Source organism: Emys orbicularis, chromosome 1, assembly GCF_028017835.1.
Source record: "Emys orbicularis isolate rEmyOrb1 chromosome 1, rEmyOrb1.hap1, whole genome shotgun sequence".
Classification (NCBI taxonomy): domain Eukaryota; kingdom Metazoa; phylum Chordata; order Testudines; family Emydidae; genus Emys; species Emys orbicularis.
In genome coordinates this window covers 173,157,005-173,229,093 of record NC_088683.1, presented here as the reverse complement: position 1 = coordinate 173,229,093, position 72,089 = coordinate 173,157,005, and the positions used below count along the sequence as shown (strand labels likewise).

The 72,089-nt window shown below is 42.1% G+C and overlaps 1 protein-coding gene across 1 annotated transcript; it reads right to left on the bottom strand.

Annotated features, from left to right (window-relative positions):
• Positions 1–16,338: 16,338 nt before the first annotated feature.
• On the bottom strand, positions 16,339–52,666 carry CD96 (CD96 molecule). The gene is made up of 15 exons (XM_065397464.1): positions 52,600–52,666; positions 48,296–48,727; positions 41,861–41,973; positions 39,996–40,221; positions 36,100–36,155; positions 32,865–32,955; positions 32,326–32,508; positions 30,914–30,967; positions 28,463–28,507; positions 27,060–27,134; positions 22,890–22,964; positions 19,703–19,783; positions 19,001–19,090; positions 17,213–17,336; positions 16,339–16,447 (listed from the first exon to the last, which is right to left on the bottom strand). Exons 1-15 carry the CDS (start codon positions 52,664–52,666, stop codon positions 16,339–16,341), a joined length of 1,821 nt encoding a protein of 606 aa, XP_065253536.1.
• Positions 52,667–72,089: the final 19,423 nt, after the last annotated feature.

Here is a 72,089-nt window from a genome sequence, read left to right as displayed (position 1 = left end):
TTTTGGCCCAATCCTCTAATTTGTCTAGGTCCTTCTGTTGTGACGTTGTGCAGTCTATATGGTTTTATAAAAATTTAATAATTTCCAGGCTGACCTGGAAAAAGAAAAGGCTGCCCACTGTCTGTTACAGCTGTTCCCCTGCTGGATTCTGAGTGGCCGCCCCCCCGGCCATGGAACTGACCAAAGTCACAGCCTGGCCCTGCTCATGGAAATGGCTTGTGCAGACTGACTGGAGCCATTGCTCTGCTCAGAGAGGGGGGGGCTTTTTGCTCCTTTGTCTAGCTTCTTTGTTCGGACCCAGCTCGGTGTAGGGTGCTCTGCCCAGGTATGCAAGACCTAAAGTGGCCACATAGCTGAGCATATGAGTCATACCTGTGGCTCAGAACTTGCCCAGACATGTCCTGTGCCTACCTGCAGTTGTCCCTGCCTTCTCTCCTCCCCTGGATTAAGGGGAACCAATCAGAGTTACTGGCGGGAAACTGCCTGAGTTTGCCTATAAAACCAGACATTTTCTGATCAGACCCCCGGAGAAGGTCCTTGCTTTGCCACCTGGTCTGATCAGCTAGGGGTCTTTGGGGGGCCCTCTCCCCGCTCTCGTTTGTTTTTGAGCGTACCCCCGTTTTAAACTCCCCTCCCACGAACAACGAATTTGTGCCTGGAGATCTCCTGATTATTGTAAACGAATCGAGTCCTCTCTGCGTCCTCTGATGCTGAAACTGCTGTTCCTGCTGCTGCTTTGGGGATTGGTAAGGAAAAACCTCTTGCACACCCCCCTTGTTCTGGCTGCTGGCTTCCTTTCCCAAGCAGGCAGACCCAAGCTAACTCCTTGGTCTGTATCTGTAATCTGCTTCTAGAAATAAGCCTGCTTGCAGCCACCACTAGTTAAACACCCCCCCACCCCTTGAAGCTGTATCCTGGGCACACACCACTCTGCCCTCTGGAACTACCCCTAGTATAAGGTGCACCCATTAGGTTAGGTTTAGCCTTTAGTCTAGATAAATTGTAATTTCATTTTGCATAGCTGTGGTTAAGTTAGGTTTAGAAAATTGCTTGCATTGTACTCTGTAAGTTAGGCTTAAAGAATTGTTGCATTGTGTTTTGTTACTTGCTAATTTGTGTAGTCTTGGTTAAGTTAAATCACAGATAAGATTTTGCTGTGTTCTGTATAATTGTCTCTCTGCTGTTTAAACTTGCAGCCTGTCTGCTCTCTGTGTCTCCCTGAGTTTAAATCTCCCTCTGCCTTTGGCCTCTGCTTCACCACGTGCTCCTCTTCCCCCATCCCCCAACCTCACTTCTCTACCACTTTCTTTCTCTCTCTCTCTTTTAATCCCCTCCCCCACGTGCTCACCCCGTTCCCACTGCTGCCAAACCTCAATTGTATTACTGAAGTCTAGCATAAAAGCCCATTGGTTACCCCTTTTTCTCTCTAACACACCTCACATTTTACATTTACACCACTGTGACACATTTTTACCTAAAGTTGTTGGTTATTTAACACATTTTACCCATACTGTTAGTTGGTTATATGCTGCTGTGACACACTCTTTACATAGAAATTGTTAGCTACCTGTTACATTTATACTTCAGTGTTAATTGGTTACCAACTGTATTGTACCCCACTATTGAAACCCCCTATCCTATTTACTAAAAGAAACCCCTCCCCAATTGTCTACTTTAACAAACCCCATACCCCTCACTATTGAATTTTCCCTGTTTTTGCATTTTCTTAATAAAGTTTATTTTGCACCCCACCAGTGCAGTAGTTGTCCCCCAAGATCCCCTACCTGCTGGCAGGGTCACCCACCAGCCTGGACTTAAGAGACAAAGCACTTAAGACCCAGAAGCATGAACTGGCTGTAATGGATTGGAAGAGGTACACAGAGACATGTATCCTGGAGCTGGAGTCCTGGTGACTGCTGCGGTGGGAACAAACCCCAAGGACTCTAGCTGGAAGCAAACCCAACCTGAGTGAAAGGGGGGGGAGGTATTTTGCTGGCCAGCGAAAGGTCTGTTATAGCTGGTAGCTGTGAGCCTACAGCTGGATCAGGGTCTCTTTCCCTTTTGGGGGACACAGGAGTGTTTGCCCCATAGGGGAGCCCAAAAACAAATTTTAGGTATACTGCCTCCGCCATGGTCAGTGTCCAAGTCTCTGGCAGTAAGTTCAGAAGGAGGGTGTGACGTTGTGCAGTCTATATGGTTTTATAAAAAATTAATAAGTGAATATAATGTAACTGAGATATGCTTCATGCAAAAGGTCTCTTGTGAGGTATCATTACAAAGCTTATAATCTACTGAGTGTAATCATCCTATTTGTATAAATGTACCACTCTTGTATCTGAAACTAGAAATATGAAATATAACTCTGAGGGCCTATTGTAATTATGTGAAGTGTGGGCCATTAATGGTGGTTTGGAATCTTGATGACTCCCATTAACTAGGACCATTGTCTGCAAATGGCTGTGTTTTACCTGTAAGTCTTCCTGTATACCTGTGTGCTGGCAAGTGGGTAATGAAGTCTTGCAGTGACATGTGATCATGTCACCTGAACTGGAATCCATCTTTAACCTGGTGCTTTTCCAGTGGGGGGAGGGGGAAACTCAGAGGGACAAAGGATTCCCGCCCTATGCAAAAGATATATAAATGGGTGGAAGAGAACAGAGAGAGGAGAGCCATCATGAAGAATCCCCTAGCTACCACCTAAGCTGGAACAAGAGCTGTACCAGGGGAAAGAATTGTGCGTGCCCAGGCCTGGAAGGTGTCCAGTCTGAGGAAAAAACTTACTGAAGCATCTCTGAGGGTGAGATTATCTGTATTCAGTTTGATTAGACATAGATTTGCGCATTTTATTTTATTTTGCTTGGTGACTTACTTTGTTTTGTCTGTTACTACTTGGAACCACTTAAATCCTACTTTCCGTATTTAATAAAATCCCTTTTTACTTATTAATTAACTCAGAGTATGTATTAATACCTGGGGGAGCAAACAACTGTGCATATCTCTCTATCAGTGTTATAGAGGGCGAACAATTTATGAGTTTACCCTGCATAAGCTTTATACAGGGTAAAACGGATTTATTTGGGTTTAGACCCCATTGGGAGTTGGGCATCTGAGTGCTAAAGACAAGCACACTTCTGTGAGCTGTTTTCAGGTAAACCTGCAGCTTTGGGGCAAGTAATTCAGACCCTGGGTCTTTGTTGGAGCAGACGGGAGTGTCTGGCTCAGTAAGACAGGGTGCTGGAGTCCTGAGCTGGCAGGGAAAACTGGAGCAGAGGTAGTCTTGGCACATTAGGTGGCAGCTCCCATGGGGGTTTCTGTGATCCAACCCGTCACATCTGTATCCTATCCCTACCCTCCAGCGTATCTACGACTCCTCCCAGTTTCGTGTTATCTGCAAACTTGCTAAGGGTGCAGTCCACGCCATCCTCCAGATCATTAATGAAGATATTGAACAAAACCGGCCCCAGGACCGATTCTTGGGGCACTCTGCTTGATACCGGCTGCCAACTAAACATGGAGCCATTGATCACTACCCTTTGAGCCTGACAATCTAGCCAGCTTTCTATCCACCTTACAGTCCATTCATCCAGCCCATACTTCTTTAACTTGCCGGCAAGAAGTCAGATGTAATCTTACCCCAACTGGCACCAAATAGAAATTCTAGATTTGCACTGCCATGAAATTTAAAATCCACTGAGCCAGTGTGAATTTCTGCATGCCCCCAAGGCCTGCAATTATCACATTACAGCCTCTTGTATGCTTGCTCATACAGCACACCTGTTGTGTGCGCGTGCATATGAACACATACACTGGATTCCATCTGTATCCACAAAAAAGCTATGGCCCTGAATCAGATCTTACTCACACTGTTGTAATTCTATTCAAAGGAGTTACCCCAACATACAGCACAATGACAGCAGAATCAGTACTTACATTACTGCTGCATTCATTCATAAATCAGGAAATGTGAACAGTAAGATTGCAGCTGTCAATTTACTCTTCCCCCCTGTCCACAGACATTAAGATATAGGGTAATATTTAGGGTACAGCTACATTTCAAGCTAGGGGTATAATTTCCAGCTCAAGGAGACACATACTCATACTAGCATGCTAAAAATAGAGTGTAGCTGTAGCAGTGCAAGCAGCAGGAGGGGCTAGCTGCCCGGAGCACATGCCTAAAATCTCAGATAGGTATGCAGCCAGGGTGGCTAGCTCCTCACGCTGCCGTAACTGCACTCTGTTTCTGGTGTCCTAGCTTGACCAGAGCTAGCACAGATATTTCTCCTCAAGTTGTAAATCACACCTCCAGGTGTCAGCTAGTCAGTACAATTGAGTAGAAATTGGTGCAATTTCCACACCAAGGGAGAGTAAAGGAATAACAGTACAAACCAACTAACATGAGAGGCTAAGGGGAGTAAGGGTATGTCTATACTGGCAGAGCTACAGTGTCGGGAGTTACAGCGCTACTCAGAGCGCTGATGGGAAACTGCTTTTGTGTGTTCACATTGTCAGCTGCCTGTCCAATAGTGTGTTCACACTTGCGGCACTTGCAGCGGTATTCAGAGAGGTGCACTCTGGGCAGCTATCCCACAGAGCATCTCTTCCTCTTCTGCCGCTAAGAGTTGTGGGAAGGCGGAGAGGGTAGCGAGGAACTCGAAATGCCCATTGTGATCCTGGGAGACCCCGCCTACCCCGTAATGCTGTGGCTTATGAAGCCATACACGGGGCAACTTGACAGAAGCAAGGAGCGGTTCAACAACAGGCTTGTCTATATTACCCGCTGGATCGACGGGCAGCGATTGAGCCAGCGGGGGTCGATTTATCGCGTCTAGTCTAGACACGATAAATCGACCGCCGAGCTCTCTCCCGTCGACTCCAGTACTCCACCAGGGCAAGAGGTGCAGGCGGAGTCAATGGGAGAGCATCAGTCGTCGACTTACCACAGTGAAGACACCGCGGTAAGTAGATCTAAGTACATTGACTTCAGCTATGTTATTCACGTAGCTGAAGTTGCATAACTTAGATCAATCCCCCTCCTTTCCCTCAGCGTAGACCAGGCCAAAGTGGCTTGTCAATATGTACACCTCGGGAGTTACAACGCAGAAAGCTGCTTTACTGCACAGAAACTTGCCAGTGTAGACAGGGCCTAAGATAGACCATTTTATTTTATACCTGCATAGTCTGTGGCACTTCTTGCAACATCTCTGTCCCTTCCACTTGCTCAGGATGCAAGATTACCAATCTATGTTCACTCATTACTATAGCACTTATTTCACCTTTGTCTTCGGCTCTAAGAATATGTCTACACTATAGAGACAATAGCAGCATAGCTATGTCACTGTAGTTATGCCGACATTACCCTGTGGAGTAGACTTAGCCTATACAAATGGAAGGAGTTATTCCATTGGTGTTGGAACACCAAATGACATTCTTCCATTGATATAGCTGCATTTACCCTGGGGTTTAGATCAGCATAGCTACATCAGTTTGAGGTATGGACTTTTACATTAAGAACAAGCCAAAGTCTCTAATTGGGTGATCAAGCACTGTCTGTAATACAATTTGTGAACTTCATAGGCCTAGTCTACACTTAAAATTTAGATCAACAGTTACGTTGTTCAGGGTGTGAAAAATCCGTACCCCTGCCCAAGATAGCTTTGCCAACATAACCCCCAGTGTAGATGCTGCTAGGTTGATGGAAGAATGCGTCTGCTGAACCAGATACCATTAATCTGGGAGGTGGTATTCCTACACCAAAGGAAAAACCCCTTTAATCAGGATAGGGTGCGTATACACTCTGGGATTATGCCAGCATAACTACAGGGATGCAACTATGTTAGTATAGTCCCTGTAGTGTAGGCATACCCTAAGATTCACAGGTGTAGCTTCTTCCAATATACTTTTTTCAACATCTTAACAGCACATTCTATCTTTCAGGGCTTACACTTTGTGGGCAAGTTCTTCCTTTAAAAAGAATAGTGCTTTTTTCACATATAAACACATATCTTATACAAACATGCACACATTTTTTCCCCTTAGGACTAATGTAAATTGAAAAGCGTTGCTCCATCAAATATCCTTCTAGAATCAGAGTACATTATAGTGTACATTTCAAAGTTTCCTTGATTTTGTATCTTTTTAAAAAGTACAGTATATATGTTTATATAATATGTATTTTTCATTTGACAGGTTCTCAAACTCTTACTTAAATTCAAGCACCATGCATAGAGTACTTCATACACTTCCTTTAATATATTGTAAATATAGCGTAATATATTTTAATTGCATATAAAAATTTGTTGTGTACAAATCAATCCCTTCTAGCATACAGGGGTGGCAGGTTTGTAGAAATTTTGGTGGTGCCCAGAATCCGCCCCCGCCCAAACTCTGCCCCCCACTTGCCCAAGGCTCTGGGAGGGAGTTTGGGTGGGGGAGGAGGTCTGGGGTGCAGGCCCTAGGCTGGGGCAGGGGATTGGGGTGCAGGGTGCAGGCTCTGGGAGGGAGTTTGGGGATGGGAGGGGGTGCAGAGGGAGGGGATACAGAGGTGAGGGCTGTGGGGTGTGTCTGCAGATGAGGGGTGCAGGGGTGTGGGAGGGGCTCAGGGCAAGAGTAGGGGTGTAAGGGGTGAGAGCTCTGTCTGGGGCTGGGAATGAGGGGTTTGGGGTGTGGGAGGGGCTCAGGGTGAGAGTAGGAGTGGAGGGGTGAGGGTTCTGGCTGGGGCTGGGGGGTTTGGGGTGTTAGGCTCAGGGCTGGGGCAGAGGGTTGGAGTGCAGGGGGATGAGGGCTCTGGCTGGGACTGGGGATAAGGTGTTTGGGAGGGGCTCAGGGCTAGGGCAGAGGGTTGGAGTGCAGGGGGATGAGGGCTCTGGCTGGGGCTGGAGATGAGGGGTTTGTGGTGTTGGAGAGGCTCAGGGCTAGGGCAGAGGGTTGGGATGTGGGGAGTGAGGACTCTGGCTGGGACTGGGGATAAGGTGTTTGGGGTACTGGAGGGGCTCAGGGCTAGGGTAGAGGGTTGAGGGTGTGGGGGGGTCAAAGCTCTGGCTGGGGGTGTGGGCTCTGGGGTGGGGCAGGGCTGGGGATGAATTTGGGGTGCAGGCAGGCTGTTCCGGGACAGGGGCCAGAGACGAGGACTCCTCCCAGCCCTTTCCCTGCCAGAAAGGTTGTTTCTAGAACTTACTGTGGCAAAAATAATTTTATAAATATGAATGAAGTGCAACTGGTGCAGAATCATATTTTTGAATTTAACAGCCTGAAACAACAGTGCTGAGAGGCATGGACTGTCCCATTCATCTCACTAGCATGTTAATTTTGAAACCTAAAAGGTGCAATTTTAATGGTCAGCACTAACTGCTTCATTGGTTATCTTTAGCAGAAACACCAAGTGTCATTCTCCCCAGGGCCGGCTCCAGGCACCAGCTTACCAAGCAGGTGCTTGGGGCGGCCACTCCGGAGAGGGGCGGCACGTCCAGCTGTTCGGCGGCAATTCGGCGGAGGGTCCCTCACTCCGGCTTGGAGTGAAGGACCTCCGCCGAATTGCCGCCGCAGATCGCGATCGTGGCTTTTGGGGGGGGGGGGGGCTGCTTGGGGCGGCAAAAACCCTGGAGCCGGCCCTGATTCTCCCACCCCAAATCACCTCCCACACTGTTCCAGATGCCCAGAGCCCAACGTGACCTATTCCCTTGCCAAAATCGCTAGCTCCCTCCACCCCAGAAGACTTCTAAATTTAATTGCATGTGCTCAATACAAAAACCTGCAGCAGTGACATTTATAAATTTAGGCCAGAGTTAAAAAACTAATCATCATCATCTTCCAAGGACCAGTCCTGCAAACACACTTACACATGCTTAACTTAAAGTCAGTGAGACTAAGTGCTTAAAGTTAAACTCATGTTTAAGTGTTGGCAAGATTGATGCCTAAACAAACATTACTAGGGATATTGTACTGATTTGCACGAGCCATTTTGGCAGAAAGTTCAGTAAAAACCTGTATTTTTTCTTTTTTCTGTAGCTGCTATGGGATTTTCGTTCAGCGGCACTGTGTGCAACAGAAACCAGGGTGGCCTCCTGACAGAATTTATATCCAGTGTGCCACAGATTAGCAGGGCTTTAGTGCTTGAATTTAGATGTACACAAAAGCTAAAAAAAGGATACCTATCCCCATTGAGCTGGCGACCCTAGACATAGGTTAGTGCCCGCAAAGGGTGGCAGTACAACTCTACATCACCAGCAAGCCAGGCAACTTAAAAGCTTAAACCTCCATTCCTCGCTCTCTCTCCGACAATTCCCCCCAAATGCCTGGTCAAAAGATTAGCTTTGCAGCATACACTGGAAGGTCAGCAGGCTGGGGCTAATTCAGAGTAACGGGAATGTATGTTTTTCACCATTGCCTAACCAAAAAAAAAGTGAATGGTTTGTACTCAAGTTTTCAGAAAAAATAATAAAATAATAAAAAAATAAATAATAAAAAAATAAAATAAAAGTAAAATTCACCCCCAGGTTGACACCAAGTGTGAAAAATTTAAGCCAAAAGTATGAAAAATTCCAAGTCTATGAGCTACTGAAAATAAGGGTTTCTAATGGAAGAGCAACGGCAACCCTACCCTCATTGTTTTCCTGTCACACTGACATTATAACACACATCCCATTACTCAATGAAATGAATAGCTGCTATTAGGGCTTTCAGTCATCATTTTTCAAGATTTACATGTTAGTCCTAAATCCACAGCACTATGTTAATTCCAAATCTTTACATGCATTTATCATCAGATAATAGATCAAAAATGATTATTCAACTGGCTTCTGCATCATCCCAGTGTTTTAAAGCGACACTGCTACCCTTAAAAAGAAAAAAAGCAGGATTCAGCAATTCATATAAGTATACTGAAGTCTTTTAAATTGTTCATTACCATTTTCACCACTGAGTGCAATGGAATTATTATTTCATATTTAAGAATATCAGATACAGTCCTTCATAATGCATAGCAGACACCATTGATTTTTTTAAAATATTGCTTCTTCAATTACAGTAGACCAAGTTACTGTGTTCAGTCCCTGTTACATATCAAAACAGAAAAATACTGTGACTATCACAGAAACTCAATTATTTGCAAAGGCAATTGTGAATGTCAATAACAATCTTGTTTTTTTGTATAGGCACTTTTTTTTTTTTTTTTTTTTTTGCATTCATGCTCTCTACTTCTATTTATTTAATTGTATTAAGTGTACATCCTTTATTTTCCTTTCTTTCAACCAAAACCTAATGTTTGGGATTCAACTACATGACAGTGCTTTCCCTTTAAATACAGTATTTACACCAGATGAGAATGTTTCCAGTTATACTTTATGCTGTGATCAGTTTGCATGGAGAAAGAACTCCTATTGAAAATTAGTAAACTAACAAGACACAAAGAGGATTTTTTTCCACTGGTTAAATTCTTATTAGGATGAATCTGCCTCGGAGAATCAACAACCAGAGAGAGACACCAGATGATGGAGGACTTGTGATTAAAGGCCTAATCCTATATTCTTTAAATCAACATAAAGACTGGCATTGATTTTCAAAGGCTTTGGATCAGTCCCTAAAGGAATAATTTTAAATATGGTGTGATTTTTTAAAAACTATATTAGAACATATTTCTATAGCATTTAGCTAATAACATTCCTCTGCAGAACTCATAGGCAAACCTGTTCTTGGGTCACTGCCCATAAGGCTCTTGGGAGTCACAAAACTCAATGAGTGAGTCACAGTCCACATTAACTTAAGTATTTTTCCTGACCAAACACCAATTTGATTTCTCTTTTCAATGCGCCTCCTCCTGTGGTTTCAGTACACGTGACTCTTTCCAGTGTCTGTTTGCTTGCTCTGATAAATGAAGGCTTAAATTCTGGAAAAGGCCTCATAAGAGATTCAGTACAGTGTGCTCTTTAGGATTTGTTTAGCAAAAGTAACTTCTAAACAAAGGCTTAAAGACACTGTTGGAACAAGAAAGTGTTAGCTAAAATAGAAAGTTACTTTCTAGAACTGTGTTAAGATGGGCTATTTCTTCAGGAGATAATGTTAATTAGCAGCAACCATTACACTTATTAATCCAACTCTGGGATTCTCGACCAGACTGCATTCTCCCACAGCCTGCTTCCAGGCAGCCTGAGAAAAAATACAAGTTTAAATGATTTACAAGACAAAGAACATGCTACAAATAATAGAGGTGCCTTTTAAATGAACAATCCAAGTCTAATTTACCTACAGTAAAAAAAGGTGCCTTTTAGATGTCACGCTGAAATCCATTTGAGAGGCATATAATTTAGAGTGATGCAGAAGGTATTAAAAGAGGATTAACACTTGTTGGGATCATTTGTACAATAGCCAGATTGTCCTCTAAGCTCTCAGCTGTCTCACACAAAAGTCCCTATCTGATCTGTGGAAACAACTGAAAGGTTTGGGAAATATATTTTTTGTGTGCTCTACATGACAGAAGTCTGGAAGGCTTCCCAACAGGTGGCTTTCAGTAATATAATGAGATCAGGGAAAAATATCTAGTCTTGTTAAGCACAGCAATGAGATACAATGGCAGTGGCCAGGGCCGGCTTTAGGCACCAGCGTTCAAGGCCCTTTTTCTTTTTTTTTCTTTGCTTTTTTTTGCTTGGAGCGGCAAAAAACCTGGAGCCGGCCCTGGCAGTGGCAACTCTAATGAAGGTCCAGCCGAACTCTATTAAAGTCTGGAAAGACTCCCATTGGCTTTAGTGGGTGCTGGATGAGGCCCTAAATACTGAAGATACAATCATCATAGAACCATAGAAATGTAGGAATGTAGGACCTCGAGAGGTCATGAAGTCCAGCCCCCTGAATTGAGGCAGGACCAAGTAAACCTAGACCATCCCCAACAGGCACTTGTCCTACCTGTTCTTAAAAACCTCGGATCCTTATAGGTAAAAAGTTGATCCTAATAGATAACTGAAATCTCCCTTGTTGTAGATTAAGCCCATTACTTTTTGTCCTGCCTTCAGTGGACATGGAGAACAATTAATCAAAGTTCTCCTTATAATGGTCCTTAACACATTTGAAGACTTATCAGGTCACCCCCTCAATCTTCTTTTCTAAAGACTAAACATGCCCAGGTTTTTTTTCTGCGAAGGTCAGGTTTTCTAAAACTTATCATTTTTGTTGCTCTCCTCTGGCCTCTCTCCAATTTGTCCACATCTTTCCTAACGTGTAGCACCCAGAATTGGACAACACTCCTGTTGAGGCCTCACCAATGTCAAGTGGAGTGAGACAACTACCTCCTGTGTCTTACATAGGACACTCCTGGTAATACATCCCAGAGTGATATTAGCCTTTTCCGCATCTGCATCACATTGTTGACTCATTATATTTGTGATCCACTGTAACCTCCAGATCCTTTTCAGCAGTACCATCACTTAGCCAGTTATTTCCCATTTTGTGGTTGTGCATTTGATTTTTCCTACCTAAATGAATTACTTTGCACTTATCTTTATTGTCTCTAGCTAAACAGAGATTCTTGTCTTTTTTCTATTCTTCAAACATTCAATTTTTTTATTCTTTTGAAAGGAAGTAAACAAATACATTAACATAAATACCTAGCTGCATGGCTTCAAAGTACGGTGATCTTAAACCTATGTGGTACACATTTTTTGGAAGGACAATATCTAGGGCATGACCTAGATGTACCTAAATCATATACGTACAACAGTAAATACAGACAAATACAAGTAGCAAACTGCAACATCTAATTATTACTGTTTTTGCTGTGCAGGTTGCATTTTATAACATATTTTTCTTTTTCAAAATGCATTCATTTTAAAGTTTTTTTCAGCTTTTATCCTACAAGTTCCAAGATTTTGCCAAGTAGTATAATTTTATAATGTAAGTATTATAAATACTTTTCACTTATAGAGCACCTTCTATCTGACAATGACATCGTTGTTTACTAACATTAGGTAAACAAGGCTTAATCCTAGAAATCCCGACTCATACTCGCATAAATTGGAACTTGTCACAAGTCCCACTGATTGTGGCATGTGATGCCCAGAGTAAGTGATGTGCAGGGCAAAGTACGCAGCTGCGTAGGGCACCAGGAAATTTGGGGCACCAAATTTCCTGGTGCCCTACACAGCTGCGTGCTGCTCCAGCCCCTGCTCTGCCTCGTCCCCATTGCCCCCGGCCCTGCTCCACCCCAGCCCCGTCTCTTCCCACCCCTGCTCTGCCCCACCCCCACCCCCACTCCACCCCTTCCCCAAAGCCCCCACCCCTGCTCCGCCCCGCCTCTTCCCACCCCTGCTCTGCCCCAGTGCTGCCCCAACTCCACCCCTTCCCCTGAGGACTGCAGCAGGGGTTGGGTGCCCTACACTCACCGGCTGGCTGTAAGTGGAGTGACCTAGCCCCAGCTTGCTCCATGCCTCCGGCTCCCAGTCGCGCCACCAGTGAGTGCTGGGGGGCGGTTTCCCCCCACCCCCCAAGCCCCAAGGCTGGGAGCCAGGGTAGCAGAGCGGAGAGGGCTGGGGCCGGGTCTCTCCACTTTCCGCCGCCCCATGAGTGTGGGGTCAAGCCCATCCTGCACTCACCGGGCGGCAGGAAGTGGATTGACCCGGCCCCAACCCACTCCGCTCCGCCGGCTCGTGCTGGGGGGTGGTTTCTCCCTGCCCCCCAAGCCTGCTCCTGCCCTCCCGTGGAGGCCTGGGGCCACACACCCCTCCATGGGGGGCTGCGTAGGGCACTAAAATGGCTAGGGACGGCCCTGGTGATGTGGTTGGGGCTGGTAATTAGATACTTCCTTTCTCCTTCTCCCCAACATTGCCTTCTTCCTCCACCCCCACAAAAGAAATATTCCTAACATGATTGGTGACTATGAGCATCTCCCTCCTCCCGAGGGTGCCCTTTGGTGTTCTACTAAAAGAGTTAGAAGCCACAAGCTCTTCCTTCCTGCTATACCTGCTGCTCAGTTGTGCTGCTGGTGAGAAAGGGGAAAGGAAAAACATCTGCCACAGAGGTTTTTTGTTAAAGCAAATAAAGACCAGAGGAGTTAACTGGTGGACCAGGGCAATGGCGATGCATGTATCCATTATGTGGCCCCTTGCCCATGTGCTTCCATTGTGAGGCAGGAACAGACCACCTAGAGCATCAAGAAGATACTTCAGTGTCAATGCCCATTCGCTCCTTACCTCTCTCAGCTCTGCCTGCAAACATGTCAGTTCTGGGATGGCTTTGGTGATGTGGACACTTTTCCACCTAGTGGACTGAGTCTACCCAGGACATTTCATATAGGCTACTGAACAGTGATCCGACAGTCACTAACAGCCAAGTCTGAAGTGACAACTGTAACCTAGAGGTGAAATCTATAAATCCCAGAACTGACCTTCTGAGCCATCCAGTCCCTGAGTTCTCTCTCAAGACATGGCTTTGTACTAGAATAAAATGGTTATACATAATGAGCTGATATGGCTTCCGAACAAGATCAGTCTTCAATTGCCTTCTCTCACACTATCCTGTATTGGAGAAACGCATTATATAGTGCAAGGAAGGAGACTCTAGAAAATAACTTTCTTAAAACTGAAGGACCTATACTGTATATTTATCTGGGTTTTGGAGCAAATTTTGCAGCTTATGAGTTTCATACTCATTAATTATTTATCTGTTTTTGAAGGAAGTTTTGTATCAAATGTTTTTAATACTCATCAATACCTTTTCAATAATTATTTCACCTGTGGCCAACAAAAATTTAGTAAGGATGTTCATTTTATTGTTATGACTTTACTAACCAGAGAATTAAATTTACAGCTGTGGAGCCATCTTCTGGTGGTAACAGGGCATTACACTCACATAATATTTCTTTTACAACTTCAAGTCAAATAAAAAAAAAAAAAGCTGTACAGGGTGAAATACAAGATGTGACACAGACCACCTCATATTATGAGGGCAGGAACTCTATGGGAAAAGACACCGTGGTCATAGGTATATGCACATAAATGGACTTATCAATTTGTGATGGCATTCATTTTTCTCTCTGGGTGGCTGAATAATGAGTCTTGAAAATAAAATAGATAATGAAAAGGGAAAAAATAGGAAAATACATATTAAGTTTCAGAAAGCCTTAGGATTACAATGAACTCATGGGACTGGGTTCTGACACTGGTGTCAACCTGTAGTAATTCCATTTTCTTCTTCCCAGAGAGAGAAGTGCTTTAACTCACCCAGTTACAGCAGCATCCAAGTCTTCCTCCATGACTTGCCCAGGCACTTGCATCCTTGGGGAAAGGTAGCTCACAGTGCCCAGGACAAAGTTCCTGGGAGCCGAAGGCAGAGCATCCTTGGCTTAAGGAGTTTGGCTATTGAAACAGCTACATGAAAGAATTGTCTAAACCAGAGTCTGACCATTTTCAAGGCAGACAACAAGATCCCAAGTCTTTGAGGAAGCTGGCAAAATGATGATCAAAACTACAATTACTCCTCAAGCAGAACTTCCTTTAACCAGGGAGGGGAAAAGAGCAGACGCCTGCATGAAGTCCAGCACGGATATTGCTGGGCAGATTTATGTCACAGGGAAGCTCTTCTATATGGTAGTGAAGGGTGCTATGGAAAACCCTGTAATAGTTAGGTTTGGGTCAAAAATGTCCAAGGAAAACCCAGGGAGGTGCCAGAAATGAAGATAGTTACAAAGGTGGTATTCTTTCCTCTAAGCCCTGGAGGTAACATCTTTTGGATCATTTATTAAAACCAAGGTAGTGACCACTTGCAGCAATGGAAGATTCCTTGCTAATTTTTTACTAAGCTTGCAGCAGTGTCCCAACTGCATTCCAACGTGGGTATTATTTGCCTTTCTATATTTTCCCATGAGTTTTAAGTGGATGACATTTTTCTTCATTTTTTGTCTTGAACTTTATGTAAATGGTTCTGTGCAGTTAATCATCTGCTATGTTTTACACTAGATTTAGATGCATTTCAGTGGTGGAAAAGCTGATCCCTATTCTGTGCACGTGAAGTGTGTAAAGTTCTTTATGAAGAAAAGTGCTTGCTATAAACCTCAGATATTTAACTAAAAATGGACAAACAGAATAGCATACTCTTATGTCTGAGATTTTAGAGGGAACAGTTTCTTAATTTCTTTTTCCTATCAAATAACTCATTCATTTAAAGCTATGAGGAATACATTAGCATTTGTAAACTCCATGACACTCATCTTCCACTTCTATTGCAGAAAGTGCTGCATATCTAAACCAGCACATCATTTTCAACTTTACCATGTCTGAATTTGGCTCCTTGTGAAACACACACTTTATCATGATGGCATTTCCTTTCATTAATTGTACTGCTTCCAGTTGAAGCCTGACTTCATACATGTCTGAAAATTGTTTGCAATATTAAAAGATATTTAGCAAATACAAAGAGTTAAACCAGTTCTCAGCAGGATTCTCCCTGCTCACATTTACAACTGAGGAGTGAAAAATGAAGAACTGTGTTCCTTTTTTCTCTACTGAGATCAATATATTTGATATATAAATATACTTCAGAAAATATTTTTATCTTTGAACAATTGTTATTTTCAATAGCTATCGTCCCTGGAAGCAGTCACCGTTTCTATTATCATCCCCTTGGATTGTTATGCATTTCAGTCCTTAGGTCTTCCATTCAAGATGGCTCGCTAGATAGCCTGACCTCTCCTTGGTCTGGCAGTTTCAATATATGCAGCAGGTCTTCACAGCAGATCATGTCAGAAGGAAACAGCAGCCTCCTCTCACGTCAGCCTTTCCAAGTGAGTCCACATTGGACGTCAGTGATGATATATGTGGACTATCGTCCTACAATGAATGTTTCTGCTCTTTAGTCTTAGCATTGACTAACCTCACAGTATATCAGTATTTGTATAGTAAGAAAGATTATAGTTTAAAAAAAACCCTGTTCACGCATGTGTCAGAAAGCTTCCAAAATTATCACCAAGACTGTGGAGTAATTATGTCTGCCATATGCTTAAAGTGCTCATAATTATAGGCATACTAAAATAAAATGCTTCAGCGTTTTTTCTAGGCAGATTAATGAAGTGACACATGCACTAATCCACTCCCATTATTAAGACAGCAAATTCCCATCTGATCATCCAATCCAAGCTGAGCACCTGTAATCTCTAATGTGCTGCAGTTAGACTTCAGTCTGTCAGATGAATGCATATCTAAATGGATGAGAAAGCACACTCAGGAGTGCTTTGCTTCTCACCTTGTCAGTTTAAGAAGTTTGACTCTGAATATGGGTCATTCAGACTAAACTCCAGCAATCTGCATTTTAAAAGGCTTACTCAGTTACAAGATATAATATTCTTCAGTACATCAAGAAACATTACAAAGTTTCCAGTTCATGGCAGGATGGGGTAGTTCCATCAGATTCTAGCATGGATGTGTACTTTATTGGAGGTGGTGGTGGCTTGAAAGATGGAGGTCTGTTCATACTAGAATTTTAAAAAAAAGTCTTTGAAAACACAACAGCTAATGATGTAAAAATCAGTATAAAGTTACTAGGGAAAATGGGAAGAGATATAAGGACAAAAGGTAAGAAAGAATTTTGGCCTCATTCTTCTCTAACATTCTGTAGAGCTCATGTCTGTTCTCTCACCTACATATTCTACTTTACAGCTCAAAACCATGTTCTGGCATTGATGTGAGCTCTCTTGTACACAGAGGTGGAGGGCTGGGGACAACACACATCTTTTACAACTTGAAGTGCTGTGGTGAAAGCCAAAACCTTTGGATAAATAAGGAAGCAAGCTGTTGCTTGCATTGATATCTGGAGACACATTTACAAAGATTTACAGCTGTGCATGGAGATTTACAGGCCTCCATGAAGTAAAAGCCCAGTCCCAAGATGTTAACAATCCAAGGATAAATATAATCTTACTGCAGTTAACTGCAAGTTCAGAATAACCAGGGTATGTTTTAAAGTGGTTTAGTTTGCCATCCCTATATTTCCCCAAACATTTAATAAGGAACTAAGCTCTCTTATGTGGAATGTTAAATTGAAGCATATTGAACAGTGAATGGGATTAAGCTTCAATTATGTATTTCACACAACTGTATGTCTGTACTTGTTCATTTCTACCCATGTACACATGCATCTACAAAATAAGATAATTATCTGAACTTCATTCTGAAACTTTGGGCTGGAATCCACACTAATATCTCTATTTCTGCTCACCATTTTTGATACTAATACTTACATTTCTTTTTGGTACTGACACCATTTTCTGATTCCTAAAATGATTAGAAAAGAACAAAACAGAAGCAAGACTGCTACAACCGCAGGCCAGGAGAAGCGAGTATTCTCTGCATTCCCCACCATGCCTGAAAAAGAGACAGAAAAAAGCCATAATTCAAACTCCAGTTCACAAGGAAAAGCAACATCCTGCCCCCCCCCCCCAAAAAGGGATTTCTATTTAATTTAATTAATCAGGCAACTCTCTCACCCACACATCTATACAGCAGCCCCAACCTGTGTAGGATTGCCAGCATTTTCAAATTTAGATGCATCAGTTCAAGTACATAAATCCTAATTTAGGCACATAATTAAATGGCTTCATATCATAGCTGCCGAGATTACAACTCCATTCAAAGTCAACTGAAGCTGAAAATACTCAGCACTTATGAAAAATCAGACTATGATTTGAGTGTTTTCTTTTAAGCACTTACGTTGAAAAAGTTTGGCCTATACCCTTTCCACTGTGTTTTAGAAATGCTATGAGAATGGGAAACCAACATAAACATGTCACTAGGGTTGCCGTCTGCACCAAAGTTGGGGACACAGACCTAGTTTTCCTAAGTTTGCCCCATGCCCATTACAATTGATTAAAATATTTTGATTAAATTTTAGGCAGAGATTATGTGCTGAAAAGATTCTCCATGTTGCTAACCACATAGAAATAGCCCTCAGAGAATCCACTCCAGGTTCATGCATGTTGTGGGTGTTTTAGTTAATTCTACAAGATTTCCAGTGCTGGTGAGTGTATTCAATGAAGCTCTAACTCTTTAACTTAATACTGAGTCTTACTGAGCTAACTGAAGGCTCCATACAACTTAAGGCAAAACCAGCATTGCAGAGTTGCCACTTGAAGCAAAAATTTGGGTCTGGCTGTGGTACAAGTTATGAAGGATGGCAGCTGGAAAAGCCCTCTTTCAATTACTGTGGGCCAGTGTGTGAACTCATTATTCACACTGTTGAACAGTTGCTTACAGTGCTGGTCCATTTGAGTCAATTTAACTACTCGTGTGACAGACTGCTCATATAATGTGTGTGAAAAGTTCACAACCTGGCCTTCCAACTGTTACTTTAACTGAGTGTTGTTTTTCCTTTAGCCAACAGCAGTAATAGCTCTGCCCACTGTGCTACTAGTAGTACTAGCAACTTAATGGAACTTTTCATTTACAATTTTTTGGAGCACTGGTTTGTATGATGGTTACAAGGGTAAAACAACCTGACATTCTTGCCAGTGATAACACAACCACAAGCTCAACATTATCATATTACCACCAACCAATGAAAAGTACTGCATTATAATGGATTTGAAATAAATCATATTTTAGCACAGAAACCATGTTGTCAGTCCACTAGTAAGCAAAGGGGGGTAAACACCAGTAACACACTGATATGTCTGTGGAATTCTATAGGTGTGTCATGTTGTTAAAAGTTGCAATGCATGACATTTCACAGATTAATACCATCTTTCAGTTATAGGTGATTACCCACAAGTAGCATGCTTAGTATGCTCTTTTGCTAAAGATGTGCCAGGATAGAAATACCAAAAGCAGCTGTGATTATCTGCATTGTGGAGACATGAACAGCCATTAGACTGCCATATACAGCCCTGGTTTGATTGATTTTTTGGGGGGGAGAGAGGGTTGTTGGTTTTCTATTACCAGTGCAACTACCCGGAGCTCCAAGGATTAGTCCCTCAAGTTCTTACATACCTACAAATATTTATGAAGGAGAGAGTTGTGAATGAATGGCTTACCAGTACCATTAATCAGTTTCCTTGTAGTTGATAAACGATCAAGTTTAGTAAATAAAGCTGGATCAACCATTGTGCTGGAGGACAGATTCCCTAAAAAGATATAGACATACAATGTAAATAGTGTTTGATTTTACTGAGCATGATTTTTAGAAGTCACAACCATATATAGTTCATGAGAGCCTAAAAGAGCTGAAAACCAGCTGCCAGAAGCTGAGTGCCCACTTTCATTTAAAGGGACAAAGCCAACTTTAGTTTTGACCGAAGATCTAAATTTGATATAAACAAAGATTTATACAAGTAGTCACAAATGTTAAAAACCTCCACTAAACAATGACTTTAGTCACACGGAACTTCTGGGAGAGAGGTAACCATTTCACCTGCTCTATAGATGGAGAAATTGAGTCCAAGAAATATCAAGTGACTTACCAAAAATCACAAAGTGAGTTTGGTAGCAGAGCCAATAATATAACCCCAAATACTGTGTCACAACTACAAAATCACCTTTCATTGCCTTGTAAACAGTTACATCCCCTTCCCAACCTTGCTAGTTTAGCCAAGCTACAAAAATTTGTGACTGGTACTGCCTTAGGATTTATTGTCATTTTTCTGGACCTGCCTCCTCAGTTCATCACTATTCCAAAGCAACGGATAAAATAATTAACCACACGACGGCATGCATTTTAGATCTGCTCCAACACTTACGGTGTGGCAAGGTTACATTCTCCCTGGAGAGGGTTGTATTCACGTTGCTCTGTTGGGCTGCAGTAGTAGGGTCACTCAGTCCTATATAAAAACAATCCATTTTCAAAAGTTACTTTACAAGCCACATTAGGCTTAGTTTTGCTATTTTATGTCCTTTTGTCTTCTGGACTCTGGCAGTAAATGAAATAGCAGACCAGCCTAAAAAATGTAGGTATAATGTCTGGTGCCTAAACCTACTATACTCAAATATAAATTCCATTGCAATACTTAGTTGGCAAAATATGGTTGTTAATTCCACAAGAGCCGCACAGACAACCTGTGGGAGATTAAATAATTGAACAGATAAAAGAAAAGACAATGGCCCTAGCTTTACATGAGACTTCCATGACATGCGGCTTTTTGGTTCTGACCAGAACAGAGAAGTCAAAGAATTTTTTTAATAAATTAATCAAATATTGTGCATCTTTTTAAAAATTCAGTTCAAGTTTTAGATGGAAGTTTACATCAGTTCTTATTTTATCCAAACATAATAAGTGCTTAATTCCCATGGGGATGAGCATGCTATGAAAAAAAACCAGAGATACACATCTACTGCAAAATCTTAATTGCAAAATCTATATAGCAGCTTGAACAGCATTTCATATTTATTCTTTTTAGTGTTTTCCATTTGTATTATGGCAGCACATAGAGAGGACTCAGCTGGGATCAGGGCCTCCCTCTGCTAGACACTATTCAAACACAGTCAACAGACACTACCTGCCCTGAAGAGTTGCAATCTATGTACACAAACACAAATCAAGCATGAAAGAAATGAAGTATTATTATTAAAATGTCTCCCACACTATAGATTAACTGATTTGGTGAAAAAGGAAAATATCTGATACAACTTTTTTGTATTTTTGTTTTGTTTATCCATGGTTTAGCTAAATCTTTTGTCACTAGGGCTTTATTCCATTCAGGTGTCTCATGAACTCATTGCTTCTCTTTGCTTTGTTTGCATTCTCCACTAATATATTTAATATGTTATAACTACCCTCTCCGTGTTCTGGTTCTGCCCAAGGACCTACTTTAATTTTACCATTATGCCTGACATTATTTTTAAACATTTTTAGTTTCAATTTGGGTGCTGAGAAAAGTTCCTGCCCTGACAGGCCTGAAGACTCAAGTCCTGCATATGATGACACATATAACTTAAACAGAAACAGCTTCCTCTCAAGTGCCCTGCCAGTGAGCCATAAACCTGACATGAAACCGCTGATCACCATTAGTGGTGAAAGTGCAGTTCAGACTCCAAGACCCTTTTAGTGTTTGCCCTCTCTGCTACGACAAAGCTTGGCCAATTAGTGCCACTTCGGTGGTGGTGGTGGGGAGGAGGGGGCGGAGGAGGAAGTGGTTTCTGTCATCCTGTCAACCATAAACTGAAATGTAACCCATTTTGCACAGGCCACCAATGATACCAGATATGGAAACAATTTAGTCACAGCTGACCCGAACTAGATTTAAACCAATGACTCCACATAGCTTCTGAGAAATTCATGCCTTGCTCTTCTGATCCAATACCTCAATACTCATTATCATCACTACACTGAAACTTTTTAAAATATTAGTTTTAGTGTCTTTTGATATATATATTTTGTTAGCAAGTAATTTCCCATGTGTGCCGTATGAGACCTTATTTCATGCTGGTGAAGTCCACAGACACCAACCACAGGCAGTGATGGATTAATGATTTTGCCTCCCTAGGCCCCGAAATAATTGCCGCCCCCAGCCACATATGAACTTGTTTTAGTTTTTTTACAAATTCGTTTGAACTAAAATGAATCTAAATATCATTAAATAAAATTACAAGTACAGTGGACCCTCACTTGAACGCATGTTTGTATAGTGTGATTTCGCTTATAGCGCAGGACCGCGCATGGATCCAAACCCCGCATTCAAGTGGGGGTCCAGTGCAGTTTAGGATTCTCACGAGTATGTTTACTAAATGGCATCGCGCCATCATTGGTGGTTTCAATATGCGCTATGATTGATACGATTACAAAAATGCTGCTATTTGCCGCCCCTGCAAATTTGTCGGCCTAGGCGATAATACACTGCTGACCACAGGAGCTTGAGTTGGGAATGCGTAAGGTGGAGGTGGAGAGGACTAGATAAACATGAGGTTTGCGTATTAACTACAAAGATCATCAACCCAATTCCAACTCTGGACTCCTGCCTGTGGCCTGGCGATTACACTTTGGAGTGGTCACGGCAAGCAGCACAATGTGATGCCACCTGTTTTAGAACATAGTTTGCGCCCAGCTGCAACTTGCATAAGTTCAAATCCATAAACCTGAAGTCAGTGGGCTAGGAAAGGTTTGGGTTCATGTGCCAGCTGTTCACCCAGGTCATTTCAAGAGAGAGGTTGTTGTTATAAGTCTTTTTTTCTAAGTTGTTAAGTTCTTCTAAGTGTGTTGAAATAAATCTATTGGTGGAGGGGAAAGCAAAAAAAAAAAAAAAAAAAAAAAATCATCTTATTAGGAATTCCTGTCAGGAATACAGCCCGCCCCATGTGCGTCCAATATCAGACTCCGTATTATAACACAAAATAACATTCAGGAACATGTGTCAGAAACAGTTTTGGTGTGAGCGATCAATATTAGCTTGTTTGATCCTTATATTTTTGTGTGTGAACCATTACAAACAGAATAACGTGCCATAGGGGATTTCTTCTCACGGCTTGTAAGGCAGCACTCATGCCTCAGCCTTACAAACATTACAGCCTATGAAAACATTAATACTTGGAGACTGGCTGGCTCAAGAGAATGATCATGAACTAGGAAATCTTTTGCAACCAGGTCACTGGTCTTTTCCTGACTAATGACTGAAAACCATTGCCACCTGATGGCCTATGAGAAATAAATTAGGGGAACCAACCTATTTTTATAGGGTCTATATCCTAATATTTATCACCACAAATGTTGACACTCAGCAAAAAGATCAATGGTTCAATGGGCAAATTGAGATTGAGCTACTCTCTGCCATTGGAGCTAATTCCCAGGTCCCACTAGATTTGAAGCACAATGTTGGGTAAGTTTGCATTGCTGCTCTAAGCGTTCAGTTTCCAGCCTCCTTTATCCAGAATCTTTTATTTAATGAAATCTTACAAAGAAAAATATACCCAGAGAGATAGGTATCATCTACTTACGCTGTGATGTTTCACTCTCACTGGAGGCTATGGTGTTGGTATAGCCTTGTGTATCTGTGGCAGAATCAAACTGGCCTGTTGGAAAACAAACCAACAGTTTGCAAAAGTTGTGTTAGTCAACATTGTTGTGCTTACCATTCCTCAGACTCTCCTCACGGTCTCCTGACTGGATGATGATTAATGGCTGTTTCATCTAATATCAGCCGTTTTGGTTAATTCACAGACAAGCATGATGATAAAGAACTGGATGGGACTTTCTTTACAAAAACCCAAAGCAAGGTTTGGGGTTTTGTCATCAAGTAGAAACACAGCATGAGTTTAATGAAAGGATGATTCAGGTTTGTGAACATTTCTAAGGAACCTAGTCTGAGTTTTGAGAAAATCTGAACTGATTTATCGTTTCAATGGGAAATCAGTTGAAACTTGGTGGTTTTAATTGAGTTTTGGGGCTTGTTCAAAGCTGAAGCCAAACATATGTGAATCAAATCTGTGGAAAAAGGTTCTCTGCATGAACACCAATGAAACAAACCCATGTTTTATCCAGCTCTAGCAAGATGATGTTTTGAGATAGTGACTATCAGGACCCTCGTGAAAGCCAATTCCAATTCTCCATTTAACAGTTCAAAAGGAATCAAGTAAAATGCTAAATAGGCTAGAGCTGAACCAGCTATTTATCAGGAATTGACATTCAGGCACATAACAAGCAATCCTCCCAGACGGCTTATTTCAGACTTGCTAAAAATGTCAATCCTTCTTGACACCTGTCTGAGTCTGCAAGAATGGCACGAAGTCATCTGAGAATGTTTGCAAGCCTGAGAAGGTGAGACAAAGCTATTACCTAACACTCAAAACGCAAGTGTCTCCGGGTGCTGCACACGAGGGATTAACATGAAAGCGAAGCATAGAACAGGCTGCCCTTGCAAGAGCTCCAATACTGCCCCCTCACAGCCTTCCAGTCTATTTGTGTGCACTCTCTGCTTGTAGCAATTCCCTTACACCAGCTGTCTCCTGGATTTTCAATAAGAGTGCTGTGAAATAAGTTGAATCAAACAACTTTTATACTAATGAGGATTTAGAGGGCAAATCCTCTGCTCACTAACTCAGCTGCCTCCCAAAGCATCTTTTGAAGAAGCCTATGGTGACACTGGTGTGGAAAGAAGTGAGTGAGTTATTAGAAAGGAAGGAGCAGTGTTATGCAGAGCACTGGGTCACCCAGACACCCAAAGACCCTGCCTATTGTGCAACTGTAATTGAGTCAGGGGAACCAGCTCCAACGCAGTTGTTCCCTGTTTACAGGAGATAAGACATGCTGAAGTCCTGTTTACATCACAGCTTTTTACCAATGTCCTGAGCCAGTTATAACATGTTCTAACTAGGTTGGCAGACTCATTTATATCTGTAGTGTAGCTGAAGCCTTTTTGGGTGGCAGACATTTATATTTGCATATTGCAAAGCAAGCTAAAAGGTTTTCATTTATTTTATTTATTTATTTCACAAGGAGGGTGAGATAATAAATCTTTTATTGGACTAATTTATGTTGGTCAGAGAGACAAGCTTTCAAGATTACACATTTTGTTTGGCAGCTTTTTGCTTGCCTCCACATAATCCAGCTGGCATAGACATGCTCTATTATGGTTTTTTTCCTTGCTACTATTTCTGTGTCTTTGGAACCTGTTTTGATTCTCCATTTTATTTTACACTACCTTCTTACCTCCTCAAAGTATATGTTATTACTAAGCCATTCAGTTTCTTCCTCTGGTGTCACCACTCACCCAGGTTGCCAATGTCTGTCTACGTGTCTGTGTAAGTATTGTTACGCTAAGCTAATTTGCATAGTCACACTCCACAATTTAAGGAATATTTACAATACCAGAATCAAGAGCGTTGGTCTTTTGCCATCACATGTAAGTAAAGCTGCTAAAGGTACCTTTACATATTTCAGGCCAGATTCATCTCTTCAGAAAGTGGAGACAATTCCCACGGACTTCCACAGGAGTGGTGCAGCCTCCTGGAGGGCTGAATTTGACCCAAAAGGTGGAATTAGCCAAAGGTAAGAGTTCCTGCTGAATCAGCTTGATATTACAGGTAGGTATGGAACTAACAAATGTGTATCCTGGGATAGGCAACCTTCTGAAAAGCTTTAATGTTTGAGTGTAAGAGGATAAACACTCATTATGGAAACAGCCCACTGTGTCAAACTGGGTGCACTGGAGCCATATGAGACTAGGAGAAGCTGAATTTAAAAGAAAAGAAAAGCAATCACTTTTGCCCTACGTTCTAAGCGCCATCACGGATATGTAGTGTCTGCCCTTCTCTGAAGTCTAAGATGACAAAAGGCCAATGCACAGTACAGCTGACACTGAGCACTGTCTGTATTGTAAGATACAAATATATTTTCATTTGTGAGCCATGTCTATGGTGTTGCTCTGAGGAGGAAGATGAGATTAGCGTAGTCTGTTGCACTGACTCTTTTCCATGCCCCAGGGGTTGCCATTCTTCACAGCATGTGGTTTATCTTTTACGTTCTGGGGTTGTTTCATTTGTGCATGATTATATTACGTGCCAGTAAGTCTACAGCCTATTGCTAGCAAGGGGAGAAAGAATGCCTGCCTAATCCTGGATCATACAAGCTGCTGGAGGGAGAGACAGACAACTGGGCCTCATAATGCAAACGACACTTAAAAAGGCAGTATTTTGATTACTAGAAAGGTACTTGGTTCTAGGAAGGACCTTGCTATTCCAAACCATCAGGGCCAGACCACATGTAAGAGATTCAAAACTTAGTCTGCTTTTGATTCATGGGACTGTCATAGAGTTGTCAGGTGTACACCAGAGACATTTGTTGTGAGCTAATCCCTCCAGGGGTGTTTGAATAAAACCCTGCATTACATTTCAACTAGAGTTGGGTGAACAACAGATTTTTTTTGGTTCAACGACAATTCCAAAAGTGTGGGGCGGGGGGGAAAGGGGGAAAAATAGTTTAGGACCAAACACTTTTTTCAACCTGAAATGTTTTGTTTTGATTTTGAGCATTTTTTAACTTTTTGATTTTTATTTTTTTAAAGTAAAATTCAAGGAATTTTTTAAACGAAAAATAGTTTCAAACAAAAAATCAAAATGCTTCATTTTGAAAGTGTAGAAATGAAATCTTTTGAATTTTTTTAGTCTTTTTTTACTTAAGCAGTTTGGCAAAATTAACACAAATTTGTGAAATGTTTTGGGGTAGCTGAATCTGCTTTTTTTTTTTTTAAACCAAAAAAAAAAGGTGTGAAAAATTTTACCCAGCTCTGCTTCCAGCTGAGTCATATTTCATCATGCAAACGGGAGTATCAGCAAGACCCACTAAGACGGCCACAGACGGAAGAGAGGAAATCACTACGGCCTTGGCTACACTTGGGACTTCCCAGCGCTGCCGCGGCAGCGCTGTGAAGCGCAAGTGTAGTCGCGCCGCCAGCGCTGCGAGAGAGCTCTCGCAGCGCTGTATGTACTCCACCTCTCCGAGGGGAATAGCTTGCAGTGCTGCGAGCGAGCGTGCAGCGCTGCAGGCTCTGATTACACTGGCACTTTACAGCGCTGCACTCGCTGAGCTGGGGCGGGGGGGCGTTTTCACACCCCTGAGCGCAGCAAGTTGCAGCGCTGTACAGCGCCAGTGTAGCCAAGGCCTAAGTTGAGTCATACATTGTAAATATTTTATTTCTCTAAGCACTCTGTGTATGCTCTGGTGCTACAATACTTGGTTTGAACTTTCAGTATCTGTAATATAGTCCCATTTTCAAATATCTTTTTAATTATAAAAAACATATATACACAATATTTTTGCTCAATTCACTTTCTAAAACTGATGCATATTTTCTGAAACAAACAATACATACTACTACATCATAACCGTGATTTCTCACAGATTTATTCTTAAACTGCCAACTACCAGATTAGAGAGACAAGGTCGGTGAGGTAATACCTTTTATGGGACCAACTACACTGCAAACTACCAGATTGTAACACAGTGTGAAACAGGATTATACCTATGGTGTAAATGTAAGTTAAGTGTATTTTTGCCAAAAAAATTGATGTCAGTTATTTAGTGTCTGTCTGTATTTAACTTTTTTCTTTAATTCCTGCAGCAAAATAGAAAACATTTGAGACACAAGAATGAGCCTGAATCATACTTACTTTGTGCAGTGGAAACAGATTCAGAGGTTACTGGGCTTGTGAAGTCTAGGGAAGTTGAAGATGTAGTTTGAAGTCCTATGTAAAAGAAATATTATGTGATAAGGCATTTAGTTCATGGCGTGTTTAGTATTAATATTATAGTAGCACCTAGAGTAACCAACCAAGGTCAAGGCTATTGTACTAGGCCCCGTGCTAACATACAGTTGGAGACTCTGCTCCAAGTCTATTTAAGTTTAAGAGCAGAGGCATTACATAAATGTAGAAACTTAACAAGACAGGCAGAGAAGGAGGCTGCGGATAATAATAGAAATACTTTTTTGAATAGGCTAGCTGCGTGCACTATTTTTAAGTATCTAAGGTTGCTAGGTTTGTGTGTGGAGTAAGTGCTGTATGCTCTTTATTCCCACTTTCAGTTTAGTTAAACAAGGTCTTCGTTCGCAGTTTTAGCCTTGACATCTTGGATTACCAAACAGGTCTGGTGTTTTCCAAACTCTTCTAGAAGGAGAGGCAGGACACAATAACTGATATAGATGAAAATTATACCATTATCTCTAAGCTTGTTTTAGCCCAGGAATGGCGGCATTATTAATTAGACCTATTAAGTGGTCACTACAGAAAGGCTTTCCTTTGTATAACACTGTATGTAGCCCATGCTAACATATGTGGATTACATATCCATGAAGTTGCAACAATGAGGTCATAATCAATTGAAACTTCTAAGCAAATATTGATGGATTCCTGTCAACTAAGAACCACACACAAAACTAATTTTACCAACCAATAGTCATGTTGTACCATTTGAGTTAGGGGATGCAGAATTGGACCAAACAGGAAAGTGAAATCAAGAAACCTGGCAGTGAGGGTAGGAACTTAATATTGATGACATATCTGATGAATACACTAATACTGAATATGGAACATATGGCACATATTAATAGTGAAGACGTGCAGTTATGATGTTTGAGTGCAGGGGTAGTTTTAACTTCTGGTCTATCTCCTCTCGATCACCACCATATCAATTATCTGTAGTAGTAATACAATTTTTGTAAAGTATTCTACTTTATTTTTTAATTCAGTAAATGTGTGTAACAATCCTATTCAGTATTTATACAACACAACAGTCTATTTTTTTTTTATCTATCAAGTAAAAGTGATTGAGAATTTTCCCAAGATTTGTGTCATGCCTCTTCAGACTTAGTTAAGATCATAGCCAATATGGGAAGGGCCAGACTGAAAAAAGCCCTGTGGATTACACCATTTCTCAGTGTGAGTGGGTACCACTAGAGCATGAACACATTCTGAAATGTGATTCTCAGTCTTGCCTCATTGTGTGCCTGATGTGTAAGCACAGGTCAAGTACAGATAAGAATCTATTAGCAGAAAAATAGGATGAAATATTTTACCTGTGGTAGCCATGATTCTTGATGGAAATGTTGAAATTCCAGGATCTATAAGCAACCAAATCCAACAAGGACTTTTAAATAGCTTTTTCAGTACAGCAGCATCATTTATTATGTTCCTGAAAATAGAGCCACTAACGGTTCCAAAGGCACAAGGCAATTTACAAAACCTCACACTTATCTTTCAGAGAATCAATATAATCAGGAGATGCAGAGACTCATAAGCAAGGAAAAGCTGAAAGCCATTCTTCTATTCATGCCGTTCTAACAGGTGAGCATGCTGGGGAGCATGGGGGAGCATGCTAACGAGTAACCAAATGTGGTCAACCTAAGGGTTGTGTGCAACGTTGCTACAGATATTCAACCCCGCTGACATCATCACTTGTTTTGCAAACCTTAGGCCAGGTTTAAATATGTGTTCTACAGTTGGGTTGATGCTATTGACCAGGTTCTACAGCCAGAACAAGTCCCCTCTCCTTTCCCCTGTGTATTCTGGGGACACCAGAAGGCCATTCCCCCATGGGAGTCTTCCATACACCCTTGAGGGGCGGGCCACATCCAGCTCAAGGAGAAGCCCAGTGGGAGGGGAGTAGGCCACCAACAGTCCAAGGTAAGCATGATGTCCTTGAAACAGGAGGGGAGGACCAACTGCTGTGAAGGGGAAGAGGATGAGGGTTCTTTTTCTGTATGACAAGAATCTTCAAGCAGGGGCTGTGCTGTTGACAGCTCCCGTCCACAAAACACTGCAGGTTCATGTGCCTACAGTAACTTGCACTCTGTAGGGTTTGTATAATTCTAGTGAACACCAAGGAGGGAGGGGAATCATTTAGGCTGCTACAAGGATGCATAACTAGGAGTAAAGCCTTGAAATTGAAATTCTGATCTATACTGCAGAATGCACTGCACTGTATCTGAAAAAGCCACTATATGTTAGCTAATAGGAGACAGCAGGCTTCTCTGCGCAGATTGAAATTTCTTCTTTTTTCATCTGGTACTGTTTTTAGCTTCCATATAAGGAGAGATTAAAAATACTGGGACTATTCATCTTTGAAAAGAGATGACTGAGGGGGGATATGATAGAAAAACTCATGAATGGTGTGGAGAAAATGTATAAGAAAGAGTTATTTACCCCTTCACATAATACAAGAAACAGGACTCACCCAATTAAATTAATAGGCAGCAGGTTTAAAACAAACAAAAGGAAGTACTTCTTCACACAACACACAGTCAACCTGTGGAACTCATTGCCAGGGGATGTTGTGAAGGCCAAAACTATATTTTAAACCATAACTAGATTTAAAAAAAATAAGTTCATGGAGGATAAATCCATTAATGGCTATTAGCCAGAATGTCAAGGAAGCAACCCCATGCTCTGGGTGTCACTAAGCCTGTGATTGCCAGATGCTGGGACTGGATGACAAGGGATGTATCACTGAATGATTGCCTGGTTCTGTTCATTCCCTTTGAAGAATCTGGCATTGGACACGTTGGAAGACAAGATATTGGGCTAGATGGACCATTGGTCTGACCTAGTATGGTCATTCTTATGTTCTTAAATTTAATATAACCCATACCCGGATTAGACCAATGACTTAACAGCAGCACTTTTCATGATCATTTAAGTGTTCACTGCCTCTCACACCATTGGCCTACCAGGGCACTGGACACTCCTTTTTCCAAGTTCAATATGCACCGATTCTTCTATATACATACAGACTACATAGACACATACATATATACATACATGCAGATCACTCAACAAATCACTGAAATGTAGTCATCTCTAGTGTGGAACACACTGGAGTATTTGCTCCAACAATACTACTCAACAGCAGCTAGGTTTGGGGACGTGAAGAATAATTTGTCTAGCTGAAACTATCAGCAGAACTGACAGTGACAGAAAGCAAGAATTTGGTCAAAAAGGATACCTGAATTAGCAACCAGACTGTTGTGAAATGTGCCATCAACTCTTTAAAAATCACAAGTGTATAGGACCTTGGTAGTGTGCCTAATCTGAATGAAGTGTTGTTAATAGCACAGTAGCTGCCTAATGTTCTTCTCAGGCATCAGTTTAATACTGAGAGCCACTTATTCAACTGCCAACCCAAACTTCCAGAAGCACCTTCAGTGTTCCTTAAAATACCTCCCATTCAAAGAGTAACTTTCTGCTTAGCTTATGAGAATTAGGTATGATAGATTACAGCTCAAAATGGTGCAACTATGAAGGTAGCACCACAATTAAGTCTTTTGTTATTTTCTGAACTTCTGATAATTGCACAAAAGCAGAGTATTCTAACTATACTGTTCAGTCCATCCAGAAATACTATGGCAAGTTTGGGTGCCCACTATTCCAGCAGGAAAACAGAGCATTAGAAACTTGTGCACATATGTGGGCACACCAGTTGGAAAACAAATAACATGATACTAAATGTAGTGAAGAGTAATTTATCTTACCTTTTGTAGCTGTGGTTGTAAAAGCTGGAAACAGCACTTTGTTATATACATGGCCTGGGAATAGCCAAATAAAATCAGTTCTTAAATAAGACAATAAACTTGTGTTTATAATAAGATCTTAAAAATAATTCACTTGTGGTGTGCCACAAGGTAAAAGCATCACATTGCAGCTATCTCAGTACCACTATGATTTTTCCATTATAAAAAAATGTGTAAGTTTTTGCATAGAGGAGCATTATGTTGGTATTAGTAAATCCTACAGTCAAGTTTGGAAATCCTTGATTTGATCGATTGTCGATACAACTTCACTGTGGGGCTGACATTATCAATATTTGGTGTTTTAAAAGAAGATTACTTTTAAAAATCTTTTCAGTTATTTTAAATGTACATATGACAATCCCGCCACACACTTATTTCCCCTGCAGAAACCTTTCAAAATGGCTGAGATTTGAATCTTGGAATGTAAACATTCTTCACTGGGAAGCACACCCATAACTAAATGTGACCAACACTGGCTGCAAAGCAACAAAGTCATTAACATTTTAAAGTTAAGACTGGACATACATAGTAGGAATGGTCACTAAGAAATGAATCATGTCCCCATCACAGCGACAAATACAAAGTCTGTGCACTAGGGAGGAACGTGGGTGGCAGAGAAACAGTGCACATGCATCTGCGTGCCAGTGGACTGCTACCCCCTCCTTAATTATGGAGTGGGAAAAGAGATGTCCCACAGTCATTACAGCATCCCCAGGAATGCAGTTACCCTCTAGGCTGCTATGACCCCATGTCCATGAAGGCTTTCAACTACTTAATGCAGGGCAGTTCCCCATTCAACTCCACAATAGTGGAATACAAGGCACCCAGCTGGTGTTAATGGAATGCAGAGAGGGCTCCACACATCCTACCTATTGGTTTGACTGTCTTCAGAGCCTTTTTCATCCCTTACTCTCACTGCACATAATCTGGCCTTAACTCTGAGAGGCTTGACTTTCCAGACAGCTACACTGCGCACATGCATGCCTTTCCCCAGGAGTGCACATTGAAAAATGCTTGTTAATAATAATGTACTGGTGCCTTGTAGCTAAGCCAATGTATACTTAGCTCAAGACTGTAGCAGGCAGTGGTGTAATAGTAAATGGAATGAGTTCCCGTCCACATGTGTGGAAGCCAACTTTTTTTTTAAAACTGTTGTAGTTTATATTTGACAGATCCTTAGCACAGTTAAGGTCTTATCTTGAAACTGTGCACGCGGTATAGCCTGACACATGCTCATGTAAGTTCTATACATAAAATCTTGTATTTCCCTGAGCCTGGCATTTTTTTTCTTACTTTAAGTTACAGAAAGTTCAATGCATTCTGTGTTCTGAATATTTTAGATTTCAGATGTGTCATAATTAAAGATGACTTACCAGAAGAAATTACTATTTCTCCAGATGAAATATTCCACGTTTTATTCCCCCGGAAGGGAAAACTACACGTACACCAGAAAGTCTGATTAGTGCCTGACTGGTTTGTACTTTGTATCTTCAGTATTGATCTCAATTCATAGAAACCTTCACCATCTTGTAGATTTTCAGCTTCAATAGATATTCCTGAAAGTAAGATGGAAAAGCTATTAGTCCTTCTTTTATGCGGTGTCCCATAAATCAGAGCAGTGCGAAATGCTAGCTCTGAAATGCTAGCTCTGAAAAACAAACTTATACAGCTTAACTCAGATCTGGTACAAAGATTTAATCAGATAAACACGACTGTTCCAAGTTGTCATTTCCACGAATGGAATTGTTGCATGGGAGCCATCACTGCTTGTCAGCTGTTCTTCCCTGGACGTAAGGATGTTCCTTCTGCACTGAAATGGGTACCCACAACCCTCCACTTAACATGCGTAATGCAGCACCAATTGCTTTTCTTTTGGCTTATAAGAATATTATTTCTGATTAACATTTATTACCTCCAAATTGGTCTTTAAGAATCTCTCCATCCACATACCATGTGAGGCTCGGCTTGGGAAATGCCTTCCTTACAATACAGGTAAGACTAGCCTATAGGATAGTAAGAATAAATCAAGTTATTAGTCTAAACATTTCGGACATGATTCGCGTTACTGAAATATTCATTACAAAAATAATAATAAAAAATTGTACTAACATATTGGCCATTCCCATTTAATAACAACCATTTACTTCTCTTTTAGGATGATGACATTTCTTATCTAGTTCTTTCTATTTCTAAACTAAAGGTAAGATTTATCAAGCTCAAGGGACTGCTAAATGGAATGTATAATCATTTCACCCTCAATATAGATCTTTGAGTGAAAGCTGGGCCAGGTTGGGAGGATTGAAATTCATTATCCAATTCTGTTAGTGGCTTGAGAGAGAGGAGATGGTGTTCTCAGTACTGTTCCTAGCAGATAGATAGATATCCATATTTAAAAAAAAAAATTATATAAGGAAATAATTCAGCTAGGTCCAGACAATGCACTAAAGAAAAAGGAAAGTTTAGGGCACAGCCTCCTTTATTTCAGATATCCTGACAAGTCCTCAGAAAGACTGCCTGGCACAAGGATGTGCCAAGTACATAGAACTAGCTACCATAGAACTTGGCACACGTATGTCAAAGATTACAGAAACATGCATAAGCCTATGTTTTGCACCCTGCATGGAATAGCAAAGGACAGACCATACTTACTCCCAAGCATATGACACATTTACCCCCTAATTGGGTTTCATGGCAGCCAACAAAAGGCAAAGACTGGGTAGACCTGAAGATTGGACTAGCCTCTCTCTAGATGGGGTGCCTCCACATTGGGGCATAGACATATCAATGGACAGTGAGCATGTGGAGCCTCACCATGCCAGTGCTGCCTGTGTGTTGCACTAGATGAATTTTGTTTTAACATTTTGAAGTGCTAAAGGAAGCTCAGCCTTCTTCTACTTTAAAAGTAAGAAGTTTGTTTTATTATGGGGTAGTCACACACTACACATCCATCCCTTCTGAAGAAAGCAAGGCATGTAAATTGATTCCAAATGCGTCACAATGGTTACAAACCACACATTCAGGATGGAGACTGAAATATTTTTCTTGTGATATGTCATCTCTGAAATCATGCTGTACTTGATTTTTTTCCTTCTGATCTCCCCACAGCCCTTTGTCCTTTCTTAACTATAATCTCATTTATCAGTGCTTCTTAATGGCAAGTACCAATCTGCTGTCCAGACTGGATTTTATTCCTTTTGGGGGGGCTAAAACAGAGGAGGAAGGTGTTCAATATTTGGAGGGGGGGAAAGAATTAAAACCTCTTGAACATAAGCAGAATGGTGCAAACAAGACTGTGGTATTGAAAATTCAGCACTGAAATAGGTCATGGGGGAAATGATGACAGTCCTATGCTCTGTGTCTGACATGTGGCTAATCTGAAAGCAGGATGGATGTGGCTTATGTAGGTTTTGTCTGCTGACAGCCTTTCGTAGAAGAACAGACTCTTCAGTTCACAGAACTTATTTCAGGTGTTTACGGCTCAAAAGGCTAAATCTGTCTGGTCAAATACTATGCAGACAGATTTAATGACAATGCTGTCACCAGTTGGTCATTGGGTGACTGATCCGTTTTATACTAAATATGATCTGAGCTGTAAAATTTGGGTAAAGATTCCGCTGACAATGTGAGCCATGTGCCCTAGCTACATTACTGTGGGCAGAGGGTAGTGATAGATGGAGAGATGTGCATTAGAAACTCAATAGGGCTGCCATTAGGCAATGAGTGTGGCAATTTAAGACACAGGATGCGCTTTTCAAACATAGATCGTGCAAAGGTGGTATTGTGTCACCTCTACACGGACACCTCCACTTTAATCTTGGCAGGGGTGGCGAGTTGTATGGGCCTATGGTGCCCGGGCTCCAGCAATATTCAGGGCCTGGGGGCCCGTGTTTGGGGCCAGGTCTCTCTCACGGCCCTGCCTGCCGGTTGGTGATAGCCAGGACTGGTCGGAGCCCAAGGGAAGTTAGAGTAGCTAAAGGGCTGTTTCAGCTTGCACTGGCTGGTAAAAAAGCCCCAGGGGGACTCTTACATAACTGGAAACAACTTGAGTGCAAAGTGGAATTCCAGCTCCTTTTAAAATATACTGATTCCACAGCCACTTTTGCCTAGCTGTGCTCAGTGACATGGCAAAAATGCTATTCAATGTCTTTAGGCAGTATTACTCCCAGCAAGCTAGTGCCTGCAGTTCATACAATCAACTGGCTTTCCAGGAATCTATCCATGTGGGAAGACAATCTCCCTGCCTCCTTCCACCATCAGATAACACAAGGAAATGTGATTGGCTAACACAATAATTGAGTTATGAGTTTTCTATAATTGGAACATAGCTGTTGCAAGGACCTAGGGTTTGGCTTAAAATCTCGAGGAAAAACTAAGCTTCACACCAATTTCTAAAGTGTTTTCAATGGTTTGGGATGGAGGCTAACATAGCTGGGGAAAAACAGCAGCCTCATTTCGATCAATCCAGTGACAAATTCATCAGGCAGGCTTGCTGAAATTCTTCTTTGGCCCAAGAGGCCCACTAGCAAAGGATTTGGATTTGCATTTTGACTATTTTTCATGAGCTTACCGGTTCTATTATCTCTGATTTTGTTCGTGCTCATCTCCCTTTACCCTATGCCCCCAAAGGCCATGCAGAATTGTTCCCTACAGTAAACAGCAAACTTTGGTATTTTGCCTCATCTCATTTTTACCCTACCAACAATCAATTTTAATCAACCATTAGTAGCTAATTATCCAAGCGATTTGGGGAGCTTCCACCAGTTTCCCTGTGAGGCTGTTCCACAGCCTAATAGAGCTTTCTATAAAGACATTTTTCCTGATAAACAGCCTCAATTTTCCTTTGTTTAGTTTCTTATCACCAAAACTGCTAGTAATATCCCCTTGGATCATCCTCAACAACTCCCTCCTGGATGCGTATGAAGGTGCAGTCAAGCGTCAACATACTTACTCTTGCAAAAATGTTCTGGGAGCTTTTACAATCAGTAGCAGGCAATAGTTGTGCTTTATGTCTAGTTAAAGCACACTGCTCCAAACCAATAAGCTGGTTCACTAATAGCTCAGATGAACAGACATGAAATACTGAATTTAAATCACGGATGTGACTTCCTGTGGTCCCTGAACGTTCTGTCAATTCTAAAATCACTCACCTCCCCAACGCTGCCACTGGAACTATTTTGGAGGGTAATGGAGATTTCTGGCTTGGCTGAAAAGCAAATAAAATACATGTTAACGAAACTGACAGCAATAACTACAGTAATTTAGCTTCTCGAAGAGTCTTAGTATTCTCTTTCCTAAAATTGATACCAAGATCATATGCCTTTTTTTTATAATGACTACATACATGTGTGGTTAGTACACACTAAATACTGATGAAGAGGGGAAGAGGCCGACACTTAGGATATACTAGAAGTAGCAATTACAAGAACTGTAACGTATCTTACTGTTTTTAATGATCCTAGTATCTGAGACGTATGTACCCAAGAAATTAGTTCATAACATCTTATATACAGAATGATGATGGTCATAGCCACAGGAGGAGGAAGACTAGGAGCATTTTCTTGTCATCAATATGCTTCATTTGAGTACAGATGACTATACTAACGTGAGCTTGCATATATTTTTAAGCCTGTCTAAATGGTTTTTTTTCCTTCTTAAAACAAGTCGCTGAACTATCATTCAAAAATAAAAGGTGCATTCTTGCACCAGTGAATGTTCAGGTCACTAATAATGTCTAAGGACTTAGTTATCAACCCTTCAGACAGATAGTGGCTAGTGAACAATGAACCTCAAAAGATTTGGACTAACCCCCCCCCCCCAAATTAAATGCTTATCTCAACCGTACCTTACTCTCTAGCCCTCTTTTGGCTGCAAAACTGGACTAGAAATCTCAGGTAACCAAGAGTTTCTTCTGAGAATTTTGGTTCTTCCTATTTCCTGCCTACATCTTTCCAGATTTCAGCTGTGTTGCCTTTGCTCTCTATCCCAAAATGTTTGCCCAGGTCACCTCTACAGCACCATAGCATTACTTCACTGAGGAATTCTGCCCACATCTGTCTGTCATATCAGAATAATGCAAAGCTGTTCTGTTCAGATACGTTCATCCATAACTGTGGCTTTCTTTTGTCACATCTTATTGCTCTTGGAATCTTTTGCATGTGTGTTCAGTTTTGCTGACTTGTTTTACCTGGACTGGCTTAGGTTTTAGTTTCAGGGGTTTGGGTGTTGCTTGTGTTGTGTGTGACATATTGCAGGTGTTGTTTGTGATTGTTGGGTTTTTTGGTTTTTGGAGGGTTCTTTCTATTGTCTCCAGATACTGTACTGGGAAGCTGGTGCTTTCAGATATTCTGCTTCTTACCCTAGCTTTAACTAGGCAGCACAGCAGAATGAGTAATAATGGGCGGGGGAAGAAAACAGCCACACTTTTTCAAACCTCGGAAATTTTGAATATTGGGTGAAGATTAGGCCAGAATTTATTATATCTTAGCCATTTTTGCCCACTCCTCTTGTATGTATTTATTTTAAATCTCAGCTGGACACATTTTTTTCCAAGTCCATGTTGGTTTCTGGCCATGCTATTTTCTCTGTTTCATATTATGATGTTTGGTGCACAACTATTCAATCCTGCATCTATGGGGAAAGGAATTGGAAGATCTAAGGTCTTTTCCATCTAACTTCTAAGCTTCTATTAATTGTTTGGCATCCATTTAGCTTTCTAGGATCTTTACAGATGTTTCGGGACCAGGAGGAATTCGGTATCTAGCATGGTGATTTCTGCTGTTGGACTTTTATTTGACTGGTCAATCATTGGCAAGTTAAGACTTGAAAAACAATAGATCTCGCTAACTTAACTCAGAGCACTCAGTTCGAGAAAAGGCACGTTCACTATGCACATAGTTCCAGAAGTCTTCTATTAAACCCCCCTCATAACTGCTTATTGATGTTTTACTGAGGGGCTAGATAAATCCATCAGGTCCCTGGCTTTGCTTTTATATCATATCTTACTTGAACTGTAACATAGACCCAATATAACAATTGCTATCACTGACTCTTACACACAGGGTCACAGTCTCTGCTGTGCCAAGTTAAAATGGGACACAGCAGTGAGATGGGGAGGGCTGTTAGGGAGAAAGCTACAGCTCCCTCATTCTCTGTCCAGCTCCAGTGCAGTATCCATAGTGGAGGGGTTGCTGCAACCTGAGATGGCTAGTTGTCATCCCCAAGTGACCATATGGAGGTCTGGGGACTGCTGAATTGGTGTGCTATGGCCATTCCCCCTGCTTGCCCCTCCCCAGCTCCTATGCTAGGAATGAATGATGCCTATTAGGGACTCTAATAGCAATAATTGTATTCAGTCTCTGCTCCTTCTGCACCATGCCTGAGGTGTAAAAGGAGAACAGCTGGACAGACTGTGTCCCATAGTATTGTATACAGCACATATACTGACACTGCACTCAGGTAGTAAAAATATAGACATACACATGCACCATAGTGGAGGAGAAAGGAGAGTGAACACTAGTCATTTCACCTGATAAAATATTAAATATAAACAAGGGGAAAGAGAAGCAAGCTGCAGTCCCTCTGATCTGCACTCTGTTTGCCTTCTGAACATGTGTGACTAAGATTTGAGAGACCTCAAGTCAGGTTGGAGGGGGATTCAGAAGCTTTCTGCTGACTGGGAACCAGGAGGGGAAGAGTGCTCAAGACAGAAGCTATATAAGGCACAGTGCCCCTCTCCTCCAGTCCAATTGCTGGGAATTGGGCTGAGGCTACCGCAGGACCCTCCAAGAGCATACGGTAGCAAAAGGTTTTGGTTTGTCTAGTTTGTTCTGAAGTCTGCTCTGCTTCTGCCCCCTCCCATTTCCTGCTAACATGCTGGTGTACGTGTCTCTGTGCACAGCCACCCCGACACAAGTTTACATGAACAGCAAGCAAAGGATATTAATGTCTAACTTATCATACGCAGAACAAGGGGCTATTCTAATTGCAGTGGTTTCAATACTTTTCAGTGCTCAAGGGACTATCCAGGTTACACTAATTATTTGTCAAATGTCACTTTTTAAACATAAAAGCCATTTCTGACTCACACAAGCGCAAGAGGAAATCTCAGACCATCAATTTCTATTTTTGTCTCTCTCACCTCAGCGTGTGACAGCCCAAGAGAGTTTCCTTTTTCAAAAAATATTGCTTCCTGCTGAATCTTTGCATTCTGCGCATCGGCCCAGTGTGAGATGTGTTGGAGACTCCTGAGAGCAGGTGGTTATATAATGGATATGTTGACAGCACCTCCACAAGATGCTCATTCATTTTAGCAACCCTGGAGTTGTACCTTCAAAGACTCAGTGTACTATAAGCAAATTAATCCCTCTCACAATTCCCCATGTCTTTGACACAGCAAACAATGCTGTCCACTTGTATTTCAGCAGTAGATTTCCTACACTATTTGAAACAGAACAGACCATGATTTGATAAAATAGTGATATGGGATGCCTCATTTTGCGGGTGCCCTGTCTGTGACAACTTAAAAGGCTCTGATTTTCAGAGGGTGTGTGGATCAGTAATTTTCTGAGAATCAGGCCCTTTTAATGTGTTTCAGGGTTAGGCATAAACCCCCCCCAAAAAACGAAGCACCCAAAATCACTAATCACTTACTAAAATCTTAGCCATGATATCCAATTGAACTGGTCACAAGCCAATAAGGGCTACAATTTTATATGATCTCAGTAACAAGGGCACAATGAGCTTGACTGTGAATGTGCATGAATGCCCAACTGTTACCATGCAAACTTGCACATACAGATGAGCTACTTACACACCTGTTTGCATGTTGAGTTTCTATATGTATACCTAGTAAGGTACTTTCCATAGATGCTTTCCTCGGTGTTGCAGGTGTTGGCACCAATTATTGGAAATTTGGTCTTAAGTGTTTGTTAAGAAATGTGGATTTATTTTCTGAAGTAATTCACAAGAATAAAATGGCTGTCTGCATAGCATGAATCAAAAGTCTTTATAATGCACAAAGGAAGAGTCGTTATAAACCGCTTACCAAATACTTTCACTTTGGTGATGTTCGTCAGGATTCTTTCAGGATGGTACATCACACGGCAAGAGAACACCTTGCCATCGTCAACAATTTTGATTGGGGAAATCTTTAGTGCACTGTCTGGACCTAGCTGAATTCTTTCCTTATACAACAGGCTATCAGTCTTATTCACATCCTGGTGGTAGAATTCTTTGATTATAAGAGTTGTTTCTTCACGTCCATTTTCCCCCTGTTTAAAACACAGACAGATGTTTCTTCCAGTCACGAACTCCTCCCTCCCTCCATCACAACCATTTCCTTCTTTGAGTCAAAGCCTCAGGGATCAATCTAGGGTTGCAACATTTAAGCTTAGCATTCATATAGCCTTTTCAATTCTTGGATCTCAGAGCACATCACAAAAATGGTCATGATCTCCATTTTACATATGGAGGAAATAGACACAGAGTAGCTGGTTGACGAGATTATGATCAAGTCTCCTGAATTGTAGTCCCGTGGCTTAGACATAAACCACACTGTGTCCTTCCCACCTACAGCTACCCTTCCACACAGTGTTGGACAACTTTAGCACATTTAAGACTAGAGAAAAAATAGAGACTTCTCTTAATCTTTTTATTATTTTTTTTTATTTCTCGTTGCACCAAACTAATTGAAAAGCCAAACTTCATCATCTTCTTTTGACTCCTGTGTGCCAGAGCTAGTAGCAATGCCTATAGTTAAGATTGATTCCCTTTCTCTGTGCGTTTGTACATATACAATCTCAACATGTGCCATATACTTGCACATTCTGAAATGCAGAACTTTTGCTCCTTTTTCCAATTTATAGTTTGAATTAACATCACCAAATATAAATTAGCACAATGTGCAGACTTGCCCTACAAAATTTCTAAGTTTAGGATAAATGTAGTACAAAGAAGAGGCGATTCAAACTGATAGCCAAAGGGGATAGAGCTACTGGAGAAAATAAAATTTATGCTTATATTTGAAGGTCAGATTAACAAAGACACTAACAATTAGAGCTTTTCAAGAGTAACAGGTGCCAACAGATATAAATCTCAAAAAGAACAAACAAGGTACAGAAATTAATGAGCAGTGCCAAGGACGTAGTATGCTCATCTTCATCTTTGAACTACTGAAAGTAATCTTTCAAGACAAAGTTGGAAAAAATACAAAGATTCCTGCAAAAAGTAACATGCAATGCAAAAAAATAACTTGTTCAACTCCAAGCCAAGAGCTTCTAAACTTGTTTTGTATGTGGCTTCACATGCCTAGGCAACTGTGTTTGAGAGCTCTTTTGTTCTCCCCATTCTTAAATAGAAAGTTAGCAGCGAGCAAAAATATCCATATGTAGTCTCACTTTCTGTTTCTGAAATCACCAGACAGATTACTTATCAAACAACCAGGAGCAGTTCAGTACATTATGAGATAACCCTGCATGATGTTGAACATTTTGTAGTGCTCCAACAATGCAAGAATTTAACAACTTAAAAAAAAAAAAAAAAAAACAACCTCTGCATCATTTTTTTTAAATTTGGTTATTCAATTTACCAATTTCACTACCCTTTCCAACACCCTTTTTGGTTTCAATTATTTTATGAAAAATTAAACCACCATAGCAATGTTTTTTCTTTGTTCTCTAACACACTGTTTCCGGTGATATGTATGCCGCTTGTCACCTTGGAGACACTGCATTTCTAGTTTTTCCTCCCTGTTACAGTCTGATGTTTACTCAGGTCCTGATATTACCTATATCTTTTGTCTAACAAAACTTTACTTTAACTGTTTGCAGTCCCCTGTGCAAAGTGTAACATTTCTATTTGCTATGTTTTTTCCTTACTTTTTAACCAGTAATGGAGGGTAGTTATACTTACCATTAGCCATTTCAAAGGATACTTGGACAAATTTACGGAAGTCATGTTCTCAAGGCATGGAATTTCCAATGTTTCATTAAATAGCATTTCCACGACCCCATAGTGCTTCTCATCTTTTATAATTGTAGCAAAAAACAAGAAGAATAAAGAAAATTAATAGAACAATATATAGTGTGCTTTAAAACAAAACATGCATTGCTCTGCTGTTCCTATGCTGTTGATTCCATAGAATAGGCACTAATTGTTTAAAAATTCAGTTAAAATACTTCCAAAGCACAATAATCTTTTACAGACTTATTTGCTAACTGAAAACCACGGTCCCAATTCTGCAAGAAACCCTATGCCTGAAAGTACCGTTGAGTTTAACAGGGGAATATTGTAATGGAGTACTTGCAAAAGAAATTCTGCTAGTTGTATAATCAAGATTTACTCTCAGAAGGAAAACTTGGAAAGGAGGAAAAAACTGAGTTTGTTCCCTTCCTTCTGAGACACATAAGAGTCTGAAACTTCCAATTTCTTCTACTGGAATAAACCTTAACACTAATTTTTCCATCTTTGGTTCTTTTCAACTGAGGATCTCAAGGAGCTTTACGAACATTGACTAAGGCTTGCATCATCTCATGTGAGTTAAGTATACTCCCTGTTTTACAGATGAGGAAAGAGACAGAGGTGTTAAGTGAGTTGATCCAGGTCACATAGACAGTGGCACAGCTGGAAATGGAGCACAGAATTCCTAACACTCCTAACACCCGATCCTTTTTCTACCATTGATTCTCCCTTTTTAATACAATCATGCTGTTTTTTCCCCTTCCTATAGCAGCTTTCCCCAGGAAAGTTTTGATTAGTAATCACACAACAAAATTTAGATATGGATGCAACAGTCTGAGCACACATTCCTTCTCCCATAACAGCAATACGCTTGAAATAGTAATAACTGGGGCTGTCAAGCGATTAAAAAATTTAATCGCAATTAATCACACTGTTAAAGAATAATAGAATACCATATATTTCAATTTGTGGATGTTTTCTACATTTTCAAATATATTGATTTCAATTACAACACAGAATACAAAGTGTACAGTGCTCACTTTATATTACAATTTTTTATTACAAATATTTGCACGGTAAAAAACAAAAGAAATAGTATTTTTCAGTTCACCTAATACAAGTACTGTAGTGCATTCTCTTTATTGTGAAAGTGCAACTTACAAATGTAGAAATGTATACAAAAAACTGCACTCAAAAATAAAACAATGTAAAACTTTAGAGCCTACAAGTCCACTCAGTCCTACTACTTATTCAGCCAATTGCTCAGACAAACAGGTTTGTTTACATTTTCAGGAGATAATGCTGCCAGCTTCTTATTTACAATGTCACCTGAAAGTGACAACAGGTGTTTGCATGGCACTGTTATAGCCAGCATTGCCAGATGCGCTCAAGATTCATATGTGCCTTCATGCTTCAACCACCATTCCAGAGGACATGCGTCCATGCCGATGACGGGTTCTGCTTGATAACAGTCCACAGCAGTGCGGACTGACGCATGTTCATTTTCATTTTTTGGCTCTGTCATTTCCGCATCAGAGAGTTGCTCTGAAAGCATACTCTACACCTCGTCCCTCTCAGATTTTGGAAGGCACTTCAGATTCTTAAACCTTGGGTTGAGTGCTGTAGCTATCTTTAGAAATCTCACATTGGTACCTTCTTTGCGTTTTGTCAAATATGCAGTGAAAGTGTTCTTAAAATGAACAACATGTGCTGGGTCATCATCTGAGATTTCTATAACATGAAATATATGGCCAAATGCGGGTAAAACAAACAGAGAAGGAGACATACAATTCTCGCCCAAGGAGTTTAGTCACAAATTTAATTAACACTTTTTTTTTTTTAAACGATCATCATCAGCATGGAAGCATGTCCTCTGGAATGGTGGCCAAAGCATGAAGGGACATACAAATGTTTAGTATATCTGGCACATAAATACCTTGCAATGCCGGCTTACAAAAAAAGCCATGCAAATGCCTGTTCTCACTTTCAGGTGACATTGTAAATAAGAAGAGGGTAACATTATCTCCTGTAAATGTAAACAAACTTGTTTGTCTTAGCGATTGGCTGAATAAGAAGTAGGACTGAGTGGACTTGTAAAACTTTAGAGCCTACATGGTTTTGTTTTTTTGAGTGCAGTTATGTAACTAAATACCTACATTTGTAAGTTGCACTTTCACAATAAAGAGATTTCACTACAGTACTTGTATGAGGTGAATTGAAAAATATTATTTCTTTCATCATTTTTACAGTGCAAATATTTGTAATAAAATAATAATAGTGAGCAGTATACAATTTGTATTCTGTATTGTAATTGAAATAAATATATTTGAAAATGTAGAAAAACATCCACAATATTTAATAAATTTCAATTGGTATTCTATTGTTTAACATTGTGATTAAAAGTGCGATTCATCTCAATTAATGTTTTTAATCGCAATTAATTTCTTTAATTAAGTTAACTGCAATTAATCGACAGCCCTAATAATAACCAAGTGTCTGCACCCAGCTTCTTTTCCTCCAATATTTTCCCTAGTGTCCCCACTTCAAGGCTGAAATACAGGCATTAAAGGATAGATCAATTATATAACTAACTAAATACAAATGTGAATCAGGAAATACCATCAAACACAAGGTGCTTTTTTTTTTAAACTGAAGCTCTGCTCTGATGTATGGAGGTCAGACACCCATGCTGGTTTTATCAGTTCCCTCAGTGTCCTCGGATAGGATTCCTGTAGTGGTGCTGCTGGATTGTACACAGGACCCGGTGGGGTGGATGGGATTGCTGAAGGTTACCTCCATTTCCTCCTCACAAGGAGATCTCAGAAGGTTCTGAAGATTCACTGCTTATCCTTCCTGAAGCTCTGCAGTGCAAGGTCATCACACCAGGCTGTTGTCTCTCCCGTTCCCCATGTATCAGGGGCCATTAGAGGGGACTGACATATTTCAGTCTGCAGTATCAGTGAACGGACTGCTGTCAACTCTATTGCTCCTCCTAGATTCTGTCATCTTTGCATTTCCAGAGCCTGGATGAAACCCAGCTAGTTTAGGACCAATCCAGGCAATACAAAGGCGATGCTGGTAGACAGGAAAAAGCATATTGTAGAAAGGATAGGGATAAGCCTGCTTCCTATACATTGGTATATCCTCACGAAATCTTATCTGTTCTGTTACTTCTCTCAGGTGACAGCAAAGGCCCACTGAATCTATATGACTAATCATGGGGTTTGCAGTTCTTCATTCTAGTAAGGATTTTGCCCATTTATTCCTGTCCTTGTCACCTCCAGGCTGATGAATGATATACAGTTTACTTAGCAATGTCTTTGAAGGCCACCTGGAAATGTTAGCTAGTACAAAATGTGGCCTTCTGCCTTTCCTATGGGAAGGCAATAGTGCATGCTGACTAGAAGCTCGTCAGCTCTGGAACTAGATTCCACTAGTAGATTCATCAAAGCCTACGTCTAGCTCACACAATAGTGTGCTAGACTTGTTTTTTTGCTTTTCCTCAGTCACAGGTTCTTAGTCTATATGGTCTTTCTGTGTCTGACAGTTGTCTGCAATGACAACTCTCACATCTGGAAGCGAAGTGCAGTGTTACAGCTGGCGAGCAGCCCTTGTCATGAAGGCACTGATTTGCAACCCTCAGAATGTTCTACAGGAAGCTCAAGAGAGGCAGCTGTTGTATGTATTTCAATGGGGGAAGGACCACTCAAAAAAGTAAATGTCACTATCACTGCATTACAAAAGGGCACTGATCAGCTTTTCATGATAGTCCAGAAAGGGGAAATGGAGTGAATCTTTTGCTGTACTACGTACTTGAGAAATTAAACTGTCTGGGTGAGTCAGCAGATAAGTTACATGTCATGCAGCAGGCTGCAGACAGTGAGGTTTAAGTAAGGTCAGTAGACAAACAGAAGAGCTATTTAAAACATGAATTCTTGACACAGGAAGTATTTTTGAAGACTGCCTCTCTGCATTCTCACAATCCTGTGTCAACAGCTCTATTTTCCCTGCAGTTCTTTGATTCAGTTCTCTAGTAACAAACTGTCTGCTATGGTCCTATGTGATCGCCATTCACCATTTTTGTCTCCCTTAAAATATACATTGGCAATAGGCATACTGATAAATGTAGTAATATGTTTGGTTTGCTCTAGCAAGGGGCAGAGCACAGCTTGCTGGTTTGTGCCATTTCTGCAAAAAGTTTGAAACTCACTGAACGTGAACAATAGTTGTCCTCATTTTAACCTACGTAGATGGTAATGCTAATGCTGGGCAGGTCTGCATCAGTAAGGAGAAAGGCTTCATTTCTTTAAGAAGGAGAGAGAAAACCCAGCACAATGAATAAGCTTTTAGTCAAATGTTCATCTAGCATATTCCCTTCATTTCTTCCACCCAGTGCTCTCCACATTCTAGGGCTGTACCATAGCCATGGCATGGAAGCAGAACTTTCTGTCTCACAGGGGTGTCAGAAGTGCACCTTGGCTATAGCACAGAGTGCTGTTGCAGTCCTTTTCAGAGTGGCTGGTGGGTTTATAACCTCTCTAAGTTTCACTCATTCATTATTAACATTCTTTATAGTCTCAATTCTCTTCCCTAGTTTATTTGATCTGTCTTTTGCTGTTAGTCAAATGGCAAGAAGATCCCTAAAGAGGAGACTATGTGGTAACTCCAAGGAACCTCCTGCGCCTACGAGTTAAGATGGAATCTTCTTAATGAACCAACATTTGCCATTTCAACCCTAGTATTCATATATTTGATCCAGAGCAAGTTTGTCCTCGTTTGTTTCAGCAAGTCCATGGGGATGGGTTTCTTGAGACTGGTCAGCCCAGATGTTAGTCCATGAAAATTAAACACTAATGTGAGCTACTCAAAGCCACATTCTACATATGTAATCATAGCAACAACTCCAACCTGGAGACTCTGAGTTTCAACCTGCACATCCCAGCATACGTACCTTTTTGGTAAAAGACCTAACTTAGGGCCAAATTCTAAAGCCACTGAGTCAACAGTATTTGCCCTTGGGGCTGGTAGGTGGCCCTTAGTACAGCAGCTGCCATTCTGTTTTGTGCCTGTTTTCTATCCTATGCAAGGACAAACATATCACTATCTTTTACCTTTCCTATACCCTTCAAACACTCAAGGTCTGCATGCACATGAATGCAGTACACAGGAGAACAAGTACAAGAAGACATATAGCGCCCAAGCAGTGGCAAATCAGAGACCTCACTGTCATTTTCCCTGTTTCATTCCTGTAGTTTGTTAAAACTCGAAATCACATATTTCAGTTGTTTTTTTAAGCAACCAAGAAAACCCAGCTGATGTGAACAACTAAATTCCCTCCTAAAATGAAAATAACACATTTCTTCACTTTTTTTCCCATGTTATCTGAAACCAGGCAAAACTAATGTGATTTCAGATTTTTATTCAAATCAGAAATTTGAGCCAGGTTCTCTAACCTTCCAGCGAACTGGACCAAGTTTCCTAAGCATCATATTAAGGATTCTGGGCAGAAATCAGGTGGGACTCATTAACCTCATATGGCTCAGAGATTAAACTTGGCAAGTTCAGCAGACTTTAGTTTTTGAGCTAGTTCAAACTCAGGAGTGGTATGAATTCATCCAAATCAAAACTGGAACCTCTGCATACCAAACCTACTGACCCTCAATAAAGCACTGTTCAACATGAACTGAACTGCCATTCGCATGCAGTTGGCCAGCCCTGCCTTTGCTTCTACTATTTATTAGCTGTTTCTAGGAAGCATAGTGCAAGTTTGAGAGCTGGCTCAGAAAATGTTTGAATCCCCATTTTCCAAACCTACCCTTCAACTGAGGAAATTAGCTACCCGTAGACATTGCAGCCTAGTTTTCAAAGACACCCAGCATTAATAACACACACATCAGTCTATGGGAACTGAGGATGTTCAGCCCCTCTATTGATCAGTCTCTTTACTAATAATTTCAACATATACAGAGTATAGTATGTTTGGAAGACAGGTGTCCTCCATCCCTAGGATGCTGCATGGCCCAGCCCGTTTCCCAATTACCATTCTCTGCCCAGTATATCATCATTGTCCCTAATGAACACACATCATCCTTCCTCCCTGCCATTCACCTGGTTCCGTCCATCAACCTGCTCCAATATTCCTGCCCATAAGTTAAATTGTGCTATGCTCCTCACCAGGCACTGTTTACATACGGTAAGGCAAGGCTGTCAGACAACAGCTAAACCAGAGTTAGCAACCTGTCTAGGCAGCAGCAATACAATACAAGTGCACATCTGGAATCACAGAGCAAATTGAATTTAGCCAGACAAAAATATTCACATCATTTACTTGTTTTGTTTTTTTCTTAAGTGTTCCGAAAAAACAATAGGTATCTTAATATCACTTACCTTCTGCCTTGATAGTAAGATTAATTTCCGCAGCCTTTGTCCCATATGGGTAGGTAGCAAAGCTACACTCATACTGCCCACTGAGTGAGAGACTAACATTACGCAAATGTAGACTCCACTGTTGGCATTCCACCTGGTTTGCTCCGGCATCATGGGAACTCCAAGTCTTGTTAACATCTACCCAGCAATGGCGGGGAGTCTTATTGAAAGCCACTGAATAGTTATAAGAAGTCTTAGAAAAAGGTAAGTATCTAATGCCATACGTAGGGTGATATACAGCTATTCTACTGGGTGGCGTATCATCGATCTTTGACCATTGTGTTTGTGTCACATGGATCCCATCTGCGCTCAGGATGCTGCATTCCAGAGTCACATCACTGCCAGGGAAAGCATGGACTGCTTCTGTGTTTATCATGGTGCCTTCAAGCTGGCCTTAAAAAGAAACAGAAAAATTGTCAAATCAAGCAATGCTTATAAACAACTCCCTTTTAAATCTTCTCAACACCGTTTGGCGCCTTCACTAGAGAGAGACACCTATAGAACAATAAGCTGGGGCCTAAAATACAGTACTGTAATATTAAGTACAGTGAGAAGGTTTAGCAATTGATGGAAGTCGTAAATCATTAGTACAGATTCCAGAAAAGGAACTGGAGAAAAAAAAATAAGCAGTGGCTCAAGTAGCTTGAACAGGATGGGGAGCGCTCATCCTACTTCCCAAAGAGAAAGGGGAGCTTAGCAGGTGGAGATCTTTCAAGTGATATGTAAAACACAAGCCAGGACTGCTCATTCCACAGCTCTCTTTGCAAGAACCAAGCAGTAGTTAATCCTGCTTGCTAATTCTGTTTTGCGCAATTGCATTCTGCCTTTTTCAATTACCCCTGCCGTTTCAATAGGAAAAGGTGTTCTTTTACATGGACCTTGCTAGGCAGCTTCTGCATTTCACTGTGGAGGTTGCATTTCAGTGTTGGAGCAAGCAGCCTCCTCATGTATGGTTTGTATATCAGTTTAATTTTCTGAGGCACTTTGAGGTCCTTTGTGCACCATATAAATACAGAGCTAATGCATTTGTGAAAGGAAAAGAAGTTTTCAGCCTGTTTTGTTGTTGTTGTTTTTAAATAGCTGCTGCCACCGTGAAATTGACCTTTTCTCTTTCTTTTTCCTCCTGGGGGAAAATAACTCTGTGATCTATCTCCACTGTCTCCGTTGAGTTCCAAGAGACATGGCATGCAGCATATTCATATGCAGGAAGTTCCCAGGTAGCTATCAATTGATGACATTACACAGAGCAGTCCCCTACAGCAGAACTCCACTTAACCAAACAACAGTGCCATACATCAATCACCCTTTTATCTGAAGTATTTGGCAATCACGAGAAACTTTCAGAAAAAATGGATATGTATGAGCACCCTCAGGTGTAGGGCTCACTCCCCCTTATCATTCTTTTTAGCCTCTCCCCATCTTTAAAGACCACCTCGAAAATTCTCACTATGCGCCCCTCCCCCCACTTCCCAACTGGTGTAGCTACGGTCAGAGCCATATTTATTACATCTCTCTTCCAAGCTTTTTTGTGCCTCCCCACACCCTGCAGCCAACACCCTCAAGTCATTTTATTCATTATGAATTTTTAAAGGGACATAGCAATTTGATTTTATGTTATATGTAACCATGTCAGGGATGGTCTAGATAATACTTAGTCCTGCCATGAGTGCAGAGGACTGGACTAGATGACCTCTCGAAGTCCTGTCTAGTTCTATGATTCTATGTTCTACAGTCCCCTAAATGCCTGCGCAGACCGAGGACATGTAATGCAGCAGTAAATGCATTTGTCATTTATGCAGCGCTAATAGTGCTCTAGGAACTATATTGACAGCTATTAAGCCAAGATGCAGGCCCTGAAGGGCTTACAGTCGAATGAACTCCTTGCAGGACTGGGGCAGTGTGGGCAGGTCTGAACCCACAAGGAGCTCGTTGCAGAAAAACTGGTACTAAAATAATCAAAATATGAAACCAAGTGAATAGAGCATGAAAAGCAATGTGACTAAATAGTCAGGTTAAATGCACTTAGCTCCAGCATTTTAATACCCCCATCATGTACATCCTTTACAGTAAAATAAAGGGGAGTAAGGTGGGCAAGTTAAGATTTAAGTGGAAGATTTGCCTAAATAAAAATCTCAGTATCTGTCCAGTATGATGACAGAGGCTGATCTAAGACCTCTACTTACTAAAGGCATCTGTTATATTCAAGAGATAGCATCACTTAAGTAGTTTCCAGACAGATAACTTGCAATGAAAATTATTTTTAATAGCACATATTAGAACAAAGAGCCAAATCAAGCCACATTTTAATACTTCAACTTTTTTTTTATTAATTGCTTAACACAGCACCAAATTAATGGAGTCCATTTTATCTAAAGGTGTGCAGCAGCTCTCTCACCTTGGCACTGAAATCTTGCCAATTGTTTTAACAACTCCAATTTTACCCCAACATTTAAAAAAAAAATTAAGATGCCCGTATGTCCATACTTAACCCCTTTTCCTGCAAGATGTTCCAGCCATTCAGAGTATCGTGCAGCATGGGCAACTCAGACACTTAAGTTTAAAGTGGAAGGACTATGTTGGCACCAGAATAAATCGGTGTGCACTGGGCATGATTAAATTTAGGCTGGAAATTAAAAGAAACTTTCTAATCATCAGAGGAGGGAGGTTCTGGAACAGCTTTCCAATAGGAGTTTTGAGGGCAAACAACCTAAGGAGTTCTAAGAGGGAGCTTGATAAATTTATGAATGGGATTATATGACAGGGCTGTTTCCAATACTGGGGAATGGACTAAATGACCCACAAGGTCTCTTCCAGTTCTGTTTTCCTCAGTGCTCTGATTTTTATTAGGGCAGAACACCTGTAGCTGCAGAGAAGTTTAACGGGAGTAAAGCCTGGATAAACAACTGAAGGATTTTGCCGTAACTTCTGTTTTGTTGAGATTTAATATGGACAATTGTTTCTCTGTATGTAATATGGATTTTCATTAGTCATCTTACTTGGCTCTTTTCTTCTCTCTATCTAAAGTAAACTAAGATTTTTTTTTTCATTTTTATCATCATCAATTTCCCTTACAGCAGTAGGAAATTTCCCCGACCTGCTCCATCTATATGCAATCATTGATAAACATACTCAGATACATCTTGCAGTACCTGGAACATCTTTATTTTTTGAATTGGAAATTGGACTCAAGTCACAACATTCATACGCACACTCAGCCCTGGGTTTTAAGTACCTCAAAATTCAGGATGCACAAATGAAGCGTTATGAGTTTCAGGCCCCACTCTAATTTTTAACAAGGCTGGTTTTGATTAAGCTCCCCTGATACAGACAAAGTTGCTCTCCCTTCTCTAAAGTCTTATTCTAATATTCAAAATGCCTCGCCCTGGGGGTATGTCTACATAGGAGCTGGGAGGTGTAATTCCCAGCTTGAGTAGACATACGTATACTAGCTCTGGTTTATCTAGCAGGCTAAGAGCAGCAATGTGGCCACAGCAGTGCGGGTGGCAGCTCAGGCTAAGTATGTAGCCAGGGGGTTCAGGTTACATTAACATTTCCATAGACAGCAAGTGTGAAAAATCAGGACAGGGGGTGGGGGGATAATAGGAGCCTATATAAGAAAAAGACCCCAAAATCGGGACTGTCCCTATAAAATCGGGACATCTGGTCACCCTAGGTCCAGGTGGGACTGTACTCAGTCAGCTAACTTGAGCTATTGCGCTTGCTACCAGGGTCACATGGCTCTTCTTTGATGTGCTAGCTTGGACAGAGCTAGTGTGTGTCTGTCCGTCCGTGCTGGGAATCATACCTACCAGCTGCTGTAGAGACATACTCCCAGTGACAGCCTTGTCTTCCAAGCCCTTAATACAGTGCACAGACGGGAAAAAATCTCTCCAGGATTTCAAAGCAGTCAGTATCATGGTTCTGCAATTAATGGTCACATTTTGGAGGGGAGGGGAAGAGGAAGTTAAAAAACCCACACAGTTAGGAGGGAAGCACTCATTTCTAAAACATATATCCTGTTAAAATGAGTGAGTTCTTTGCAATGAGAGAAACTGTGAAAATGGCTTACAGCTTTGAAGAAGCTGACTTGCTAGTCAGTACATCTAGTTAACATTTAATAGTAGTAATCTGTATCTTACTGTAGTTATGAAAAAGTTGCCTTGAAACACAATATCATTGTTCGCAGTTTGATTTTTGCCTTAATGTGAAATTTAAAACAGGTTTTTCCAAATTAAAGAAGCTCAGTCCATAAAACACTTACTTACCAGCAACATGATGTGTTAGGATGAACAAATACAACGCACAGGGAGGCCACCTTTTCTCCATCTTCATCACTTGTTGTTACATTAACATTTCCATAGTTGTTTTAGTGATTGCTGCAAGTTCTTTGTAAAGGAAGCCAACACTTCTGATCAACCCAGACACACCATTTCAGCGTGGCTTCAGAGAAGAGCAACGTCGACAGGAAACTGAGGTTTTCACATCTGGTGTGGTAAAATTAGTTCATCTTTTAAAACCTTTCTGTAAAGATCATGGCTGATTTATTCAAAATATAAACCCTAGATCAGGGGTTCTCAAACTGGGGGTCGGGACCCCTCAGGGGGTCGCGAGGTTATTACACGGGGGGTTGTGGGCTGTCACCCTCCACCCCAAACCCCGCTTTGCCTCAAGCATTTATAATGGTGTTAAATATGTTAAAAAGTGTTTTTAGTGTATAAGGGGGGTCACACTCAGAGGCTTGCTGTGTGAAAGGGGTCACCGGTACAAAAGTCTGAGAACCCCTGCCCTAGATGCTCTCTGAAAACGCTGTCAAAACTGTAAATTGAAAACCACATATATTCTACAGCTCACATACAAAGCCCAGTGTATTGTCTCATTCTCTATGTAGAACTCCAGAACGGACACAGTTATTAAGATGAATGTAAACTTCTTGAAAATAGCCTAAATGTTTAAGAAGTGTATATGATGTGCTGTATAGAGCAGGGGTGTAACTAACAGAAATGCAACTATTTGCTGTGCAGTGTACTCCTACATTTTTAAGAACCTGTCAATGAGCAGACAGGAATTTTGTTCTCAAAGTTAGTTCAACCTGTCAGGCCTGATTGAGGCGAGCAAATTTTACTATTGATGAACACCTCTGTACTATAATGTTAATTGATATTATGCGGAATACAGTTTGGACTCAGTGTAGAGCAGGAAAAACTTTGTTCAACATTATGTGAGCTAACAGCATCTGTGTTGCTAAAACCATTACTATTATTACTACTACTACTACTAACACAGTTGAAATCAATGGGACTACTCTAATTTGTAAAGATTACTCCTGTAAGTAAAGGCTTGCAAGATCAGGCCCTTAGAAAGCTCTTCCTGGCAGGGACTCCATGTTTATTTATTTTGGTAAGGTCCACATGCATCTATGGCACTACATAAAATATCGGTGAATCAATCTATTTGTCCATTCTTCAGTGTTTTTTCCTTCACATGTGCCTCCAAAGTAGTTTGGTGTACAATCCACATGCTACATTCACTGGTCGGAGAATTAGTGCATTGGGGTATTTCCAGTTATACTGATTGTTTTGTTTTTGTCCTGTTTCCTGTTTAATTATTTGCCACAGTATCACAAACTAGGGCCAATGGGGGCGGCGAGAAGCGGCACGGGCGAGCGATGTGCTGGCCGCGGCTTCTCGCCGCCCCCATTGGCCCGGGACGGCGAACCGCGGCCAGTGGGCGCCGCGATCGGCCGAACCTGCCGCGTCAGCAGGTAAATAAAACTGGCCCGGCCCGCCAGGGTGCTTACCCTGGCGAGCCACGTGCCGAACGTTGCCGACCCCTGAACTAGATCAATGATACTAAGATTGACGCTTGGGAGCTGCAAGTGGCTCTTTAATGTGTTTCCTATGGCTCTTTGTGGCACATGGTATTAAAACACTGTGATTTAATTATTAACCAATCTAATATATTAACCAATCAGAATGCTTTTACTGTATTATTAACCAATTGTAGAATACTTGGTCAGTCATTTTGCGGTGAGAATATTATATATATTTTCTCACTGGACAAAATAACAGTGTTTTAATACCATGTGCTGTAATATATATAAAATAGTAAATGAAACAATGAATTCACACTACTGTGGCTCTTTGGGTAATGTTGATTGCTAATTTGGTTCCCTAATCACTGAGATCTGAGTATCACTGAACTAGATTAATTTTAGATCATTTCATTAAACTGTACACTCTTCCAGTAAAGAAACGTACAGTATCCTTATAAAGGGACAAATTTCAAAACAGAAATGAGAAAAAGTATTCTAGCACTGCCAGTTTCTCCTCCAGTAATTTTATTCTTCCCCTTTCCTTGTGTGTTAGATTAATTGTTGACATTCTTTTTAATACATGTGGCTGTTCTTCATTAAAAAGAGTTTTGGTGTTTTTCCTGCTTGTTTTATAATGTAAAAGCAAACTTTAAACTGGACTTCAAAGCCTGAGCTTCAGTCTTAGCCAGAATTAGTGGTCCTCAATGCAGATTCACAGTGACAGATTGACAGCATGCTGGTTGCATGCACATAGGGCCTAGTAAATAACTCAATATATGCTGAGGACCAGTGTCACTTTATTTTATGGCAATAGGGCTCTATTTTCACAAAAATAACTCTGAGCTGCACACTTACAGTGGGCAACTATTTATTTTATACACCGTTGCTTTTCATATGCAGCTCAAGGTCTATTTTTTTAGGAAGTTTAGTGCACCGGTAATGGTTTTTCAAACAGAATAAATTGGTTTTGAGCCTTTTCTTCTGCTCATCCTTGGATTACTTTTTCTAAAATGACAACGAAACAGCAAGACAGAAGCAGGGTGAGTACCCCTCAAACAAAGCAATACCTGACCCTATTACCAATCAGTGAAATTGTGCTCTAGCTGAGCCCAGGGTGACCAGACAGCAAGTGTGAAAAATTGGGACGGGGGGTGGGGGGTAATAGGAGCCTATATAAGAAAGAGACCCCAAAATCAGGACATCTGGTCACCCTAGCTGAGCCAGAATCCGGCATCCCCATTTCTAAACATAGGCGACTGGGGGGGTCAATCTTTGCTTGCAACTCCAATGCCATCTCTTGTCCTCATTACTTTAAATCCTGACCCCATCCTTAAGACTTTTACTATGTTGTGCTGCCAACATAGTAAAAGTCATGACTATTCTCGGAAGCAATGAGGTGCTGTATGGTCAACAAGACATTCAAACCATAGTTTTCAGCAGTCACTTGGGAGAAGCAAAAATGCACTCTCACATGTGCACTGCCCAGTTTCCAACTCAGGGAACAGCAGCAATAGATAAACTGCTGACTTCTCAGCCAGCTGTAAAAACAAGAGTCCAAGACAAATCAACTTAACTCCAAACTTCTGAGGGGGATCCATGAATAGAGTTCTTCTATCTGCCCCTGCTGAGCAGTTCCCAGCAACAAACTTTTGAACTACTGGGGGAAAGGCTTTTGTGTGACATGCCAGAAAAACCTCATATGAGCAGCTTTTATTGATCTCAAAAACATACATCACAATTTGAAAAGACAGCACAAGGGCAGTGTGTTGTAGTAGGCATCCACACAAAGGTCACTCAGCAGCATTTTTTAGTCAGGAGGTCATTTGGCCTGACCTCAAAGTTTGCTCCTCCAATGAGAGATGGTCTGACAATGTTATGGTTTTATATCGAGTTTCATTGGTTGAGTGCCGTCACTCAGTATTCGTGTTGTGGCTTGCTGATGTGCAAGCCATTTCCCCCCAACCTGCCTCCAGATTTCACAAGTCTTACTCTGAACACAACATCCCGTCCACAGGAATGACAGATCAACATCAATAGGTAACAACTGCCAATGTAATCTACAATTATATCTGAGATGCAAAACTTGTCTCCACCTACTAGCTGTATCCCTACCACCAAGCGCTTCTTTGTAATACTCATGAACAGAGAGCATGAAAACCATCCAAAATCACCACCACCTTTTAACAGAAGGACTGTTTCCCTCAGGAGGGAGAGGTCTCTGCCATCATATCACGTAACATTATGAGAACCTGTAAGCTTTCACAAAGCTAAATGAGCCTGGGCTAGGAGATTGAATAGAATGTTTCTGCAGAGGTGATGGCTCAGTAGATGGCACGCTGGAGATTGTCAACAATGAGTTTCTCCATTGGAGATGCAACTCCATGGGTGCTAGCCACACACAGCAAGTGTCCCTGTGTAGCAGTCTTGAATTTTTTATCACCATGTGGTCTATGTCTGCTTAAAAGCAGCTCTAGAAGACCTGGTGGCAGGTCAGTGTACATTAGTACCAAGCGGTCTTTGAGCTGCACTGCTGGTAGTGCAAGGTTGAAAGATTCAGAAAAAGCCTGTGTAGGTAAGGCTTGAGATAGTGTTTTTTTGGATGTGGGTAGCACAGCATGAGGGGGACTCCCCAGCAGAGTCTTTTGGAGAAGACTTAAGACAAACATACTACAGCTGTTCATCATTAAAGATCCAACTCCTGTTTTTGTAAGAATAGGGATGTTAGCCCCAGTGCCTTGTCTAAATTCCAGCTACGGAAATTACTTTCTGCCTCTTTGAATTCCTTCTGCAGGTTCCACTTGGGTCTCCTAATTTTCTTCAATCTTTGCCTCAAACTTAGTGTTGCTATGTTTATGAATAGTTACTGCTTTCCACCACATAGGTGGGATCATTTCGATAGTGGTTGGATTGTATAATGTGCATTTCATTCTGTAAAGCACTCAGACACTTTATGTAAAAAAGTGTTCTATGAATGCAAATTATTTCTACTTTCAAGCACCCTCAGAATTCTCTTATGTGGATTTAGTATTTGTCTGACATTTTCTGAATGTAGGAGACCAATTATTATTTGCAGCCAGTAGATGGCACTGACAATTCATATCGGTACACCACATCGAATAACTCAAATTCATCGCATCCACTTTATGACAGTAAGTGTATCCAATTTTTGGGGGGGATGGCTGTAGGGGTCCTCTAATTATTTTCTGCAGAGGCATTCACCACCGAAGCAGGCATTTTGAATGATAAAAATGACTTTTTCCATGGAAGTCATGCCGGTTCCCTCCATTATACTTCATGTTCACAAAAAACCTCAATTGCAATACAATTCTTCTCCCTCAATTACAGTAAGCAGCAACCAAGAAGAAAGAAGAACGGCAGTCGGTCCCACAGAAAAAGAAATCTTGAACTCTAGAGACAAATTCAATTATTCACAAAGAGAACCTTTTCAGAAATGCAGGGGCCTGAGCTAGTCCTGCTGGAGGCAAGGAATGATTACCCTTGCAAACTAGCACCCTCTAAACATTGCTTAAAGGAAGCACTGCTCCCAGATGAAAAAGCAGTATATACTTTGAAGAAGGAATTTCATTAAAAAGTAAACTAACCTTTTAGGTTTGCTTGATGTTTAGCACCAATATTCCTACATTGCCACCCTGTTTTGGTTTTGAACTTCATTGAAAATAGTAATAACTACTGTTATCAGGCAACTTTCAACAAAGCAACTCACTGAGTTATGATTAAAGGGCCACTCAGGTTGCGGGAGGGGGCAGTTTAGTCTAATGGGACAGGACACTGGGACAGGAGTGAAGAAACCTGAGTTCTACTCCTGTTTCTGCAACTGGCCTGCTGCATGATCACAGGCCAGTGACTTTACTATTCTGTTTCCTCACCCAACCTTTGTGCATCTTGTCTATTTACAGTATTATTTCTTCAGGATAAGGACTATCTCTCACATTGTGTTTGCAAAGTGCCTAGCACAGTGGGGCCTCAATTTCATCTAGAGACTTTCCAGAACCATCCTCATGCAGAGAAAGTTAAAAGTCATCTTCATTTCAAAAATAATTTTTGCAACAGCAACTTTTGTTTCTGAAACAAACATATTTAAAAATATATATTTACTTTTTACTCTTTTTATTATTAATTATTATTATTTCTTTTGGACTGGATCATGAAAGCAGACTCACTTTTGCATATAATAATTTCCAGGCTGGCTTGCACAAGCTCAGTGCACTGGTTGCTGACACAGTAGGGTCGAGTTTGTTTTTTTTTAAATACTGTGTCTCCTAGAATTAAATACAAACCCTTATGCCAACATTTCATTTGGCCTTTAGTTCTGTAGAAGCTTTGAGGCCAAATTAACCTGACAATGTCCCTTCAATGAAGTCTCTTAACCATCCTTATGTAGCTGATAAATACAGTTTTCTCCATTGTAGAGATTGGGAAGCTGGCACAGAAATGAATTGATTCGTCTTAGGTCCCAAATCAAGCAAAATGGCAATGCTAGGATTACAACCCAGGAACCCTGACTCCCTGTCCTGTGTTCTAACTTAGTGACTTCCCGGATTAAACAAGGGCCGTTTTCAAGACACTACTAGAAAGTATGATCATTGTGGGAAAGATCCTTCCTGCAATGAATTATTCCGTAAGTCAGTTTGAGGCTTTAAATTTCATGACATAGCTAAAAGCCAAACAGCAATGATGGTCAACAAATCAAAAGATGAGACGTCTCTAGGAAATTCTAGCTATTAAGGAACTATATATTCAGCCTTCACAGTGAAGCATAAATGTCCAAGGATAATAAGTGAAAACAACTAGCTTTCTCACTTACACCCCAGTCAGCTCTGGAGCATCACCTTCTCCCCTGCCAGAACCAACATAAATCTCTAAACACTGTATCACAGAGTACAGCTGACAGGAAAAGCAAATGCTATTTAAAACAAAACAAAATACCCACAACCACCACAATGCACTAACAAAGAAAAACTACTATGACAGAGTCAGACTGAGGGTTTCCAGCAAATTAAAGGCTGCAAAGAGCCATTATTTTCCAAGGCAAACTAGATGCCTGTAAGATTAACCCTGCCTGTTAGTTGCTGCTTCTACTTCAACTGTGGCAGAACGACGGTTTTCTCCTTTTTTAACCCTGCACCAAATAAATTTGTTTACATGCACATTCTATTCCCTGACCACCCCCATCTAGAAAAAACATCAAATTAGAAGAACTCAGCCACATAAGATTGTTTGCAGTGTTGTTCTTGTAGCTATGTTGGCCCCAGGATATTAGAGACACAAGGTGGATGAGGTAATATATTTTACAGAACGAACTTCTGTTGGTGAATGAGCAAGCTTTCGAGCTACACAGAGCTGAAAGAGAGCTCTGTGTAGCTCGAAAGCGTGTCTCTTTCACCAACAGAGGTTGGTCCAATAAAAGATATTACCTCACCCACCTTGTCTCCCACATATCATTGTGATACAGAGCACTATAAAAAGCCATTTGTTAGGAAAGGGTTAACCACTTATAATGTCAGTAAACATAGTCATGTTAAACTACCGACTCTTTTAGAGGGTAATACCCTGTATTTCCCACCATGTTCCATGTGAAAAGATTAAGTTGCTAGCATTTATGATTTTGAAGAAAAACCTTCAGATGGTCATTAAAAGCAGTTATTTCTGGCCGAGTCTGCAAATGTCTTGAAACAATAGTGCTAAGAGGGGTGTGGACTCCTTCTGTTCATTTCAGTAGGGAACTCAAGACCAATGTTGACATTTTAAATAATCACTATTTCACTGTTCATCAAAGCCCATAAAGAAGGATGATCACATCATGCATCTCTCTACAGTGAGTGGCATCTGGTTCAGCCATCTCAAAGGTGTGGAGCTTTGTTTGGGAGCAGAACTTGGGACAGTACCACTTTTTCCCCCGGTTCGATCCCTCATCCTAGATTCTATTTCCATCTCTGCCATTGACTTCTTTATGATCGAATCACTGCCAACATCTTGTTATCGACCTACTGATATACCTTGGGTAAGTGATTGCATGCCACAGCTTCCCTGTTCTGATTTCCCCTTTCTTACAATTGGTTAACCTTTGCAACATCACAATATTAGTAACGTATTTTGAGATTTTCTATTTGAGAAGTTCCATTTCATCATCCTCTCCATTTTACAAATGAATACGTTGAAGCACAGTAGGCTTACGGGATTGTCTAATGCAACATAGCAACTCAGTGGCAGATTCAGTATGGTTTCAAATTCCCAATTCCAAAATTTATCATCGTTTATGCAGAGGAGATTCTGCATAAATCTTATTCCCATATGTTGAAGCCACTTTCTGCCCCTTGAAAAAAAATCACACAGTAAATTAACTTATCTCTTATGATAACTGGATTTTAAAAAGGAGCATCTTGCAAGACCCTCCCTAAATGCAGTAAGCTGGAGAACTGCACTATGAGCGAGCACAGAACAAAATGACTTATTTAAATATAATCCCACATTTTAATCACAAGCAAGGGGGGGGGGGAAATCTTATTGTTGAACTGAAATAAGTTGATTTGCTGTGAATCAGATTTTCAAAGGGACACTCACGACAGGGGAAGTGGAATACATCAGGCAAGGAGAGACAGCTGCAACAATTACAAGTAATATTTTTCTCTTAAAATTGGGCAATTACACACAGTCAATTTCTATAACAGATGTTACAACATGATAAAGAGCTTATTAGGGAAAAACACACCATGGATTTACAAGGGACTAGTTTAAAAGCCCAACTGATTGGACTGTAGGAGGAGAACAGCAGAATCTTTTTGAGCTAGCTTCACTGACATTAATGAATACACTAGAGGTGCATTTGGCCTGTGATGTTTAGTTTGAAAAGAGTTGATTGTGGTCATTTACAATGCTAGGAAAGTATTTGGGATGAAGATCAATGGAACTGACCAGCTGCTCAGAACACAGGTATAAAATATTAGAAGCCTGATTTAATATCTTGTTCTACCAGCAAAGCTTTGTGGCTAAACAGGAAATAAAACTCATCTATCCTTATTAGATTTGGGCTATAATCTCATATCACTCAGATATTGGACTTTTCTAGCAGGCTTCCTGAATTGCTTTCATACTGCTATCAGCAGCATAAGGTAACAATGGAATTGTGGCACTAGACAACTCAGCAGTGGTACAGTTTAGTTGGACTCCAAAATAGACTGTGAATCCAAAGTATGCTCATGTTTAGTGGCTTGAACAACAGAAATATCAAGCAAAACCTGCATGAGAAACAGATAAGATAGACGAGTATTTTCATCAGTGATGATAAACAAAAGAGCATCATCTAGCTACACTACAGTGTCTATATTAAAAAAATTGGGTGCAGCAAGTGTTGTATTTCTTTTCCTCTCTGCTCACTGTAGACAGGCAGTGCTGTTAAAGAAAACTAAGCCCAATGCACACTAGCAACTGCTTTCCTTCTACATGTGGCAACAAAATTCTCCTTTGACCTCAGTGTTGAATTAACAAATTTGAACCAAAAACCTGAGACTATCTTCTTCTACAGCTGTTCTGTATCATCTGGTCTGATAAGACACTGAGACTCAAACTTGCCCATTTTATTTTTAGGCTGTTCATTACAAAGGCAACATTTGCAATTCCATTTTTAAAAAATTGTTTGTGTTATAGAATAGCAAGTTGTGTTTTAGACTCAGGTAATAACATCTTTGAGTCTGATGATGTAATTAATGAAAAAAGATTTGACATGCCAAAATAAGGTACTATCCCTTAAATAACCATAGGAGAGCAGTAGGAATCCAGAAGCGTAGAGCAGAAGTCAACAGAGACAGTCTAAAGGAGTTGTGCACCCAACTCCACTAGGCTCCTGTGAATATCCCAGCCAGAGCAAACATGCAGAGAGGACAGGGGATGTATCCAGTTTCACACACACACTATTGTATACAAAAAACCTACCTAACATCTTCCCACTCTATTTATCTCCTGAGCAGTGACACCAGAAAGCAATACAAGTAACATGTCTTTATGAAAAAAAATCAGTTAAATCTAATCTGGGACTACCAGTACCAACCTTCATTGATTGCATTTGTTTCTGTAATTTAGGGAGATTATGTTGCATTCTTCATATGGAGCAAAAGTTGAATCCCTGCTTAAAATGCAAAATTTAACCTTAACTATATGGCTGTGAATCATGTCTCCATAATATGCCAGCTGCAGAAAGTAATAAGGGCCTTGTGAGGAAAAGGAAACTGAAATCCCAAAGCAGATTGTGGACAATAAGTAATAGAGTTGGCTGACTAATATGATTTGTAAACTATAACCTGAATATAAAGATAAACCTTCTGGACTTCTCCTTTTTGGGTGAGCAGTTAGCTATCCCAGAAAGTTTGAGGAAATTCACCTCTCATAAGACTTTACCATTACCATATTGTTTTCCACTTATATATGAGTTGAAGCAGTGGGGCTACTCAAGTGAGGAACTCCCTTTCCAAGTCTTGGACACACTAAAATGGCCAATAGTCCGTGCAGATTCACACTGTTGTAGGAGCAGCAGTAATCTGTAGCTATGTATAACCTGTATGCTCAAAAGGTCTGTTACACTTCCCCGCCCACCCCCCTTGTCTCCTCTCCCTCTTTGAATACCTGTGAAGTGGCTTTCCCCCACCCCTCCCTCCTGGAATGCTTGTGGGATGAATGGGCTGGTTGAACAGCTGGAAGATCAGAAGAGCTCCCAGATAGACAAGGTGTCTGGGACTCTAATTAGGCAGCGCTCACACACCCAATGCATGGACACTGCCCGAGGTGGAGTGTGACCAACCAGACGTGGCCACGTCATCTCTAGTCGCAGGTCATGAGGAGTAGGTCTTTAAAAGGGGGAAGGGGCCATGTGCTCAGCAGTGCACTCACAAGCTTGTACCTCCCGTGAAGGCCCTTCGCCCGTGTCAAGGCTTCTTCCCCACACTGAACTTTAGGGTACAGATGTGGGGGCCTGCATGAAAACTTCTAAGGCCTGGTCTACACTAGGCATTTATGTCGAATTTAGCACCGTTAAATCGAATTAACCCTGCACCCGTCCACACTACGAGGCTATTTAGTTCGACATAGAGGGCTCTTAAATTCGACTTCTGTACTCCTCCCCAACGAGGGGAGTAGCGCTAAATTCGACATGGCCATATCGAATTAGGCTTGGTGTGGATGGAAATCGACGGTAATAGCTCCGGGAGCTATCCCACAGTGCACCACTCTGTTGACGCTCTGGACAGCAGTCCGAGCTCGGATGCTCTGACCAGCCACACAGGAAAAGGCCCGGGAAAATTTGAATTCCTTTTCCTGTCTGGGCAGTTGGAATCTCATTTCCTGTTTGGACAGCGTGGCGAGCTCAGCAGCACTGGCAACGATGCAGAGCTCTCCAGCAGAGATGGCCGTGCAATCCCAGAATAGAAAGAGGGCCCCAGCATGGACTGATCGGGAAGTCTTGGATCTCATCGCTGTGTGGGGCGATGAGTCCGTGCTTTCCGAGCTGCGCTCCAAAAGACGGAATGCAAAGATCTATGAGAAGATCTCTAAAGCCATGGCAGAGAGAGGATACAGCCGGGATGCAACGCAGTGCCGCGTGAAAATCAAGGAGCTGAGACAAGGCTATCAGAAGACCAAACAGGCAAATGGACGCTCCGGATCCCAGCCCCACACATCCCGTTTCTACGAGGCACTGCATTCCATCCTTGGTGCGGCCGCCACCACTACCCCACCACTGACCGTGGACTCTGAGGTTGGGATATTGTCCAGGGCCGGTTCCTCGGACATGTTAGCGGACGGGGAAGATGAGGAAGGAGATGAGGAGGACGAGGCAGTCGGCAGCGCTTACCAAGCTGATTTCCCCGACAGCCAGGAGCTCTTCATCACCCTTACAGAGATCCCCTACCAACCCTCCCCAGCATGTAACCCGGACACAGATTCAGGGGAAGGATCAAGCGGTAAGTGCTTTAAACATATAAACCTTTATTTTGTACAAAACTAAAATATTAATACTAATAACAATCTTTGATTCATGATTTCTTCCCCCTGGGCGCTTAAATAATCAGTAACAAGTATTTGTAAAAAAATCAAACAGTGTCCGGTTCTGCATGATTGTGCTGCCCAAGCTGCTCCACTCTTTTGTCGCTGCTACTGCAGCTAGATGAAAAGCCGGTCTATATGTCCGGGGATAGAGCAGTAGTCCTCCACAGACATTTCAACAAAGCTCTCCTGGAGGTAAAGGGATAGCCTGTTCATCAGGTTCCTTGGGAGAGCGGCTTTACTTGGTCCTCCAAAGTAAGAGACGTTCCCGCGCCAGGAGACAAGCAGGTACTCTGGAATCAGCGCCTTGCAGAGCATAGCGGCATAGGGCCCCGGTCTCTGCAGGCTTTCTCGAAGCATCCTCCGGATCTCGTTGTCAGGGATCCTCATGAGGGTGATGTCGGTCATGACAACCTGCTTTGAATTAGGTAGGGGACTGTTAGTATTGGGACTGCTTGCAACAAGTTCCTTTACAGAACTGTGACCGCTGGTTTACAGCCACGCGGTGGGGGCAGGAGAGGGTCAGCATCCAGGGATCTTTCCCTGGCACATCCGCGAGGGGGTGGGACAGGGCCACAGTTCTTGCTTGGCCAACTGATGGCAGCACAGACTGGCATTGCTTTCAATGTGAAAGGTGGCCAGTGGTACTCCTAAAGTTTTAATCTGCAACAAGTCTACGGCTTACCATCTTTGCCTGCTACAGAGAGTACCGTGTCCTGCCCCGGTTCCCAGATCGGCAGTGCAAAAGCCCAGGCACTGAAGGCGAGGTTCGAAAATTCGACCTTGTCCTCAGTGCGCATGTGATAGGTGTGGTTCATGGTCTTGTTCACGGAGAAAGACTATGTTCTTGTGAATCAAGGTTCTTGATTCACAACTACATTTATCTTTCAGAGGAATTCACTGCCTTTTCCTCATTCCCACAGCCACATCTGCAACTGTCTCCCAACCCAGCCTGGAATCACACTCCCAGAGGCTAGCGCACATTAGGCGGAGGAAGAAGACGACGCGAGAGGACATGTTCTCTGAACTTATGGGCTGCTCCCGAGCCCAGGCAGCACAGCATAACCAGTGGAGGAAGAATTTGTCCCAAATGCACCGGATACACATGGACCGTGAGGAGAGGTGGCGGCAGGAAGACCAGCAGGCGACTCAAACGCTGCTTGGACTTCTGAGGGAGCAAACGGACACGCTCCGGCGCCTTGTTGATGTTCTGCAAGAACGGAGGCAGGAGGACAGAGCCCCGCTGCAGTCTATCAGGAGCCGCACTCCCCCGCCACCAAGTCCCATACCCCCCTCGCCCAAAGTCCAAAGAAGGAGGGGCGGGAGAGTCCGTGAAAACTCTCACTCCACCCCTGCAGACTGCTGAAGCACCAGAAGGCTGTCATTCCCCAAAATTTGAAAAGTCCTTTCCTGGCCGCCTCAAGCAAGCCCCCGTCCAAGTTTCACCCCCCAGTTTCATGTGTGGTTGTTAATAAAAAATACGTTTTTGTTCATTACTGTTTCAGTCATGCTGTTTTGAGGGAGAGTCTGTCTGCAGGGGGGGAAGGGGCTTGGTAATTGGACAGGACATTCACCTTTAGCAGGCTACAGAGGCGGGGGCAGGTCCAGCAGCAGGGCACATACACAGTGCAGTGACTAGTTACCCTGGTCAGTCTGGGAGGTGGTTTTCATGTTCTGTGCGTGGGGTGGGGGTGGGGGTGTTGCTCTGTGACTTTGTGGCGGGGGAGGGCAGTTACAGATGTTATGCAGCGGTCCTTTTCCTGGATCACAGAGCCACGCAGCAGGGGATCTGTAACCCTCCTCCCCCTGCCATAAAGTCACACAGCCCCCACATACACGCAGTCCTGCTCAGGAGGGTTGGCAGGCTCCGTGGAAACAACCAATCCGCCACTGCGATTCCTGTCATTCCTGGAGTTTAGAAGGATCATTTGCATCAGTACACTACACCCGCTCCCCACCACAGTCTGCGTCCCAGGTTTAAAACATTCCCGCGAAAACAGTACTAAAGACAACGGTGTTCATTAACAAAATAAAACTAAATTTATTTTTTTGGAAGGGGGTGGTGGGGGTCTGTAACTGGAGAGGATAGTCATCCTTAACTGGGTAAAGAAACGGGGGCAGGTTCAGCTTCTCTGAACAGAAACTTTAAAGTCACTGGTCACCCTGCTCAGTGTGGAACCAGGCTTTCAAAGCCTCCCGGATGCACAGCGCGTCCCGCTGTGCTCTTCTAATCGCCCGGCTGTCTGGCTGGGCGTAATCAGATGCCAGGCTATTTGCCTCAACATCCCACCCCGCCATAAAGGTCTCCCCCTTGCTCTCACACAGATTGTGGAGCACACAGCAAGCAGCTATAACAATGGGGATATTGGTTTCGCTGAGATCACAGCGAGTCAGTAAGCTTCTCCATCTCCCCTTGAGACGTCCAAAAGCACACTCCACCACCATTCTGCACTTGCTCAGCCGGTAGTTGAACAGTTCTTTTTCAGAGTCCAGGGCGCCAGTGTAGGGCTTCATGAGCCAGGGCATTAGCGGGTAGGCTGGGTCCCCAAGGATGACTGTAGGCATCTCCACATCCCCAAGAGTTATTTTGTGGTCCGGGAAGTAAATACCTTCCTGCAGCCGTCTAAACAGACCAGAGTTCCTGAAGACGCTAGCGTCATGAACCTTGCCCGGCCATCCGACGTTGATGTTGGTAAAACGTCCCCTGTGGTCCACCAGTGCTTGCAGCACCATTGAAAAGTAGCCCTTTCGGTTGATGTACTGGCTGGCCTGGTGGTCCGGTCCCAGGATAGGGATGCGAGTTCCGTCTATAGCCCCACCGCAGTTTGGGAATCCCATCGCGGCGAAGCCATCTATGATGACCTCCACGTTTCCCAGGGTCACTACCTTTGAGAGCAGTACCTTGACGATTGCCTTGGCTACTTGCATCACAACAACCCCCACGGTAGATTTGCCCACGCCAAACTGGTTCGCAACAGACCGGTAGCTGTCCAGCGTTGCAAGCTTCCAGAGGGCTATGGCCACTCGCTTCTGGACAGTCAGGGCTGCTCGCATCCGGGTGTCATTGCGCTTCAGGGCAGGTGACAGCAACTCACAAAGTTCCAGGAAAGTCCCCTTCCGCATGCGAAAGTTTCGCAGCCACTGGGATTCGTCCCAGACCTGCAGCACTATGCGGTCCCACCAGTCAGTGCTTGTTTCCCGTGCCCAGAATCGCCGTTCCACAACATCCAGATGACCCATTGTCACCGTGATGTCCTCGGAGCTGGGTCCCATGCTTTGTGAGAGGTCTGTGCCCCTCTCAGAGTTCAGGCCCTCACCGTGGTGCCGTAGCCTCCTCGCCTGGTTCATCTGCATCTGCCTCTGGGAAAGGTGGATGATAACCTGCGAGGCGTTCACAAGTGCCACAACTGCAGCGATGGTCGCAGCGGGATCCATGCTTGCAGTGCTGTGGCGTCCGCGCTGTCACTGACCCGAAAAGCGCGCGAACTGATTTCCCGACGGCGCTTTCAGGGAGGGAGGGAGGGCGGTATTGACAGACGGATGACGACAATTACCCAAAAGCACCCTCGACCCTTTTTTTTTTTTTTTTACCCAGAAGGCATTGGCGGCTCGACCCAGAATTCCAATGGGCTGCGGGGACTGCGGGAACTGTGGGATAGCTGCCCACAGTGCACCGCTTCCAATGTCGACGCTTTCCCCGTTAGTGTGGACTCACAAAGTCGAATTACTGTCCTTAGTGTGGACACTGAAGTTCGACTTAGCAATATCGATTCCACATATTCGATTTAAGTGAAATCGAAATACCCTCGTAGTGTAGACATACCCTAAGCTTAACTACCAGCTTATATCTGGTCCGCTGCCACCACTCCCAATGTGCTAATTCCCTTCCCTGGGTAGCCTTGAGAGACTCTGCACCAATTCCCTGCTGAATACAGATCCAAACCCCTTGGATCTTAAAACAAGGAGAAATTAACCATCCCCCCTCCTTTCTCCCACCAACTCCTGGTGGATCAAGATCCAACCCCCTTGGATCTAAGAAACAGGGAAAATCAATCAGGTTCTTTAAAAGAAGGCTTTTAATTAAAGAAAAAGGTAAAAATCATCTCTGTAAAATCAGGATGGAAAATAACTTTACAGGGTAATCAAACTTAAAGAGCCCAGAGGACCCCCCTCTAGCCTTAGGTTCAAAGTTACAGCAAACAGAGGTAAACACCCTAGTAAAAGGTACATTTACAAGTTGAGAAAACAAAGATAAAACTAACACGCCTTGCCTGGCTGTTTACTTACAAGTTTGAAATATGAGAGACTTGTTCAGAAAGATTTGGAGAGCATGGATTGATGTCTGGTCCCTCTTAGTCCCAAGAGCCAACAACCACCAAAACAAAGAGCACAAACAAAAGCCTTCCCCCCCAACCAAGATTTGAAAGTATCTTGTCCCCTTATTGGTCCTTTGGGTCAGGTGTCAGGTTACCTTTACAGGTAAAAGGATTTTGGAGTCTCTGGCTAGGAGGGATTTTATAGTATTGTACACAGGAGGGCTGTTACCCTTCCCTTTACAGTTATGAGAGCCCGGACCACCTGGCCAGTGGTTCGCTGCATTGCATTCCATCATGCCTCGGGAAGACTTACCTTCGTCACACTATCCATCGCTGTGCTGTGGGACACTTACTTTCAAGGATCCTGACATCTCCAGTGCCGTGTCTGTCCTGGGAGCGTGAGTATGCGAGTGTGAGTGTGACCCCCCCCCTTATTTTAGCTTAGCGATCAATATAATAAATGTGCTGCTTTCTGCCAAACTCTGGTGGGTTATTAGTCCTCCCTAAGCTTACTAGCTGGCCCAATTTCGGGTAACACACACGTGCTACCTTAACACCTTTAAATCCTAATCTAGACAAGACCTTAGAGATCTCTCTTAACAGGGTTCTCAGAAAAGTGTTCTTGTCTACCCTGGGTGAAGGGAAGCTTGTTAATGCCATGCTCGTCACATTAAAACATTGAGGAATCCTTGTGGCACCTTAGAGACCAACACATTTATTTGGGCATAAGTTTTCGTGGGTTACAACCCACTTCATCAGATGCATGGAGTGGAAAATACAGTAGGCGGGTATAAAAATATAGCACATGAAAAGATGGGAGTTGCCTTACCAAGTGGGAGGTCAGTGCTAACGAGGCCAATTCAATTAGGGTGGATGTGGCCCATTCCCAACACTTGACAAGGTGTGAGTATCAACTGAGGGAAAATTATTTTTTGTAGTGACCCAGCCACTCCCAGTCTTTATTCAGGCCTAATTTGATGGTGTCAAGTTTGCAAATTAATTCCAGTTCTGCAGTTTCTCATTGAAGTCTATTTTTGAAGGGTTTTTTTGTTGAAGAATGGCAACTTTTAAGTCTGTTATTGAGTGTCCAAGAAGACTCAAGTGCTCTCCTACCGGTTTTTGAATGTTACAATTCTTGATGTCTGATTTGTGTCCATTTATTCTTTTGCATAGCGACTGTCCGATTTGGCCAATGTACATGGCAGAGGGGAATTGCTGGCACATGATGGCATATATCATATTGGTGAATGTGCAGGTGAACTAGCCCCTGATGGTGTGGCTGATGTGGTTAAGCCCTATGATAGGGTCCCTTGAATAGATATGCAGACAGAGTTGGCAATGGGGTTTGTTGCAGGGATTAGTTCCTGGGTTAGTGTTTCTGTTGTGTGGTGTGTAGTTGCTGGTGAGTATCTGCTTCAGGTTGGGGGGCAGTCTGAAGTGAGGACTGGCCTGTCTCCCAGGGTCTGTGAGAGTGAGGGATCGTCCTTCAGGATAGGTTGTAGATCCTTGATGATGCACTGGAGAGGTTTTAGTTGGGGGCTAGAGGTGATGGCTAGTGGCATTCTGTTACTTTCTTTGTTGGGCCTGTCCTGTAGTAGGTGACTTCTGGGTACCCTTCTGGCTCTGTCAATCTGTTTCTTCACTTCACCAGGTGGGTATTGTAGTTTTAAGAATGCTTGATAGAGATCCCATGTTTGTCTCTGTCTGAGGGATTGGAGCAAATGCGGTTGTATCTTAAGGCTAGGCTGTAGACAATGGATCATGTGATGTGGTCTGGAGGAATGTAGGTAAGTATAGTGGTCAGTAGGTTTCCGGTATAGGGTGGTATTTATGTGACCATCGCTTATTTGCACTTTAGTGTCCAGGAAGTGGATCTCTTGTGTGGACTGGTCCAGGCTGTCACTAAAACATGGAGGTCACTAGTGATTTCCAATGGAGTGTGGACAAGGCCTAAAGTCCGGCGATTTATTTGCTAGAATTTTAGCAAGCAGGATTTAGGATCACACATTCAAACACAAGAAAGGAGTTTTCTCTGGATACAAATGCCAGCCCCATGTGACCTGCTGTGCCTTGGGGAAGCAGTCAAGTTCTGTCTTGTGGTGGGAGAGGATGTAGCTATTTCCTTTCAAGAGACCAAACCAATCAATCCTTCCTTGGTGGTGCTGGAACAGAAGACCAGGACTCTCAAGGCAGATTATAAACACAATTCCCTCAATTAACTTACTCAGGATCTGCTAGAGACAGTTAGATTCTCATTAAGTCAATTAACAAGGCAGTAAACAAAGGGATAGGCTGAGGACCTATAGCTTCTGTGACAGAGAAAAGGTCAGACTGTCCCCTGCATTTCCATGTGTAGAGGGAAAGCTGGGTAGGGTGTGAGGGTGGCAAAAGGAGTGCAAGTGGCAGTGTTAGGGTCTCATTTTACAGCCCACAGGTGCATGAGGGGGCCAGGGCTGCTCTCCACAACATAGTTGCCTTTGCACAAATTATGCAGCGTACAACTACTGCCAGTATTATCTTACTTTGGTGGCCCCTCTCAAAGCAAAACTCACCCGAGGGGGATGCCTGAGGGCAGCCATCAGCTGGGACTACAGGGGAACAAGCTTCTTGGGGTTCTTCTTCCTGCTGTCACACAAAAGAGGGGCTGAGAGTTACGTGGAGACACTGGACCTTCACATCAATTGCTCTGGTTTTTGTGGACATCATGAGAGCGATGGCTTCGGGGGGCCAGCCCCCTACCTGGTTCCATAGGAAGGACAACTCCCCCACCCTCCAATAGGTTAGTTTAGAAAACTGTCTTATATCAGTCTCCTGCCACATATCCCAGTCAGTCCTCCCTAACCTGCATTTCAGAGATGTCAGTCATGAATGCTTCTTTTCAAGCTCTATGGCTCCTTTAAGGCTCCTTTGCCTGTCAGAAGAGCCCACTCCTCGCTTTAGAGTTGGGGGAGCTGATGAACATGCTCAACACATCTCTGGCATCATCCTCTGAAGCCACACGGTCACATAGGTCTATCAGGCAAGGCAGCATGACGGACCCCAACAGTCACATCCCCCCGAGTCCTCAGGGCCAACAGTCAGGAGAAGTGGGTCTGTCTTGTGGGTGCAAATTTTAACATGTATGAATAGGTAGCTTCTGCCATCTTTTTAAATCCCTGCACAGCTTTCTGCCACTTCAAATTGCAAATGCATGTGTATACATATGCAACTTTGCATATGGAAATCAGGCGCTGAAAAATAAGCCCTTACATTTTTCCATTAATCAAAGGTGTTCTTAGCAGCCTGATAGAGAATTTCTTCAATGTGATTATCATCTTCACCAAGTCCTGTAAATAAATTTCCACTACATTATTTGCAGTCTTTAATCTTTTTTAATGTTTTCTTCAAATACTGTAATAATTTCTACATTCTGTGAAATCTACTTACGCTTAGTCAACAGAAATATCTGCTGACCAGAATATTGGGAATGAAATGTACAAATCACACTTTTGGATCTGAGGCCCAAAACACAAGGCCAATTTCCTGTGCTGCATGTCTTTGAGGCAGTGTCTTCGTATGTCTTATGCATCACCCTCTC

Excerpts from the sequence above, each read along its gene's own strand:
- CD96 (XM_065397464.1), bottom strand. The coding sequence starts at position 52,666 with ATGAAGATGGAGAAAAGGTGGCCTCCCTGTGCGTTGTATTTGTTCATC. Across the intron at positions 30,968-32,325 it reads AGAAATAGTAATTTCTTCTG|GCCATGTATATAACAAAGTG; the intron begins GTAAGTCATCTT and ends GGCTATTCCCAG. Across the intron at positions 19,091-19,702 it reads GAATGTAACCTTGCCACACC|GGAATCTGTCCTCCAGCACA; the intron begins GTAAGTGTTGGA and ends ATATCTTTTTAG.